At 50.1% G+C, this 69,395-nt stretch overlaps 6 protein-coding genes across 7 annotated transcripts; 5 read left to right on the top strand and 1 right to left on the bottom strand.

Annotated features, from left to right (window-relative positions):
• Positions 1–14,805: 14,805 nt before the first annotated feature.
• Positions 14,806–18,904, top strand: LOC128272556 (soluble guanylate cyclase 88E). Its single transcript, XM_053010382.1, has 9 exons — positions 14,806–14,973; positions 15,076–15,357; positions 15,425–15,630; positions 16,076–16,199; positions 16,265–16,406; positions 16,471–16,597; positions 16,669–17,887; positions 17,959–18,029; positions 18,099–18,904. Exons 1-9 carry the CDS (start codon positions 14,806–14,808, stop codon positions 18,799–18,801), a joined length of 3,042 nt encoding a protein of 1,013 aa, XP_052866342.1. The 3' UTR covers positions 18,802–18,904.
• Positions 18,905–19,938: 1,034 nt separating this feature from the next.
• On the bottom strand, positions 19,939–20,856 carry LOC128270005 (uncharacterized). The gene is made up of 3 exons (XM_053007408.1): positions 20,685–20,856; positions 20,184–20,606; positions 19,939–20,090 (listed from the first exon to the last, which is right to left on the bottom strand). Exons 1-3 carry the CDS (start codon positions 20,854–20,856, stop codon positions 19,939–19,941), a joined length of 747 nt encoding a protein of 248 aa, XP_052863368.1.
• A 6,096-nt stretch (positions 20,857–26,952) lies between these two features.
• LOC128272389 (uncharacterized) lies at positions 26,953–33,085 on the top strand. Its single transcript, XM_053010189.1, has 5 exons — positions 26,953–27,339; positions 30,402–30,511; positions 32,062–32,192; positions 32,276–32,559; positions 32,635–33,085. Exons 1-5 carry the CDS (start codon positions 27,267–27,269, stop codon positions 32,784–32,786), a joined length of 750 nt encoding a protein of 249 aa, XP_052866149.1. The 5' UTR covers positions 26,953–27,266; the 3' UTR covers positions 32,787–33,085.
• Positions 33,086–35,113: 2,028 nt separating this feature from the next.
• LOC128270004 (protein takeout) lies at positions 35,114–37,139 on the top strand. The gene is made up of 5 exons (XM_053007407.1): positions 35,114–35,198; positions 35,496–35,614; positions 36,420–36,675; positions 36,762–36,914; positions 36,991–37,139. The coding sequence occupies exons 1-5, from the start codon at positions 35,114–35,116 to the stop codon at positions 37,137–37,139; spliced, it is 762 nt and encodes a 253-aa protein (XP_052863367.1).
• A 3,416-nt stretch (positions 37,140–40,555) lies between these two features.
• Positions 40,556–51,409, top strand: LOC128270003 (uncharacterized). Its single transcript, XM_053007405.1, has 10 exons — positions 40,556–41,132; positions 44,366–44,448; positions 44,517–44,757; positions 44,835–44,968; positions 45,034–45,183; positions 45,246–45,392; positions 49,014–49,166; positions 50,496–50,588; positions 50,648–50,982; positions 51,083–51,409. Exons 2-10 carry the CDS (start codon positions 44,376–44,378, stop codon positions 51,323–51,325), a joined length of 1,569 nt encoding a protein of 522 aa, XP_052863365.1. The 5' UTR covers positions 40,556–41,132; positions 44,366–44,375; the 3' UTR covers positions 51,326–51,409.
• A 6,979-nt stretch (positions 51,410–58,388) lies between these two features.
• LOC128271258 (protein takeout-like) lies at positions 58,389–67,834 on the top strand. 2 transcript variants are annotated; one of them, XM_053008708.1, is made up of 5 exons: positions 58,389–58,421; positions 60,898–61,212; positions 66,500–66,874; positions 66,943–67,092; positions 67,165–67,834. In XM_053008708.1, exons 2-5 carry the CDS (start codon positions 61,131–61,133, stop codon positions 67,317–67,319), a joined length of 762 nt encoding a protein of 253 aa, XP_052864668.1. In that variant the 5' UTR covers positions 58,389–58,421; positions 60,898–61,130; the 3' UTR covers positions 67,320–67,834. The 2 variants fall into 2 exon arrangements, with proteins under 2 accessions (XP_052864668.1, XP_052864667.1); XM_053008707.1 differs by having other exon boundaries at positions 58,390–58,411.
• The last annotated feature ends 1,561 nt before the right edge of the window (positions 67,835–69,395 follow it).

Genomic DNA, 69,395 nt, shown 5'->3' with positions numbered 1-69,395 from the left:
TTTTTTCCGGGCGTGGTCCTGTAGGTTGACCCCCGGGAAACGTATTTTGTGAACGTTTTTTGTGGCGACCAACATAATCCAAATGAGTTGGGTTTCGTCCATGCTGGCAAGATGATAAAGATCCACCACTGTCCACGTAAATCCGACTCAAGGTCGCGCACAATGCACAATGATTGATGCAGGTAAAAGGCAAATTTTCGACAATATTAAATGCAGACTTGCGATCTCACTTTTTTCGGTGTAGTTTTCAATCAATTCCAAACCCTTTTCTTGCGATGAAAACTCAACCTACACCGGAAACGGTCACTAACGAGGTCGGCGTAACACGTGAATTCAATTCAATAACCTTAAATCGCCACTCCGAAATGTCGTTGCAAATTCGAACGATAATTCAGCTTTTGAATTATTTATGAGCCTCCGGGAGGCTGTTTATGAAAAGCGATTGACTCAATATCGATGATTTGTGAAATGCGCAGCAAAGAGAGCGAAACCGTTTGGCCTTTCGTTCGCACCAATGCGACACTCAACAACGCATCCGGAAGCGGTGGCGTAGAACAAATGTAAGAAATCTCGCATATACGGCACACATGTGCCGCGGCATCGCGTTTGATGGACAGCATGTTACGGGGCTCCTGTGGTCGCTTCCTGCCGGGATCAAATTTATCGCCATTAGCAACGCTCCACTGGGCGTCAATCGGTTTTGGAGGTTTTATTAAAAATCGATCATCGGTCCCGAGTGGCCCCGGGCGGGATGTGGCGGTCGCTAATTGTGCTACGAGCTACTTTCATCGTGTTCCGATTGTGAAGTGGCTCACCGCTATGCTGTTGGATGCTGTTGGGCGATCAACCGTACGAGATAACCTCCCGCGTTCGTGCGTTAATTGAATTTATTGAGCCGACTGCATGCGGGCTGCGTGATCGACCCGAAATGGACTCGCTCTTTATGGTGTTCAGCGCACTGAATTTTACTTTCAAATGCTACGCGATAGGGTTCGTTCTTCTGCTTTCAATTGCTGCCTGCTGCTGGACGAACCTCAGAAGATATTTTTATGTCCGCCAAGTCAACCGCGAAAGACCGCGTTTGGCACGTGGCACGGGGAGAGATAAAGCGAACCGTGATACCGTGCTACGTATCGCTCGGGGATGCCCTACGTTGGCGTTGATGGAGAGCACCATTTGCTTTTTACAACACCCGTGCCCTGGTGGAGAATGTTTCTCTGCCACTTAATCTACGCAGAGCATAAAAGTGCCACCAAACATGGCGATGATTGGAGCGCATTCTCCTCCGTCGCGGTCGCGTCTGAAGATGTGTCGAACTCGCGAAAGACGATGTCGGAATGGAATCCTCCAGTTGGAACATGGACTGCCGTGTATTTGGGCCACCGCGGATAACAATTTGCTGGTGAAAAATGTTAACCGCTGTCTCCTGTGCGTGGTTTGTCCATGTTGTCAGGTTTTTTCCCCTCTGCTTTCTGAAGGATTTACGTGATTCGCGATGGATAAGCCCTGATAAGGAGCACGGTTCGCATGATGGGCAACGTACGCTGATAAATCCCCGTCAAAGATCACAAATCCCGCCAAATAGCTGCTTGAAGTGGAAGTGTGGAGCAACACACAAAAAAATGGGAATCGTAGGGCCATTCTTTGGTCTAATCCTTTCAGCGATTCATTTCCGAAACGAATTCGTTTTTGCTCGTTCCCTCGGGGACCGGAATAAGATTCAAAAGGAGCGAGCGGTGAAAGTCCTGAAAGCTTCCTTCTCTCAAGTGGATTAATACCCGTACTTACGCGGAGTTAATCGAATAAAAGTCACAGGTCCCGTTGGGACGTTTCAAAAGTGGCTGCCTAACTGCCTGTTGCCGATGCAATTTTTGAACAATTGATTAATTAAATTAATCAAATTTATTTCCACATCCTGCATCGTTAACGTTAAAATCCTTCTGTGTTTCCAGTGGCAGGCTTTCAACATCTTGGGCATCGCTTCGTGGAACGTCGAAAGGACAGGTTGAAGGGAATTGTGCCGCAGGAAACCAGGGCGCCGAAAGCGAGAATGTTGAATGCGAGTGCGGCCCACAATTTTGCTAGCCACCCACGGAAGTTGTAAAGTTGTTTGGATATTATTTTGTTGAAACACCCTTCACGGGAAGTTCAGTCATACTGCGGGCGATGCTACCGACTATTGAACGATGCGAAGGGCGTATTGTTTTCATTTTGTGTGAATAACATTAATTAACAGAGCATTGTTTGGATATCCTTATCCTTATGAAACAAGAAACATAATAATTACAACCACGTGGCCTCTCCACTCAACGGTGTTAATTAAATGATCACAACTCATCTCGATAAATCGTAATAAGCGTGGGCATTTCCCATAAATCTCCTCCAGGGACCTGGATGGTGCTCTCCAACTTTTTCTGCAAGATAAACACGGTTCGTCAGGGAAGGACCCCGAAAATTATTCTTAATCCGCGACCCAGAACGGCTGCTTTTCCCGTCTGTTTAATCAAATTTATGCCACCCTCTGGTTTTTTCTAAACATTTTATATGCCTCCCGAAAAAGGACATTCAAAGCCAGCCGACGGTTCCGTTCCTCCAAAGACCGTCTTCTGGACGGTGCGTTTGTTGCGTACCGCCTGCTTCAGAGGAACTTTGTTCCCGAATGATTGTACTGCGAGAAAACCGTAACATCTGTGGGCACTGTAGAAGTTGTTAATTTACATTTGCCGGGCGTTTTCACAGCCACAGTTTGCGTAGAAAATCCAAAACGCGCTTACCTTACGCCTAGACATGAGCAAAGTGCCGAAGATTCTAAGACGACTCTCCCGCAGTCTTAATAATGTGATCTCATTTATAATCCATAGCGAAATGCCGCAAAAGCCGAAAAATAGGTGGACGAAATGGTGATGTATGGGCGAGAATTTGTTTCTCTAAAAGGATGAAAACTGTTGAAATTCCCGATCCCTTTATCCTACGCCTTCGGCTGTCATTGTGGCTGCCGAAGGCGTAACGAGTAAATAAATAACATGGAAATGGGGATTCTATGTACTTCCTTTGTGCGGCAATGACACTGAACGAACGATCGGCAGCTCGAATCGATACCAGGGAAGTCTTCAAACGTCCATATGGTAATGTGCCCGATTCGCAACAAGTAGCACAATGGCGTGGTACTGATTCAAAATATTCAGAATTTGATGGTTTATTTCGTATGCATCAACATTGTTTGGGTCCAGTCGAACAAGCGCTGTATGATTTGACGACCTTCAATCCCGAACCATGGATCAAAATGTGTTCGAATCGGCTTAAAACATTTTACAACCTACTCAATCATTGAAAGCCCGTTTGCTTGGCCGGGCGAACTAAACCTTTGCTCGAGAACCATTTTACGACGCTTCGTTAAACGGTAATGCTGTTGACCGGGAGTTTTATTCGTTCTGAAAAGTTAATTATAGTCTGCAAAGTTCTCCACCGTCCAGCTCAAGTTCTCGCTCAAGAGCCGGCATCCTTGTTCTTGAGAGGCGTTGCTTGAAACAGCTTAGTAATATTTGTTATTTCGCAGAAAAGTATGCTCCGGGCATGAACGAGAATCGAAAAGCGTATCAGCGGGAACATAATTTCCCTTTTGCCGCTAGGAACTCGTTAATCTCCGTGAAGACAGTCACGGAGATCAAGCTCGTAATAGGATCGTGCTCCCGAGGTATTGCGAGCTTAATCATTTGCGGATTTATACTGCGAAATACGCTCCACATCTGTCAACTTGTTCTAAGACGATTCGTGTCCAAATTGGAACGCTTCCAAACTTAGATTACCATGGCATGACGATGCCAGTATCGTGTGGTTTCTGCCAGTCAGCCCAGTAAACCAATAAAACCAATCAGACACAGAGCAGATAGGAGACTAAAGGGCATAAAAGAACCTTATTATTGATGCGTAACGCCATCTACGGTTAGTTCGGTGTTGGAAATTGTGGCTTTAACCACACACACGAATAAAGCCTCGGGATCACTACTTCCGAGAAAAGTCCCAGCTCCCGATTTTTCCTGTACAATCAAAACCCTTTTCTGCGCCCACACGAAACACAAACCGGAAGCATGACCGAAAAGGTATCCAATTAAACCTTTTTTGCATACAATCCCGCTTTTCAATCAAAGGATCAAAGTTAAAATAAAACCCATTCCTGTTGGTGGGCTTTATCGCTGGTTTTATTTATAGGATTCCCTCTTTGCATAAATACGAGCTTCTGTGGCGGAATGCTGACAGAACTTTCAGAGTTGTTGTTTAAACAATGCACCAAATGCACCATACACCAGATGTAGTGATCAATAATATTTGTTGGCATTGGCGTGTTTGTTAGGACTGGCACAAGGTTTCAAATTAATTACGAGAGCAGCAACCATAATCAAAAGGTTGTCCCTACCCGTTGCGGATGCCCCGAAGCAGATCAAAGCATCCCCGGGCAGCATCATTAAGGAGCTTCGAATTGTTTTAATTATGATCACCTGTTTATGTTACACCCTATTGGCTGCCGGGATGTCGGTCGGCATCTTTGTACCCTGTCGGATATCTTGGTGGAATAAATTTAGCAAATGAAACGTCATCCGGTGGAAACGTTCTTCACATGTTTCTCGATGTTTATGGTCGTACGCTCATGGGTCGGGCGTTCGGCAGCGATTGTTAGTGTTCCTTTGCCTCATCGCGTGGACCCCGTCATGCATAAAACATCGAAACGACTTCCAGTGGCACGAGCAACTTACACCGCGAAACGGCCAACGTGAAACATCAAGCACTACCAGGCGCCTCCATCGACCGGCGCTTGGATTGGCGCGATAGAGGACAGTACGATGGAGATCTACGAGCGCCACAGACACCGGTGTTATCGAACCGCAACTTGACCTCCTCAATAAGATGGTACACCTTATTGAAACAGGTGATCGGTGGAGTGCAAAAGAATCGTTTCACCTCGAAGGACCTTCTTCTGCCGTTTGCGGTCGTCGTTCGTTGGGCATCGAGCGACCATCGAGTGTCCTTGAACTCGTAGCCCGAGTGTGCCGAACACCATGAGCGTTAGCGACCGCCTGCTAGACTTCAAACAGCATCGGAGATGGTTTAGAAATTGATGCTACGCCCATGGCGATAGATTGTAATAACGTATTGAGGCATCGTAGCAAGTGCCTCAAGTCGAGCGGCACGAAGTGACTTCAAGGAGAAAAAGAAATGTAAGAAAGAGCTACGAAGAGGAATCGATAAGACGACCACAGAACACAGTTCCACAAAATAAAAACTAAACTCACGCACACATTAAGATCGTGCAGTTCTGAGCTCCCCACAGTTCGTTTTGCTGCCCCAGGCACGGGACAACCGTTATTCGACCGTCTCTGCGGAGACTGCGGCAAAAACGGTCGTTGACATTTTATGTTTCCACCGAACGCTCATCGCTCCAAGGAACTTTGGATCTTGTTAGCTCCTTTTTTCGGGCGCTCCTAGGTCTCCAAAAAGACGTTGTGAAGATATGTGGTGTTGCTGGAAAGTTTTGGACGCTGTAAATTTTTCGTGGTAAGCATTTATCTGCCGCAGAGCGCCACGAACCGAAGCTGGGCAACGAGTCGGAACGTTGCGACGGGCAACGGTTGCTACGACAGTCGAAGCACCGTAAACTTGTGAAGTACTTAACGCTTCTACTTCACACTACGAATCATCAAAAACTTGGCCCGCCTACTCCGAAAGTGTTGAACAAATTGTTCAACAACTGTGCCAACAGCAAACAGAAATGAGAATCCCGGCAATGGTCGAGGTGAATTAGTTGTAACGATACCATCAGCAAGCAATCGAAGGTTATGTAAAACAAACACCTAAGTGATCTATTTCAACTCCGCGCGCACACACACACACAGCATGGTTGCCTATTGTTTTTTGGATCACCTTTTTCGTGTCAATAAGGGATGATTCGTGACAATCGGGGAAAAAAGCAGCAATAAAACAATCGTTAGGATAAGTTCCTCAGAAACGTTATGCAAAGAAAACGAAGACGCACGAGCCATCTAAAGCGACCCTAATCTAAACATTAACGTTTATTGCTTTTGGAGAATTATCGAAACGCAAACTTTGATATCGTTTCTGTAGCGCTGGCCGCTTACGGGGGGTGGCGTGGTCATATTTTTTTTTGTCCCCGCGCTAGATTACCGATTTCCGGCCATCCCGTATCCGGCCATCGGTCCTCAAGCTTAGCTCCCTGCCCCCCCCACGGAACGCCGTTCGTCAACGGCGACATTGACGTGGTGTCACAGGGAAGATTGTCTTCAGCCTCGTTCGCCACAAGACGACGGCCCGGACTGTCTTCGGTCGCCAAGTTTGGTCCGTTTGCCGAGTGCGCCTGGGCTTATTCTTCGTTTATTGTCTATTAACTATTTGCTCAGATGGTGCGATGGTCAGCGAGTACGCGCTGTACCGTACGGGCACAGGTTCGTCCTAGCCGTCGTCCTTAAGCGGCCATTCTGTTCTCCTTGTAGTCACGTCGCATGGCACCAATTGCCTGTGGGAAGATGGTTTCCATTTGTTGTTTTTCGTTTTAGCTTACGAAGGTGGAAGCAAATCGAGAAGTCGGTGCGTGAAACATGCGACAAGTTCGTCACTCAAACGATAGTGACACTGACACGAACGGTTAGTAATTTACGGCCGGTTCAGCAAGATGGGCCACAAGATGGCCTTGCACAGGACGCCACTAAGGAGAGATTGTAAAGGAGGTCATTATGTTATTGCTTTCTTGACAACTGTACATTTGTTTTTATTTTACCTTCTCTCTTGTACCGAAACGTGAACTACAGAAATGTACGACTTCAATACGCTGGACCCGGCTTCGTTCCAGTGATTTCTTATACAGGTTTTGTTTTTTCTATAAAATAACACATCGTTCAATAAGTCCCGAGACTAGCGTAGAAATGGCGCTAATAATGCCATTTATATACCGACGTTCGGAAGTACCAACCTTCAGATGAGGTGTGTCAAAATTTGGTGTAATTCGAAGCATAACCAAGAAAGCTACAGTGGTTAAAGTGACGCTACTTTTGCAATCCTGAAAAAATTGACCTAAACGAGTTTCGTGTGTTGATAAAACATTGTTTTCTAATGGGGAAAAAACACTGTTGAAGCTCAGCAATGGCTTGAAAAACGTGATCCGGACTCTACTCTGTCGAAACCAACCATTTGTCGGAGGTATGCTGACTTCTATGCGGTCGTGCTGATAAAAATGATGCGGAACGTTCGGGTCGGCCAAATGAGGCAGTAACTCCCGAAAACATCAAGCAAGTATTGAAAATCGTGATGGGTGACCGCAAAATGAAAGTGCACGAGATAGCTAAGATGATGAACAATCAACTGGCAGTGCATTTACTATTTTGCACCAAAAATTGGATATGAAAAAGGTTTTTTTCAAATGGGTGCCGCGTTTGTGCACATTGGAACAAAAGCCACCATGGACAATTCTATCAAAAAGATGACCAAATTCAACGAATTAGGCTTCCAACTGCTTCCTCATCCTCCGTACTCGCTGGATCTGGCCCCCAGCGACTACTGACTCTTTACGGATCTCAAAAAGATGCTCCAGGAAAAAAGATATGGCTCGAATGAGGAGGTGATCCCTGCTACTGAGGCTCATTTTGAGTCAAAAAACAAATCGTGCTACAAACATGGAATTGAAAAAATAGAGAAGTGTGGAATGGTTGTATTACACTTTAAGAAGAATATATTGATAACTAATAAAGAATTTTGCCGATAAAATGTTGTTTTCATAGTTAGTCTCGGGACTTATTGAACGATGTGTTATTTTAAAGCATGACGTAAAAATTTGAGAAACGTCGCCCGATTAACCTATTTATTTTTTTAGCGGTTACCTATCTTTTAACTTTCTGGAGAAAACAAAACAAAATTAAGTTAAACCATTTTTGCATTAGCATATAAATTGTAGTTTAAATGAGTTTAGTTGCATTGCTGGTGTATAGCGGCTGCAAAACTAGGGCAGGCGGATTGAGAGAACTCGAATGAAAACAAGTCAATATTCGATGGAATCGTTAATGAGTATGCACGCCATCCTACGAAGTAATTTCTTAATTGTGGACAGAGTATCAATTTAATTGATAGGTACCGGGTGCCATTAAAGCAATCGAAGGACACAACGTAGGAAAACTCCGATGTCATTCTCCGTGGTGCAGTGCAAGGCAATTAAGCGCCCATAAATTGTGACCTTCGCAGCCGAGGGTGTCCATTTAAGATGTCGAATACGATCATTTGAATCATCGTCATCGGTCATCGATTTGAAACTAGTTTCCAGCGCCAATCGGGTGCAGTTGAGGCCAATGTGGTTGGACGAAATATTGAGCTCTTCTCGGAACACTTCGTTCCACACTTCGTTGGATGGTTGGTAAGAAAAAAAATCCTTTTGGGATTGGTGGCATTTATTTTGATCCAATCCACTCGGGCGTCTGGCGAACGAACGGCGCATCGTAACGGCAATCCGCAGTCGATGGACACCTCATTTGAATTTTAATGGAGGTCGCCAATTTCCATACAAAGTGGAGATTTTTATTGTTTCTCGATTTCTTGGATTTATTTACAACCATATTGGTCACAGTTACGGTCGCTGCCGTTGGACGCGCCCGTGTTCAGCAGCTGGGGAATTGTTTTGAATAATGGAAGGGACCTCGGCTTTGACGAGAAACCTTAAAGATGAAAGTTGGTGACTGATTTTTTGGAACCAACGTTTGATTGGGTTATGATTAAAGCTGACTCACGACTCTATTCAGCACCGTGAAAGTGATGAAGTTTGCGGAGCAAAAACTATGAATGGGGATCCATGATTGATTACCTTTCCCACACTCAGTTTCACACCGTAGTTCATCAATAATCCAACGAAAGGTTAAGACTGAGCCTTAGCCGGAAGATGCATAGAGGAAGGTCATTCAAAGAAGTTAACATAAAATTAGTTCTAATTCTCTATTGTGCATAATGTCTATGAGACTCGCTATAGATCTCTTGTGAAAAACTTACTTAGCACGGCTACATACTGGATTTAGAAATACTGGAAGGGGCCAAAAAGTCTCGACATTATCTTCGCAGATCCCATCTTCTGACGGACGGCCACAGGCCAACCGTTTCCAAACGGTTTCGCGCACTAATCCTTCGCGCGTTTGGCCCGTCGGCACGTCCCTTATTATTGTTGGCGACATTTATTTATTTATTTATTTATTTTAAGATCGCACCACCACGACCGTCGCGTCATTCAAACCGGCGACCGTAAGCGGCACCACCCTCCGGGGTCACGTATTGCTTCGCCGATCGATCGATTGATGCGGTCGGTTTGCATAGTGCACGTGGCAGCGGGCCACGCTGTGGAAGAGATGATCACGCATGTGAAAATAAATTCCAGCCCGGCCGGCCACAAAAATGGCGATAATGTGTGATCATAAAGCGATATAAAAGCGTTTCTATGGCTTGCGTCCGGTCGGTCCGGCCCGGCCCAGGAGTGCGCGGTTCGGTAGCTCTGACGACATGACGACAATCGGGTCGCCACAAGCAGTCGGGCCGGGGCCTAAACGCGCCTAACTGGTTGTAAGAGGTGGCCACAAAATTGGGCCCGGGCTGAAAATAGGCGCTCCATATGCGGTGGCCGGAGTAATTTGGCACCAAACTGGGCGACCGTTTTTATGGCCGATGGCCTGGCGGTCACACTATCGATCATGTTTCGATGATGGGGCCTCCAGCGAGTAAGAGAGAGAGAGACAGAGAGAGAGAGAGATAAAGGGCAAGCTTCTATTACATTCCTTCGAGTGTGCACATAAGTGCCCACCTGAACCGAGCGCTGCTGTTGATTCTTTTGAAGTGGCACCGTTAAGGGAACCAGCACATAGCGATAATGCTCGCAAGGAAGTCAAGCATAAGGTCGCGGATATATTTAATTTGTGTCTCGGTATCTTCTGACACAATTTACGTTGATTTCCGCTTCCCGACCCCGGCGTTACGGTTGTTACAACTCAGCAGGTTATCGGTAGGCAAAACGCTGGGCCTAAAGCATTTTGTTGACGGTCAATGTTGATAAAGATTTGGCAAACGAGGCTAACTTTAGTATATTTTTAAACGAAGCCTCTAAATATAAACATTAAAATAAGATGATGATCATAATAATCAATATTTATGAAACGAAACTGAATGTGAAATGTGAAAGAAGTTGAGATAAGCCGCTTTTATTTCTAAGATACAACGTACACTAAATAAAAGTCCTTTAAAAGTCACCTGAAAGCAACACTTAAGAAAACCCTTCAAAATATCACCCAATTATGAAGAAGTTAGGTGACTCGAGCAAATAACAATGGAGTGCTTAGGAGCTTCCAATTCCTAGAACAGAGGACGGCATTCACACTGAAAGACAGCTTGCAAGATTAAGTTAAGCTCAGAGAACAAAAAAGTGGACAGTCGATGAACAGCGACAGCATGTTTAAGGTGATTCGATGGACCAACACACTCTCGGCAGCAGTATTACTAGTTAGTAGCCAGTAACCTGAAGTAATGGACCCGTTTACTCTTATCGATAAGCAATCTGTTTCCATCAGCCAAATTAAATTTGGCTGTCGAAGAAAAACAGAGAAACGGGGCACCAGATAAATCTTCCATCGAGGTCCGAGGGCCAAACCATCGGTCATCGGCGCCATGTGCCGTGCGATAAGCCACTCAATCCACAGCCACCACGCGGACAATGGATGTGGATGTGTTCAGGTTGATTAGCTTTATTTTTCAGCAGCAGCAGCAGCAGCTGGCCCGAAGGAAACTTCCCTTCAGCGTGGAAGCTCATTCGTGGATAATTCAATAAATTCTTAGGGCGAAACGTTTCCATCACCCCGAGGCAGGTCACGGTGTGTGCTACGGACGCCGCGCACGGACTGTCAAATTTTGAGCGAAGGTTCGCCCAGGCCTACTGCCGGCATTTGTGTGCCCCTCCGCACAGGGATGCTCGCCCCCGAGAGGTCTATAAATCTTAATCCAAATCAAATTACCTTGTTCGGCGTTGCTTGCCAACAATCACGGCTTGACACGGGATACGGCTCTTGAGAGAAATGGCGGAACCTTCCCCGGGGGAAGCGTTTCTGCTGAATTGCGCGCCAAGCGGCGCACTTCAAAAGGCATAAAAGTAAACAATCCCCAGGATGCTGCTCCCAAAGCCCACTTCACGTTTTGGAACGTTCCCGTGTGCAGCTCATTAGTGGAGAGGTTAAAAACCACAGCACCGAAGCACTTTTCAATTACGCAATGGCTAATTATTTCCGGTCTCGTCTAGGGGTGTGGACCTGCTGGCACCCGGTGGCAATACGTTCGCGGCGGTACCTTGCGTTCCTCACGTTCTCTGCGCACCGGACCGCAGTGTCAATGGAAATTAATTAACGCACGCGAATGGAGAGCCGGGACCGACCGAAGACGGTTCCGGGTGGATGTCGCTGCGGAAAAGCTGCGTTCTTGAGGGAAAAGCTGCGTTCCCAGCGGGATGCCAACGACGGTGCGGAGCTGTGATCGGAATGATAAGATGTTGCCACCATCCCGACCGAAGGTGCCTTTTTGTGTGGGAAAAATATTGTACTCCCTTGGGATGGCCTGTCCGAGATCCGGGCCGGGTAATGCTCGGTAATCAAAATTAGCTTCGTTAAGGGGCTTATTTGCGATACGGGTTTCCTATAGAAATTTCGGGCAGCGATGCGGTGTGCCGGAAAGTGTCATCATTTGCTTGACTTTTCGATAGATCACCCCACGGGCCGGCGGGAACCCGGACCGGGGGCGGTCCGGGGGCGATCCGGAAAAACCTTTCAAAACTGCCGGAATGCGGAAGCTAAATTGTGCGTGCCGGTCCGCGCCGCTCCGCCGAGGGTTGCTGGTGTTTATCTTTTCGATGCCGCTCGTGAAAGTTTCGTTCGTGATTTTCAGTTCGCCGGAATCGCTGACCCAATTCGGGCGTAACTTTTGGACCCGGCCAGAAGCGAAACGATGCGAGTCCAGGAAGGTCGACCCCGTCCCGGGTGGGGTCGCTCTCTCGGTGCTGCCTCGGTGATGAAGTGAATTAAAGTATCTAATGGAATCGTTGTGGTTGCGCGACCGTAGTTCAATTTAATCTAACGCCGACCAAATCGTTTGTGAATCATCTCCGCCACTAGGTGTCGGTAATAGGGAAAGTTTCTGCTTCACCACTAAACGATGCACCCAATTTACACCGCGATTGCGGATTTAATTTCCCGAAGCATATCACACAAGCAAGTTCCACAAAGATTAAGAAACTTTTACAATACTGTGCCATAAAAAGCCGAACACACACAACAGTAATAAAAGGATCAAATGGTTGCGCCGGAGATGGACCAATTGGCACGCGAAAAGACAGCAAACGACAGAACGAAATGAGCGACGGAAACTGAGCTTCAGAAGCTATGCGAAATTAATGAAGATGTACGTCACCGTTTTGTTGGGCGAGGCGCCTAACCAAACGCCGACCAATCTTGCGTCGACAAATTCTTCATTAATCTTTCGCCGTTTTTGCGGGTTTTTCCTAACACGAGTTGAGACGAAAGCTCAGACTCCGGAGCATCAGCTCCAACCGCAATCATTGACGATGATGGACACGCGAATGGTTATTTTGCCAGTGTTTTCCGCCGTTTTACGATTATGTTTCAAGCGAAACGGCCTGTTTTGGGGAGGGAAAACCCCACCACCTATTTGCAGTCGCGCCGAGCCGTCGGCGCGAATGTTCAGCAACTCGTTCACGAACCTTTTCGAGCCCAAAATAATGGCCTCCCGGTTTCCGGGGGGGGCTTTTTCGCGTTTTGGCGACACAAAATTTATGATTGGCCAGTGAGAAGAGTCCAGCAATTAAGCAAAATATGTCAAAAAAATATGGCGAATTCGTTTCGCGTGGTTCCGGTGGGCCTCGCCGAGTGAACGGACCGAACGGAGAGGAACGATTGATGGTCCACAGTGAAGAGCCCCCAAAAAGCCTGAGCCTTAATTGAAACGTGAGATATTTTCCCGAAATAGAGAACAAAAAACCGAAATGGAAACTGGAAGCGTTTTACACTGGAAGTGAGTGACGCGAAAAACGGTTCCGTTCATTGCCCGTCCCGAGGCACGCATCGCCCGTCCTTTACGAAGTACTGATTTGCCACACAGTAACTGAAACAACGACCTCGCAAAAGGACCTCCATGACGCGGGGACGTTTGAAAATTAAATAAAACCCCGCGGACGCATCCGGGACTTGGACCGGAAACCCGTAAACGATCCGCGCCGTGTCACGCTAAGGGCGATTGCTCTCTTTGCTCCTCGGTCAAGGACCTCGGGCATCGGGAATCCGGACGACCGCGTTTCGTTTCGTTTATTATTCATCAGATTTGCAATTTCGGGCTACCGTGGGCCCGCACCGGGCGAAGTTCTATACGATGCGATGCTTTATTAAACTTTGGTCCCGGAAGGAAGTCGACGTTGTTTTTTTAAATGGAGAAATTCCTAGCGAAAAACAGAAACGACAAACGCACGGGCTGGAGGCGCTAGCATAATAAACAAAAAACGAAACGGCTGCAGCCCAACGATGTGAAAAGCGATGAAGAAAGCCCGCGTCCTTGGCCAGGATTGGTAGCGCAACAAATAAGAAAAAAAAGTCGGTTATCAAGGTTATTTTTCCTCTTCGATGAGCAATTCCAATCATTCCGCGTTCGCGGGAGAAATCGGGTTCGTACGGCGAATCGGTTTTCAAGTAACAAACGTTGGTTCAATCTCTGCCGTTGGGCACTTTCACCGTTGCCATTACTGAGTGGTTTCGAAGCAACAAAAATGCTTCAAATTACATTTTTCTTGTCCTTTTCCAAGCATGTTCTCGCGATGGAGATGTTTAATTCGAGCCCTTCGGATCAAATTGGTCGTACAACTTGACTTATCAAGGGTGAAGGTGTAAGAGGTCCTTTCGGAGGCTGTTCCAAGATCGGCGGGCTACTTAAGACAATTAGGCCAAAAGTGGCGGTTTTGGCTAATGGGAGAACATTTATCTTAGCAAATACATATTTTATTTAGTTCGATAATTGAAATGAACTAATTTGGAGTCAAATGGATTTCGTTACCATTCGTTTATATTCACCATGAATCATAAAGTGTCGTCAACTCTGCTGAAGCTCATTACTCTCAACAATCAAGTTTGCTATTTTAAGTCTAAAATAAGAACCGAAGCCGAGGGTAATGAAAGTTCACGGTTCCACTCGAGGGCCGTGGGGCCAATGTTGCCATTTTGCCGAAGCGTTTCGTCACGTTCTGTCAACGAACCGCCTCTCGCTGCGTTGTGTCCTTCTGGTACCGACCGAAGCAAACAGTTACGTCGCGCAACTAGTAGTACTCCGGTTAGGAGTCAGGAGTCCGCCGCCGCATAAGATGCACGTCCTCGACCACCTCTCACCATAGAATAACACATCCGTTGTCTTAGACAATCATCGTAGCTGGGAATGGCTTCTTACGCGGACCACACGTAGTGGTCGTCGGCGAGCCAAATCTAGCTCGGTCCGCGAGGACACCGCAACCGAAACGCAAAAGAAGAAGAAAAGAACCTCTATAAATAAATCAATTGACGTCAGCGAACTCCCATTGACAGGTTTATGCATTTTCCAAATTACATTTTCGTTGCAGTCGATACAGCGGAGCCACACTAGTGGCCAGGCACCGACGAGGGGGTGCCCGGTGGCGGTACGTGACCCGTCGCCCCACCATCGCATGCGTCCAAGGAGCGGCTTCGGTGCCTCGGAGCGACTATGTACGGGCTGCTGCTGGAGAACCTATCCGAATACGTGAAGGCCGTCTACGGAGAGGAAAAGTGGGATGACATCCGGCGACAGGCGGGCATTTCGTCGCCATCGTTCAGCGTCCACGATGACTACGACGAGAACCTGCTCAACACGCTGGCGACGAAGGCGCAAGAGGTACGCGACCCTCGGGTCGAGTTGGGCTTTTGGTTGCTCCCTAGGATAAATGGATATATTTTCGGAGGGTTCGTTTCGTTCTCGACTTGCCTTGACCAACAGATTCTTGGCGTCTCGGAGCGTGACTTCATGGACCAGATGGGGGTTTACTTCGTCAACTTCGTCAGTCAGTACGGCTACGATCGTGTGCTGTCAGTGCTGGGGCGGCACATGCGCGACTTTCTGAATGGATTGGATAATTTGCATGAATACCTCAAGTTCTCGTACCCGCTGATGCGTGCCCCGAGCTTCATATGCGAGAACGAAACGCGCCACGGTCTTACGCTGCACTACCGCACCAAGCGCAAAGGGTTCGTGTACTACACAATGGGTCAAATTAGGCAGGTTCGTACAGCTCGACACTTGTTGATTTCCGGTTCCGAGAAACAAGCCCCATCAACACCATCAACAGGTGGCACGTCATTTCTACAACAAAGAGATGCAAATCGAACTGATAAAGTCGGACTTGCTGGGCGAAACGAATCACTACACGTTCCAGCTGACGTTCGACAACCGGGCCTTCTCGCTGGCCAGCCTGGCGATGACGCGCGAGGAGAAGCATCTGCCCATCAGCGCTTCGGTTCTGTTCGAGATTTTCCCCTTTTGCATCGTCTTTGGGTGAGTATCCGGATCCAGGTGGCCGATTGTTCCAAAGCGTCCCAGAACTTAGTGGTCACTTAGTCCCGCCAACCGTTTACATATGATAATCCGGTGGGGTGTTCCCAAAGAGACTTTTCGTCGTTGGACCAAAATGTCATCAATCTCATATTTTAATACCTTTATTACGAATCGTTTTATAGGCGCAAAATGGTTCCATTTGCAAATTACCTTCTGACTTGTCAATAGCCATCAGTAATCGGAGCGCTAATCGACCGTGGGGCTACCTACGGTCGGACATTGATTATTCAACAGACAATCGACGGAGACGTCAAATCAAATCAAATCAAATTTATTGACGCACTGTAGGGCCGATTTTGCACTTGATTGACTTGAAGCTTCCGTCAATCCGATCAATCCTTGATTTGATATTTAAAGTAACATCCACTTTCCCGAATAACCTCAGGTCCGATATGGTCGTACGGAGCATAGGCAACTCGCTGATGGTGATTCTGCCGGATTTGTTGGCGAAGAAAATTACGGACTGGTTCGAGCTGAGGCGCCCGCTGATAGCCTTTAAGTTTCAAACGGTAAATGCCGTCACGGCCTTAAGCGACAGAACACACGAAACCCACGGCTGTTGCTACCCTTTCAGATACTCAACCGCACGAACAACATCTTCGAGCTGGTCACCATGCAGGCAGTGAAAAAGCGTCCGGAAAATCAGAGGAAAATGGAACTGAAACTCTCCGAGGAGGAGGACGAAGAGGACGTGGAAAAGCGGCTTCGCTTGAAGGGTAAGAAGGCCAACAGCTTGGCCAGATGTACAGACGGTTGAACCTTTTTTTCCGTGTTCCGTAGGGCAAATGATCTACATGGAGAACTGGTACATGATCATGTTTCTCGGGACGCCGGTGATGCCTAAACTGACGTCACTCATCAGCACCGGTCTCTACATCAACGATCTCTCAATGCACGACTTCAGTCGGTGAGTCCCAAAATTCCCATTGCCCCCTGGCTGCTAACTAACCGGCTGCCCGTCCAAATGCTTGTCCGCAGTGATCTCATGCTGGCCGGCACACAGCAATCGGTCGAGCTAAAGCTGGCGCTGGACCAGGAGCAGCAGAAGTCGAAAAAGCTGGAAGAATCCATGCGCAAGCTGGACGAGGAGATGCGCCGCACCGATGAGCTGCTGTACCAGATGATCCCGAAGCAGGTCGCGGATCGGTTGCGGCGCGGCGAGAATCCGATCGATACGTGCGAAATGTTCAACAGTGTGTCAATTCTCTTCTCCGACGTGGTCACCTTCACCGAAATCTGCTCCCGGATCACGCCGATGGAGGTGGTCTCGATGCTGAACGCCATGTACTCGATATTCGACACGCTGACCGAACGGAACAGCGTCTACAAGGTGGAAACCATCGGCGACGCGTACATGGTCGTGTCGGGCGCTCCGGCCAAAGAGCAAAACCATGCTGAAAAAGTCTGTGATATGGCGTTGGATATGATCGAGGCGATAACGGATTTGAAGGACCCATCGACCGGTAGCCATCTGCGGATACGGGTCGGCGTCCATTCCGGGGCCGTGGTAGCCGGCATCGTCGGCCTGAAGATGCCCCGGTACTGTCTGTTCGGCGACTCCGTGAACACCGCCTCGCGGATGGAATCGACGAGCCAGGCGATGCGAATACACATATCGGAGTCGACCAAGCACCTGCTGTCCGGTGGCTATCACGTCAGCGAGCGGGGCGAGATCGACGTGAAGGGCAAGGGCTCGATGAAGACGTACTGGTTGGACTACCGGGAGAATCGGCCGCCGTTGCAGCTGCTGGCCGAGGACATCAAGAGTCCGTCGATCGAGTACATCGAGCAGGCCAAGGACCGTCGGCTGAGCATAGCGTCGTACGGTTGTGCGCAACAGCACCGGCAGTCCAGTGGCGGCCTGAGCTCGGCCGGCCTGGAAGACCGGCGCGTGTACTCGCCGGTCACCTTCGAGGACGTGGCACGGCGCAGTATAGCCAACTCTCCGGTCAAACTGCATGCGTTTGGGCCGCGGGGACGCGAGAACCGATCGAACTCGACGGGCCACGCTTTCATGCACAGCGTGTCGGATGTGTTCGGATCGCTCGTCAACGACACGGAAGACTTCCTCGAGGACCTGCAGCACCGGAGTTCACTCAGCAACACGGTCTACACGGGATCGACGCCGTCGCCGTGTCCGTTTAGTCCGCCACCACCGCCATTTCGCACCAAGTCCAAGTCTTGCTACCCGGCACAGGTAACTCCAGCCATCTCCAGGGCGCCATCTTCGGACACTGACCAAGTCTACACTCTGACGTTTGTTTGCAGTTCATGGAGTACGATCGCGACGGTGTGACCGGGGCCAGTAAAACGATGCCGCAGGAAGTTCCCAAGAAGCCGTAAGTAACGACGAGGGGCGTTCTCCGCAACTAGACGCGCTCGATGATACGGCCACTTGAAACTTCCAGCAAAGGTATCCTGGCGACGAAGGCGATCACCGGTGAGCAGGCGGCCTCCTCGTACGATCAGAAGGCGAAGGTGCGCATGGCGAAGCTGGAGTCGGTGAAGCAGCAGCAGACGATGGCGCTCGAGAAGCTGGACCAGATGGTGCAGGAGATCTACGATGCCGGCGAGCTGCCGGGCATGTGTTTCGTCAACCCACCGGCGTCCCGCTCGGACGGGAACATCTGCCAATCGAACAACTGCACGCTCGGTGGTAGTAGTAGGTCCGTAGGGGACGAGTGCACTAGCGACACCTCGACCTGCCACGCACTCTATACGTTGAACCTTTACTTTCCCGTTTCATGCCCGTCCGTCACCTGCTCGTGCGCACGCTCGTCCGCCGCTGTGTCCGGTACTAGATCGGGCCCAGCCGGTGCCGGGGCCGGCCTTCCGGCAGCATCCGGTGTCAGTCCAGCCGCGGCCGCGGCGACGGCAGCGACGGCGGCGGCGGCGGCTCCAGGGCCCGTCTGTGACCAGCACGCCCACCTGCCTCGGCACTGTCACGGCTGTGATCCGTCCCCGTCGGGCCCGCCGGGGAAGGTTCCGCAGAGCATGAGCTTCTCGCACGCGAAAGAGCACAAGTGCTGTCCGGGGGCCGCCGCCTACGCCGCCCAGCACCACCAGAACGGTCGCCACAAAGTGCACTCGAACGCCTGCCACATCCTGTAGAGGGCCGATTCCCGTAGTTCGCACTCTCTGCACCCAGCACCCTAGCGGTATACGGTAGCTCATCCCGTTGTTCCCGGATTCTAGCTTCTATTCTAGGTCTATTTACACAGAGAGCGTTAGCACAGTCAGACACAACGGCAAACCCGGGTCCAACTACCGGGCGACGGACTGGTTGTGGTGAAAGCTTTAAACGAAAACCCGTACTTACTTCACCGGCGAACAGCGACCGAATCCGAGTAGAGTTAAGTGGCCTGATCTGTATTTGAGTGTTGTGCGTGCATAAGATGTTACAGGACCTTTTACTCTCGATCGTATTAGTTGTCCAATTAGTTTAGCGCCTAGCGTTAACGGAACTGTCAGTAGGCGAATGTTTACAACGATCTATACACGTACTCGGTTATGGATGTTTTCTACGTTTAGGTTCCACAGTTTCTCCAAGAATCATATCTGGTGGCTACGATCGAATGCGATCGATCGCCGGGAATGTACCCGAAACACACATCGAAGCACCATCGAAGCGGCTGCACTATACTACTTAAGCTGAGCCGTCGAGTATTTGGTTATACACTGTGTGGGCATGTTCTGTTGAGTTGTTGGAGATTATTTATGAAAGTTCTAGTCTGGAATGAGGTAGTGCCCCCACGAGGGCACCTTGTTGGTTCTTCGATGTTTGTGGATTTACTGGAATTTAGAGAGTCACTGGCACGGAGGAGGTTCGATGTTGTTCTTGTTAGCTACAAACTATAATCCCGAACGCAAAAATCAACCCTCACGCAACTCAAACATTCAGGTTCTCGACAGCGACAATAAACTGGAGCGAAGGTTTTCAATTACACTTAACCAGGACCCCCGATCACAGAGAGAGAGAGGGCAAGGGAGAGCGAATAGATCAATTTAGATCTACCTAAGGAACACAGGAACAAGAAGAACGACCAAAGACCGGATGCGGTTATGTCGGTACGGGGCGAGTGTGTAAATACCGGACAATAAACCACTGTATGTGTATGTGTTTGAAATACCTCAAAAATTGCAAACGCCTTCTCTGGGTTCCTGGGAGATTGTATTACTCAAAATGGAGTACAGTAACAGTAAAGCTTATCACAAGAGATTCGGGGGGTTGCGTTCCTGCTTCAGGCACTAGCTTCGTATCACTTCGTCCAGCGGGAAGTGCCGGAAGGACTCGTTGAAGATGTCGGTGAAAGCGACGCTCACCAGATCGTTGATCAGTGGCTTCAGGAAGGGGAAACCCGGCTGCCACATCGTGTTGATGAAGAAGTCCGCCACGGACTCTGCGCGCGAGAAGGAAACGAAAGATATAAACACCGACCGATCCGCAGTAACCTTAGAGCCACGCGAGGAGTCGCCTCGTGCGACCTACTAACCTATAATTTTGACTCCACCAAACAGGTCCGAGATGTGCAGCTTCATGTCGCCGATTTTGTCGATCTCCACGCGCACCTTCAGCAGTCCACCGGGACCACCGATCCGCGTGACGGTGGTGGTCTGGCTGTAGTCGTACAGGGTCAGGTTCCAGATACCGTGCGTGTGTCGCGGTAGCTTCAGAATCTTCGCCTTAAAGTCGTAGCTTCCGTCGAGCGATTTCTCCGGGAAGTACTGCGAGTACACGATTCGATTGTGCTTCGGTTCGGTGCGATATTTTGTCACCTCGGACTGTGACCAGCCGTACTCGGACACGTTCGTCAGGAGCAGCCTGTAGCCTCCGAGGCCTCCTATGTCGCCGCGCCGCTGCTCGATATACTCGGCCCGGTGTGGATCGAAGGGTGCCACGTTGAATTCTGGCAGACCTACGAAAAACGGATAGAGAGAGGGAGAGAAAGATGCTACTCATTGCCCTCCGGGAGAGTGTTTCGCCCAAAGCCTACCCGTCTTAAACCATGGCCGCAGCGCGTTGAAAGCCTTTTTGATGCACGGATCAAAGCTCGGCTTTCCGTAGCGGCAGTTGGAAAACAATCGGAACACGTCTCGCTGCGCAGCGCCCAGTTGGATCGCGGTGGCCACCAGCATTAGCAGCAGATGGAGCCTTGAGCCGCCCATTTCTATGTTTTTTGGGTCGCCCTAAAATGACGTAAAACTTGATTAGTAAGTTAATTTACAGGGACCTTCGTTTTTTTCTCCCAAAACTGTTTTCTTATGGCTGTTGGAGGGTGTTTATGGTCGTGAGTGTCAAGGTAAACTGTGAAAGCTTTACGAGTATATGTTTGTCATAAGCTAATTACAACCATTCTGGTTTTTTAAGGTTCGTTTTTACAATAAATCTTAGCTTCCCTATTCCTGATTATTCAACGGAGTTTTCCACAATGGCGTAGAGGCGTTGAAAAAAACCATGACATAAATTACCAAGACGGTTAATTAAATAGATCCATTTTAAACAATTTCGTCATTCTTTCCCGTATTATTTATCGTCATGTAACGAGTAACAGTTGGATTGGAAAGGATTTATCAGAGGCATTTAGGCTTTCAAAACTATTAAGCTTATTTGCAAAAGAAACCATCCCATCCATTAGTGGGTAGGTAAATGAAAAGCTCAACCTCCACAAAAAGTCACTATTTTCCACATAAAAATGGAATCATTATCAAGATTGTAGCCCATGTCGATACATGATTGAACTTACTCTCCCGACATGTGGCTTCCAACCGGCTGCTGTGGCTCGAGTTCGGGCGTATGCGGCACGAACCGGCACGATTATGTTGCAACAAGCCACAGTGACACATTAGCATTTCAATCTACGGCGCAAGACGTGGGCAAGTGCCGCCAAGACACTCTCTTTGCCCGCCGTTAACCTGTGCACCGTGGAATGTTTCCTCACCGACCCCACGAGACCGACGGCGTCCGGGAAAACAAGTCTGCGCAGATTCGCGTCGACCTTGGCGCACCACCAACCGCCAGGCAAATGCAATGTTTATTCAACGGATCTCTACCATGCTCCGGAACCGGTAGCCACCGATCGTATGCCTAAACCCGACCGAAACAAATTAAGCCAAACTACAATGACTGCGCGTGAGAAGCTTCGAATGGGTCGATAATGGTGATAATGATCACCGGGCTACAGGTACTTCACGGGCAGCATTACGGGATGCTGGGGGAGTAAAACCAACACTGTGTCAACCTTCACACCGACCGAAGCGGTGAACATCACCGGGGCATCGAGCGGTGTCGTTATGCAACGAAAACCACATTATGAGGCAATAGGTAACGGGCCGACAGCAATTGGCCGTCGGTGCGAATCGTTCAAGTGCAAGTGCTTTTCTCGTGTCGTTTACCTTCGCCCGACACGACTATGTGGCCCCTAACAACATCTAACACGAAACATCGAAAGAGATGGTGGGGTCCACACCCGTTCAGACTCACGATGATCACAGTTTGGCCAGTTGATAAGGTAAACGCATCATTATTGATCCAAAAACATAGCCTCCAAAGCTCACAGCAAGCGCCAAAAACCTTAAACTCGCCAATAAACAATCCTCCTAACCCACCGAACGCAGCATTCACGTAAAAGCCGGCCTAATTATATACGCTCGGCATTCGAATAATTCGGTGGCAAGCGTTGCGAGATGCCACCACCGATTCCGCGGCACTGACCGCGACCGCGGGCCTATGTAAGGCCGGGGTTTGGGGTGGGGTTATGTTTACCCGTGGCGCATCGCATAACACCCGAAATGCCGCAGGATGGGCAGGTTTGGGTCTGCATCGGCGATGACAGCATAACAGCAGTTGACCACCGAAGACGGGCCGATAGAATCGAAAGAAAGCCGGTCGACGATCTGGGCCGTCGGCTATACACTGGCACGTGCTTCGTGCAGATCGTTACGTTATCGGTCGGTGTCTTCGGCTTTCCAACAAATTTATTGATCAGCTCGGGGCTCATTACTTATCGATTTGTTTGCTTGAGAAATATTCGACGGTTTCGGGTTGGTTAGCGCCGTTTCCAATTGCAACATTGGCACACAATCGCCATTGCCATTTTCGAGCTGGACAAGAGCGACCGAACGAAGGTGCAACATTTCGAACGCCCGTGGAAAAGTGTAGCAAATGATGGCGATTTCGTTAATGTGTTCACCAACTCTAACGGCCGCCGCCGCCGCCGCTATGTTTTCTGCAATCGCAACGCTGGTGATCGATGCGCCATGTTGCTCGTGGCCTTGCGCGAATCGATGCAGCGCACCGCGATCGATAAAGAGGATCGCGCCATTCGCGCCCACAAAAGCGTGCAGGAACTGTCCACATCGTGGGTGTGACTAAGCGCAACACGTGTTGGGGCTGCCATCTGGCTTCGTAGAAAATAAAAGGGAGAGGCTGATTGCTTCATCGGATATGCGCATTCGTTAAATTGTATGGTAAAGCTGCACCTTTAGCCCCAAAAACCTTTGCTTCTCTGAAACAAAGTATTCTAACGTTTGGTAATCCCCAAAAAAAGAAAGGCCTCGTGACGCACGCAAACGCGTTTTCACAAACGAAAGAGCTAACAACATTCAAATTTCCTTGGCACACATTTGAATCGGCCACCGAAGGACACTCGCGATGCTTCGCCACGGAAAGATCATCGACTGTACCGTGGCGGCTTGCAGAACGGCCCAGCATAGGGCGCACGCAACACACAAAAACGAGTTTCACGTCAAACGGTTGCCCGCCCGCCGAGTGTGCTGCAACTTCTACTCCATTCTCCGCTGCACCGAATGCACTTCCGTTGGCGCCAGTTTAGTGGCGGGCGAATAGGATTTGGACCCTCCGCAGCCGATTCGGCACTCGATACCCCACAATACATTTACCTTGCTCCTGATGCTGATCGTAAAATGGTTTGTGTCACTGAAGCACCACCGAGACGAAATCGCGGGCACGGATTCGCTGGAACGACCGCTGGGAAACGAAGCTGGGGTGCCGAAAGTGAAGCTGTTCCGCTCCGCTCGAATGACGAAGACGACGACGCCGGGTGTGTTGATGTTTATCGTTTGGCGCGCGACTAGCGAATGTTGCGGTCCAAAACGGCGACCAAAACGAATGCGCGATCGCAAAAGCGTAAGGCGGGAGAGAGATTCATACGCGAAAGCCGCTACAAGACTTTCGCAACACGCAAGACGCCGTATAGCTACAGCGTTTGGCGGTGTAAAGCACGGCCACGCGTACCGCACGTGGAAAGCTTCGTCGGCGCGGTGTAATGCTTTTGAACGAAAGAAGCTTTCATAAAAGCGTGTCCGCGATGTTGTGGGGAATTTTTAGTGTTTCAAGGGGGCCTTCTACTGGCCTTGGGGGTTAAGTAAAACATGAATAACTTTTGCGTTTTGGATCCCATTCAGCTTAATTTGTGGGGTTCAAACCTTCTCACTCTGCTTAAGACAAGTATAATTTTTCCTGAAAATAAGAACAGTGTATTGTTTTATTTATACAATTTTTATCTGATGTCTGATGTTCTGACGAGCCATAAATGCGGGTAGGCATTTATGGCTTTACCCTTTCCAAACCGAAACTCTTTATAATTACTGCTTATAATTTAATATTGCAAATTACCCTCCGATTGAAAGTATCCGATCATGATTCGGTCAATATTTCCATAATTGATGAACGGCTTAAATTTTAATTAGTAATAACCATGCACAAGGAATATTAATGCACCTAAAAGCATCATTTATGGCAACCCCGAAATAACTCGTCCTGCTGTTTTGTGTCCTTCAGCGCCACAACGGTGGCCGCGCTCTTCTAAGTCGCACCCTAATGGTGGCACTTCGAGGGCCTGAGGCACAGTTCGCACAGCTTGATGTAAATGTGTTAAAATTGGTTAACGCCATTCGGGCACGCTCGGCGGGCTCGGCAGAAACCTTGGACAATTGATTTGAAGCACCACCACATTTCACGCGATTAACCGACGGCTTAGCGCGCGTCGTCGTCGAGGCGAAGGATGAACATCTCGATCAACCGCTCGCCTCCATTCACATCCCAAGAGGCACTGCACTAGACATTGATCTTGATCTTTGCCTCAGTATCTCGACGAGATCGAAATTAATTTCAATAATCGCCCGAAATGGATTTCGGTGGCTCGTTTAAAGCAATTTCACGAGAGATTCTGCTACCTTGGGGCTGCCGGTGCCGAATGTTGAGTGATTCGGTCACCGTCAAAGGGGTGCACCCTTTGACTGGCCAGCCGACAGATTGTATAGGAAGTGGAAGCCGTGTAATTATGTATTCATCGGGCCAATTTGCAAACCCTGCTTTACGGTCGCTGTCGATGGTTCGGCGTTTGATGGCGGGATTGGGCTACTATCAACCCCAAATGTTGGCTAAGGATGCCAATAAACCACCAGACGACGGTGGTGCATTGGCGCTACATTGATGCTAGCAACTGGAAGGACCGAGCACCACGTTTATAGGGGGTTCCCAGAGCAATCTGATGGCGCCTGATGGCAACCCATCACCGACGCCATTAGAACGCTTTTGATTTTCTTCCTTTTCAAGAATTGCTAATTTGTAGCCAAAAACATTGTAAAATCTAGCGCCCGGCCGTGGTGGCCGTGCTTATTAATCATTCAACAGCATAGCGATAGCGGATAGACGGAGCGAAAATAGACTCTTTCGACCGGGTTTCGGACGCGCTGGCACGCTACGACGCCACAAGGACTCCCGCCGGCCATGCGCCACGCTAGACGGCCGGCCGGTGAAACAATAAAAAGAGCGAAATGAAGCGGCGGTTCGCGTGTCTCTGCTGGCCTACGGTTCGCCCGGCTCGATAGCATTGAACCTTCACTTTCATCTGCCACACATCGGATGGGTGGTCGAAATCGCGTAAATTCTATCGCGTCTCCGGTTAGAAATCCGGTCCGGTCCGGTCTGTTCTCCGTGTTCTGCGTGCTCAAATGCAGCTTTGCTTCACCTTCAACGACGCATCTCTTTTCTTCGGTTTCGGCATTACTAGGGGCGTACTGCTTCCGGTCAGTAATTGCTGACCCAGTGCCACGTGGCTGGCATTTATTGCACGCAGCGGTGGGTTACTGCACCATTAAAACCCAACGGACATCAACCAGTCAACATGACGCATGAAACAGCATGAAACATATTTTTTGATTAATTCGGTTTTCCCCAGTTGCGCAATGTTGATTAATTACCGAATGTTAAGGACAAGAGGATGTAGCGCCGTTAATGCACTTTAATGGCACAGGCAGCTAGGCGAAGAGCGAGCTAAAACTAAAACATACTTTTACTGTTAAACATTGTCGAAATAGAAGGAAAACCAGAACCTCCATGTTTGATTTTTTTTTTCCAACATTTCCACCAAAGAATGGTAAATCATTGTCTGTGCTCGTTAAAAAAATCTTTGGGTTCCCCGAATTTCGGTAGATTGTAATGCGGTAGGACCTTGCTCTAGTGCAAAATAAATTATTTAAAAAAGAAGCAAACACATTGACTATCAAACACATAAATTATCAAACAAGTTTTTTTCCTATCCCTTCTATTTACACTAAGCATCGAGAACCGAATTTGTTTTTGCTCCTGCTAATGGAAATTTATGGACACTTATCTCCCAAACGTCCCGGCGGCATCGAAGAGCGACATCAGCCACCGAGTCGCGCCCATGAAACGGCACCGCACTATGGGGAAATAGGCGGTCACAAAACAACTTAAAAAATGAGGTTTTGAGTTATATTTTCTTAAAATAGATAAGTTAGTTAAGAGCGATCCGATCAGTCAAAGTCGAAAAAGTGATAAAAATTACACTTTAAAACAAACTTTTATCAGCTTCATTAACGCGATCGTTAGCACAGTTCTGTAACGGTTATGTACCTATGTTATACATCATGAAAAAAAACTACTCACGAAAAAGTACTGTTCATCAACTTTAGTAATGCAGGAAATATATTCTGCGGCATTCTGCAACTAAACCAAGCATTACAATTAAAATTTAGGTAACTTAAAATGATTTCTAGTAAATTGTTGTAAATGTTCGCTAGATTCTTCCTAACGTCCGTAGTTTCCTCCTAACGCCCCGTATGTCCGCCTGTCCCACACAACTTCCCCATAGTGGCACCGGACCGACTCGGCCCCCCGCCCCGGCGCGAATCATTAAAAGAGCTGCGCCACGGCACGGCGATCCTCACACGTTACTGCGAGCCTGCCGATCGCGGACGTCCGCCATTCTCGAGACACCGCGCTCTTTCGACAGCAAAACAAACAAACAAACAGAACACCGCACCACCAGAAGTGTGTTTTGCAAACATCAACCCTCCAAACCAGTGGTTTAGTGCCAATTGCGTGCGGTGACCGAAAGTGAAGTGAGACTCGGTAGAAAGCGAAACGCACTGATATAGGAAGTGTCAACATAATTCAATTGAAAACAATCCACAACCGCCAGAAAGGGCCCCGTCCGCACGTCCGGCTTGAAGTTTAGAGTGGCCCCTCCCGGTTGGTGATTGTAAATTTTTGTGCGTTGTCCCTGTTCCGGCACATAACTAACGACACCATGCTGAAGTTCACCGTCGTCGCCATTGGTGCGCTGGTCTGCATCGCGGGTCTCGCTGTGGGGCAGGAAATTCGTAAGTAAACATAATTTAACCCCACCGCGTGGTGGCGTACGTGGTGTTTATCGTGATGTCCAGATTGGAGTGTCCTCACTGACACGTGGCAGATCAGAGCGGCCCTTTACAGGGCAGTCCGGGGTCAACCGTTCGATCGATTATGGAGCGTATCTTTTCTTTCCATAAGCTTTGCAGTTGCAACCTTCCGGTGCGAGGTCGCAATCGGATTCGCTCCGCATGTCAAACCGGGTAGCTTCGTGGGACCTTATTAGGCATTTCGATGCGGGACACCAGAACGTGCTTTCCGTTGGCAAACTTGCAAACGAAAGTGTTTCGATACACTTCCGCGCCAAGCATAACTCGTCAACACACATTAAAGCGCACTTATTAAAGTGCTGCACGCCCGTTCCATTAGTGCTCATAATGAAACTGCAGTTTTATCTTTGCTCAACCGAACCGTTATGCAATGCATCCCCCGGAGGGCCCTTTCGAAGCCATATGCCCTGGTCGTTTGGTTGGGCACCCATGAATCATGGGGTTGGCAACGTCGTCCGGTGTCCGGCGTCTAGCAACCCAACACGACGCACCAAAGACGCGACAAGAGGTCCCCCATTCGATGGCACTTGTGCCAACTCTCCAGAGCCGCCCGAGAGCACCCGGGCCGGAAAACAATTCCACTCGTAATTGCACCAGACCACAACGCAACGCACGCAATTGCAACTGCAGCTGCCGGTGTGCTGCAATTTGCGGGTGTGTTTCATCTTTACTGACGTAAGACCATAGACCGGGAGTAGACCACGCTCGGGGTGCCGTGAGAATCCCCGATGCGCACAGGAAGTAACCTTTGCCTGCATTGCGAACGCTGTGGGTCTATCGGAACTCCATCTCGATCGCACCTGCGCTGAATTCTTAATCCGCCACGCCACCTGGAAGCGCAACATTTTATGACCATTCCCTGGGTTGACGTCGGGTCGGGCTCCATGTAGTGTCCATCAGCGGTCCCAAAGATGTCACCGGCGGTGCGATGATGGACTTCCAACAGAGCTGGGCTTTTATGAGTCGACCTGGCCGGCCCTTAGACATCGCGGGGCCAGCGGACGCGGACGATCACTTGCGCTTCATTATTTCACTCTCGCCGTGCGCGCACGCTTCTTGAAGTGTCGAGCCTAATGAAGTGTCAGTGGGTCAATGCCGCGCAGTGTGCGTCAGCGCACCCAGAGCCCGAGTCCCTGACCGGGTGTCGTTGGACGATCTCTTGAAGGTCGCTCCGTCCCCCCGCCGAAACGATTGATTGCTCCGGAAGGTCACGGAAAGAAAATCGCGCAGCGTCGCTAACGATTCACCCGGGGCCCCGAGACGCTGTTACGCCATCAGCGTATGAGGTGGTTCCCATGATTGTTTTTAATCTGAACCCGATTTGTAGTTTTTCACTGTGGGAGATCACCCCCCGCTTTTTTTGCAATGCGCCTTCAATGGTCCATAACCCGATTAGTTCGCTGCCGAGGTGCTCGAAGTAATTGGAAATTCTAATGAAAGAAATACCCGACCGGGGGCCTCGTTTTTGCTCTCAACATCCTCGCGCCGGATGGTTCCGGTTTCTGTGGGAAGTACGGTTCAATCGATTCTGCTGCATCATGCATCGTGCCACTAATAGGGTGTGAAATAGGTTTTAGCCGAGAGCCCTGCCAATGTCACACCTTCGTGAAGGAAAACCTTTGTGGATCATCATCGTTCACGGTAGAGTCTTGGATTAATGGCGCATTAGACTAGGTGATCCGTGTACTCTGGAAGGTTGAATGAGCAACGAACAAACACCGGATTGCTAACTCAAACTCCGGACTCACACAATCCAATCACAGTGGTGCTGCCCGTTGATCCACTTCTGTCGAACCTATTGCCGACTGCGAAATGTAATAGGATAAGCAAAGGAAAGTGTCGAAAGTTGCTTCGCAGACGAAGCAAGTCGCTTGTTGGCCATGAAATCATTATTAGACACTGCCAGGTTTACGCTCATTGCATCGGAATCCCGTCCGCGAGGCTTAAAGTCCTTCGAAAGTCGCAGCCTTTGGACTCGGATCAGTAGGAGCTCGGTGGTTACTTTCGGCATCGGCCCCAAAAACTTGGCGAACCGCGAACCGGCCCCGGCCACAACCCGGCACACGTTGCGCCAGTTGGCCCCAAACCGTTGGCGGGGTTAAGCTAATGCTTGCCCCAGCAAATGGTATTTACCCGCTAAACAGCTCGAGCGGTCCTTGACTGGGCGGCCATTCGAACTCCACGGAACGTCTTCGTGTGTCGCCCTGGCCGGACCGGCCCAGGCGCTGACGCATGCGGTTCGCGAGCTTTAATGCTAGAGATTAGGCAACGCCGCCCCATTATTTGTGCTTAAACTTGAGATTTACGAGCCAACAAGTGACTTCACTGCCGTCGACCTTACATGTCGACGAAATACGGTCCGGGCTACGGCTCTCATTAGGGAGAGCGCTTCGAGACGGAGTGCGTTGGGATTTTGGGTTGCGTTGTGTGCGGTGCAGTTTTGGGGGCAGCTGCAGGGCTTACGGCAAGGTGCACCAGAATGGAAGTACGAGGCGTTTGCATCACTTCTTCGGACGCCGAGTTTCGTCACCGCTAGGGACGGTTGCCCCAACGCCGTTGCGCGGCACCTGAGGAACGTTCTGAGCGCAATGGGAAGACCGGTTTTGGTGGAGTGGAGTGGACGTGAGGCTGCTCCACCTTTTCTGGTACTGGTTTGAGCGTGTTTCGTGATGCACACGTCTGCAATCGAAGTTAGGAAGGCGGATCGCCATTCCCAGCACAAGTCATTACACTTTCGGACCGACCTTGACGTGCATCCGATCCGATCTTGTCGGTCCGACACAGCTCCACATGTTTGTCTGCACACCGTTGGGGTGTAAACAAACTGTTTATTGGTTTTCCAATGCCTCAGACCTGCTCTGGCCGGGTCTGGGAAAGAATCGAAGCCATTACCACTATCAGTACAGCACCCGATGGTCACACTTTTCGTTTCCTTAACATGCATTTGAATTGATTTAACTTGCAAATTTCGGTTTCGTTCACAGCGCCCTACATCAAACAGTGCCGCCGGTCGGATCCGGAGCTGACGGATTGCCTCAAGGGATCGCTGCAACACTTGCGACCCTATCTGGCCAGGGGCATCCCCGAGATTAAGGTAAGCACCCGGACCGAGACCATTCGGTTTTTTTAATCTTAGAAGAACGGAACGGGTGGTATTTATCAGGTTTACTTAATAGGTAACTTCTAATCTAAATCAAATGAGATTAACTTAAGACACATGTGGCAGTTTTGTTTTCTGTACCAGATTGCTGAATGTGGTTCTTTTTATTGTCAATAAGTTTTGAGCTTCAATAATAGAGAGCGCTGCTGCTAACCTAATTTATTTGGTTATATTGGTACACTCTTCATATGAACGTTCATTGTTTACAAACCATTTAGTACCGACGTGTCTAGTAGTTTTTACAATAGAAAAAATCAAGTATAGTGCAGTGATTGAATTTTCTTTGAAGGGTTTAAAAGCAAAGGAAATTCATTACCGAATGTTGAAAGTATATAAGGACTCTTCGCCTTCAAACAATACAGTAAAAAGATGGCTTGTTGAATTTAAACATGTTTGTACAAGCCATGGGATGAAACTTTGGTCTATCACCATGATCCTGTGACAAAACAAGAGGCTACAGAGCGGTATGATCCTGGATCACGAGACGCTCGAGTCGACGGTCTTCGACCAGAATCATTTTGTCCAGCCCCTAAAAATATTCCAACATGAAAAAACAGACCATAAAAAACCAATCACTTTCACTCAAAATTCGAGCACGGGCACGAAACAGCGAATCGGCCGATTGCAGTTCTTGCCACCATCATCCTAATTTGGTTCGCGTTACCCTTCACGCCCCGCCGGGCGTGCCCTCCTCAAGGCCACACCGTAAGGCGTTACGTAACGCCACACGCCGTTAATATCGGAGCAGCACGCGAAGAGGAAGAAACAATGTAAACAATCAAACAAATAAAGTAAATATGAAGTAAACGAAGACCGAAAATCGGTGGCCACCCGAAAACCCGAATCGTCGAAAAACCCATCACCGTAACCTTCACGAGTTCAGTGTCAATGGCGTCCGGGGCCCGTGGAGCGCGATGGTCAAGGGGTCTGTGTGTGTGTGTGTGCGGAGATTCAGCCTTACTCGAGTGGCTCGGAAGCGACTCTTCCGTCTTAACCGATCGGCCGGTGAGCCGATTGGACACGAACACAAATTTGCCCGGCAATTATCTTCCACTCAGCCGGTGAACCGGTCTTGGCCGGTCTCCGATAGTTAATCCTCGCCGGTGTGTGTCACCGTGACACCGCGTCCATCTTGAACCTTGCTCTTGGTGCTGGTGCTCTCTTAACGACCACCGCGCGCGAATAATCAAATTAAAATTTACAACCCAACCGGGAGCCGGCCGGAGTGGATAGCGAGCATTAACGCAAGGATTAATTACTGTTATGGACCGCGGCGACGGCGAAAGGCTTGGCACTTGACGATTTGGCACACCCTTAATGTTTTCCTCATTGTTGTGCGTGCCGCAATTTGCGCGGGTCCATTAGCGCCGGCCGAAAGACTGCCTGCCGTTGGCCTTGCGATCAGTGTGTTATTAGACATTAGACGCACCTCCTTCCGATTGTCTAACGCGCTTCCGTTTCCGTTTGGATTTTCCCCCGTACAGCTACCCTCGGTAGAGCCGTTCGTGATGGATCAGCTGTCACTGCAGCTGACCGGCGGACCTCAAGGATACCGGATCAACCTGAAGAACATGGAAGTGTTCGGTGCCAGCAATTTCACCGTGCGCTCGATCAAGTAGGTTGCCGCCCCGCCTTGAGGATGGGTGTCCAAAGATCAATGAAATATGTTTTGCTTTCGATCGAACGTTTCCGCCACAGACTTGTCGACGGCAACAAGCCATTCGAGGCCCGGCTCACCATCCCGCGGCTGCAGATCCACGCCAAGTACACCAGCAGCGGCGTGCTGATCATCATTCCTGCCAGCGGTTCCGGTGATTTCGATGCCGTGTTCGATGGTGTGACCGCCGAGGTCAAGGGCCTGGTGTCGACGAGCGAAAAGCCGACCGGAACGCATCTGCGCGTGGAGAAGCTCGATCTCAACCTGGCGATCAAGAAGCCGCGTCTGAGCGTGTCGAAGATCTTCAACAACAACCGCATCCTGAGTGAGTTTCCTTTATGGCTGTGGCATTGGTGGCCTCACGTAATCGCTCCCTCTCTCTGTCTCTCTCGATTTCCAGCGGAAGCCACCAACCTCTTCCTGAAGGAGAACGGCCACGAAGTGTTGCGCGCACTGCAGCCACAGCTCCAGAAGAAGCTTTCCGGTGAATTCACCGGCATCGCCAACCAGCTGCTCGACAACGTCCCGATTCACTTCTTCCTTGTGGACTAAGGCCGTCGCGTTGACCCGATTGGTGAAGGCACTTTGTGATACCCGCTGTTTAGTGTTAAGGCCCGAATTCCCGCATGTGCAGTACTTTTACATTTTCCTAAGGCGGTTGGCTAGAAAGCGTGAGATGGGCAGAGGAGCAAAATCGAACGAAATGGTGGTGACGCCTAGTCGCCCTCGCGACACGGAGTGGATTTCAAATAAGAAGGCCGGTCCGGTTGATTGGCGAGCCCCGGCGAGCGAAACTGCACCCAAGGAGAGCCGTACCATTTTGTAACACATCTGACATTTATATGCAGTACAAATGATGGAAATAAAAAGAAACTTTTCTGTAATAAAACGGTTTTGTTAATTCGCGGAAGGAACTGAAAATTATAGACGACGGAAGAGCTCGGTTCGCAGTTTCTGTCTTGCGACGACTCGCGAAAGAGACCTTGTGCAAAATGTCGAAGTTTCGATCGGTGGATAGGTCATTATTCCCTCGAAAAAACATTCAATTGCTTTTGAACAATCCTTTTGACGATACAATCACCATCCAAATCAGTATGAGTAATCCGATGTAAAACTCCTAAGCAAACAATTTTGTAGACATTTTTTTGCTACATTACTGTTAAGATACGTCATTGCTTGACCTTAGCCTTAGGCCTTAGGAAGCATCAAAAAGTCAACAGCAACCATATCAGAAAAAATTAGCTTGGCTAGAAAGAAATCTATTGTTTTTGCGTGAGTTTCAAAACTTTTTTTTAAGATGATTATGATGGTCCAATTTGCGTCAAACATGCACCGTTTTGTTGCCGTCCCTTTTTAAGGTTCATAATGCCTCTCTCCTGGAAACATTTCTTCTTATGGTTGACAATCAAGAGAAGATGGTGGAAATAGACCATCTTCTCTTGATTTCAATTTCTTATTACTCAGGAAGTTTTGCAATGCGCGAAAAAGGTGATAATCGCTGAGAGCAAGGGCCGGACTAATTTTTTAGAATGTTTTTTAGTGTGAAGTGACAGCAATGAAACGAGCATAAACTTGAAACTGTACGATCGACACTTCTCGAGATCACTAAAGCCATCTATCGAGATAATCATTAATAATCAGGTGCGATATTGAACCCCGATTTTCCGAAAGGACGCCTCCTAAACCTCGCCCAAAACCTGCTTCACTTCGCCTGGGAACAAATGTCCAAATTCGCGCCATATTCTCCTACCTCACACCATCGAAGCCAACCCTGCAAAGCTCCCATAAAAAGCTTCACCACAATAGAAAAGCTCCACCGATGGGGCGTGCGGGAAACAATAAATTGGTGGTCAACCTCGTAGGCGCAACCGACCTCCCAACGGAGAGCGCCTGCGCTGAGTACGGAGAAAGTGGCTCTTAGAGGGCAGCATCGCAGCGGCCGGCAGCGGAAGAAGCAACGAACCGTTGAGCTGCCGCTCGGCTCCTTCTTCGGCGGGTGGCCACTCTTGCGGCCGCACTCTGCGCGAAAAGAAAGTAGATAAAGCAAACATTCGGTCGTCTTGAGAGGTGTATTCACGTGCTAGCCACCGAGCGCAGAGGACAGCGTCTGGACAACCCGCAGAACCGTGTGCAGTTTCAGTAAGTTGAACAGTTTCTTCCGTGGCAGTTTCTTCGCCTGACGCCCTGACTTCGTGTAGTGTAAAGCCCCGTGAAGATCGTGATTAGCGATCGCGACGACGGTGCGACAGTGCGACCAAGTGACGGACTTCCTCCCGAATGAGCAAAAAGTTTCTCCGTGAAACGAATCCGAAGTGCATTAGTGACGTCGTCGGCTAGATTGAGCGGCCCTAGACCTTAGGTTCGATTCCCGGAAGTGAAATCACAGACGTCACATCGTGTGGCAGTCACTTTTACTTTCCCAGAGTGGCGTCCGGTATGCATCGTCTGGACAGGATAGTGGCCAGTGTTTTAACTACAAAAAAGGGAATCATTTCGTTGAGTGAGGAACCGAGCGAGAGTGACATCGTTAGATTAATATTAGTTCCACGAGTGCTTTGTCGGAAAATACTTTTCATGCACACGGCACAGCAGCCTGAAGCCTACAGTTGATGATCTTCTTCTTGCAGGAATCCCGACGACGTGCGACGTGCGCCATCGCAAATCTCGGGCCAGACACAGATTCCGTCCAACGGTACCGACATAGCGGGAAGCACAGCGTCTAACCGGTACCGGGGCCACAGAACCGCGCTCCCCGAGGTGATCGCCGTTGGTTGCCGCGCCATTCCTTCGTCCAACAAACTCACGTAGGCCCCCATCCGGCCCCCGTCGAAAGGCGCACGCGCGTGGCCAAAGAAAGAGAGACCCACTGACGACGAAGAATGCGTTCGTTGACTCTGAAGCTGGTCGCGCTGGCGGCGGCGGCGGCAGTCGTCTGCCTCCAGGGAGTGCTCTCCGAAGACGTGCGTAAGTGGACGAGCGGAACTCGAGCGGAGGTCAATCATTACAGCTGGTCCCTCTAGTGCCAAGACACACGGCCCAAAACACGGCACGCCGTAACACGGCGTTACGAAAGAGCGCCATAAAGTCGAGGGTGTTTTTTGGCGAATTTTTATGTTCGCCACTTCCTGCCGCTCGGATTGTGTTTTTTTTATTTTACGGTTACGCGCCGTGATGGATATGTCTTAAATTAGAGATCAGCCGCAAATAGCACGTCTTCCGTTCATGCTTAAGCGAACGATCACTTTTTGTTTTGGATTGCAGCATACTACATGCACCGGTGCGAACGGGATGCTCCGGACGTGAACGAATGTCTACGGTACGCGGCCAACAAGCTGACGAGCTACATCCACCGCGGAATTCCGGAGATCGGCATCGTGGAAGTAAGTACCGGTCTGAAGGGCGGCCTGCAATTCTATCATATATTTAATTGAACCATTAAGGCCACCGATGAGCCAACCGGACGTTAGTTTCTGATCAGATTAGTACGGGATGTTGGGAAGCTCGGCTAGGATAGTGACCGTGTAAAGTATCCATTCATCGCCCCGATTACACATACCGTAGATTCTCACGAACTCTGTATTATGTAAGCGTCGAGGCTTATAAGCGCCCAAGGAAAATAATGAGAGACACACCGAAGGGACTCTCAGCGGTGCTGTAGCTTCGATTATTGATTTATGAATAGTAAGCAGAACTAATCATGTCATTTGCGCGGCAGTCTAATTTCCGACGACTGTGTGGAGTTTGTTTTAATTGATCTATTAGCCATGCAATGGGGCGATGGCGTTGTGTATTCTAAAGACTGCCCTCAATAGCGAGTCCCAATCCCTTCACGCGAAGCCCTTCCTTTCCGAACTTAATTCAAAGTTAGTCAATGAACAATTATCACGACGGGAACCCAACGCTCCGTTGGATGGCACAAAGAAACAGGGGTTGGTTCCACGTCGGTTTCACCGCCGCCGTTCTCGGCGAACCTGGCCTGAATTGATGATGAGCCGTTCTGCTGACCTTCTTGTCAAACTTCCCCCGGCTTGTCCGGGAGACGTTGCCCTTGCCGGGCAGGAAGGAAGGGTTTCGGCTGTCGGTCAGTAGGTCACGGAGTCAGCCCCCCGTCACCTCGACGTCACGCAGCTCGTCACTCCGATTGAACCGCTTTCTTAATATTCGATTATGTGGCCCCTCGTTTAGGTGGAGCCGGTCGTCGTCGATGAGATCAGCATCTCGCTGGGATCGGGCCCCGATGGCTACCGAGCCGCTTTCCGCAACATCGAGGCGTACGGCGTCAGCAACCTGTCAATCGTGAACGTGCGCTCGGACATTGACGGCATGCAATTTCAGATGACGATTGAGATCCCGAAAATTAAGGCGACCGCACGGTACCAATCGTCCGGGGTGCTGCTGCTGCTGCAGGCTTCCGGGGCCGGTGAATACTGGGGAGACTACGGTAAGTGAAAGGAAGACACGGCAGAGACGCGGCAGAGAACAGGGCTGACGGTTGACGTGTTTCTCCTTTTCGTCTGGGGGTGACAGAGGGCGTGAAGGCCAAGACCTACTTCAAAGCGACACCGTACACCGGGGACGACGGGCGGACCTATCTAACGGTCGAGCAGACCAAGATGGACTTCAGCGTGAAGGACATTAGGATGGGCGTGGAAAACGTCAAGAATCAGAACGCCATCATCCGTGAGTAGTGTTGTGCCAGCGTTCGTCGCTTTCGCCATCGCTGATGTCTTTTGTCCCGCTTCTCTCTCTCCCCCAGATGCCGCCATGAATTTGTTCATCAACACGAACGCCCAGGAGTTGCTGAAGGAGATGAAGCCGCAGCTACGCAGCAAATTGACCGAGCATTTGCACGCCTTTCTCCAGCAACTGTTCGATCGTATCCCCGTCGAGCAGTGGCTTGACTGACGGCGAATGGCTAGTCCATCATCGGTCTTCCCGTAGGATTAGGATCGTACGCCCGAGCCGCTTTGCTTTGTGTGTTGCTATTTATTGTACCGCTAAACTATGTTCAACAATAAAGACCTATCGAAACCGTTCCTTCTTTGACCCCCGTTCATGGATCAGGCGGTCATGGGTCAACATTTCTCATCATCAGGCATGTATTAATTGAGGGTATTAATGGCGACCGTTACCCTCAGGGGGTAACCATCTTGGAGGGTATTACAACACAATGGACGGTAATCGCATTGGAGTAATTGAATTGACCCTAATGTGGCCCAAAGGCTAATACGATTAGCATTGTAAGTGACCCCGGAATTTCCACATCACTTGGTAAACAACGTGGATCGGTTGGTTACTGTAGCTGCATGTTGGACTTGTTTAAGGCGCTCTTGAAGGTTACGGTCATTCAATACAAACTAGAAAAATGTATCAAGGCAACATGAATCGATGGAGATCGCCCAAAAGGTTAGATCGAATTGGATCGATCGATCGATCGAATTCTATTATTGAGCCTTTGAATTCATTCATGCATTTTTTATTCGACAATTATGGCCTAACTACAACAACAAAACAAGGTATAACAACTTTAATGAAAGAATTGCCCATCGTTAACTACTACTTTCTTCCTTCTTTCAGGTAATTCCACGATTCCGTGTCGATGGAACTCCACATCTTTAGAAGTGATCCAATCAGAGATCCAACGAAACAAGTAATAGTCCAAAGAAGCAGCATCTGGCGAATACTGACTACCTTTTCGAAATACGTTTTGTTGGTTTTGAGATGTCGAGCTTCATTAGGTTTTCAAAGATCACAGTACATCACGCCTTTCATATTTCATTTATCTAATCATCCACATGGAACTCAGGCGTTTGGAAACTGTCGTGGGATATACTTTTAACATTTCTGCAAACTCTTTTAGCCTCTGACATGCATCCTAATCGAGCAATGCTATCAATTCTTCATCAAAAAACTGTTTTGGCTATCCAGGTCGCCCCTGATCTTAGACACATCTGACACGTTCTGACACGTTCTCTCAGCAAGAGCACCACAAACATTCATTAAAATACGTTGACTTTCGGGAGCAGTTTTGTACATAGTGAAGTAATGAAGAAGTACTCCCCGCAAAAACACTTTACCAGGAAACTGAAAACTCAACATTTTCAGATGCTTAAAATTGGTGTTGTTTACACTTTGACCAAAAAAATTTTAAATGTCACTGTATACCTACAGTAGCTGCCAAACAAATATTTCATAAAAAATGTGATATTTTGTCATCTATTGTGAAACCGCATGAATTAATTCATGGTTCTAATACTATCAAATGAATCTCCATGCTAACGTCGTTCCTCGCCCAACAGTGAAGTTCATTTAATTATGCTCAACATAAGCACACGCTTCAGATCGTAGTTGATGCACTCGATACCTCTTAGTGCATCTAGCGCATCCCAGATTGCATGCCTAAACACCCAATGTTTTCATAACCGAACCGTCCGTAGGAATCAATCAGCTCTTAAGTGGATGCATAAATATTCATCGCCCATCGACCACAAACAGGTCCCAGTCGCGCTCCGGCTCGTCTTATCGCTCCCGTTCGATGCACGCGTCCGGTAGGTTATCTTTTACGAACGAGTTTCACAGTCCGAAACATTATTGCGCCGTTAACGGATTTGCTTAATCTCGGCGCGAGTTGATTCATCGTTCCGTTGACTTTCATCATCGACCTATGATGATGGTTCGACCTTCGCATCGAACGTGGCTCCTGTGAAGGTCATCATATTTTTTGGCAAACCCAGCTCGAACCGCTTGAACCGAACACGAAAACCGTTTAAATCTGGAGAGGTCTTAAGAGCTTTGTTTGTGCTAGACGAAGAACAGCAAACGGCGCGTACAGGGCTAGTCATTCCGTACTCGGGTACAGTAAGCAGAGCAAATTTTTGACGTCAATCCCGCGATGAAATACAAACAACCGGACCGGGGTGAGGATGCCGAATTGATTGTTGGCAAACTAATTTAGAGGAAGTTATTGCGTTACGGCCCGCAACGCTTGTTTGCCAAACAAGATTGATGTGGTTGAACGCTTTCGCGCCGTCATCCGGCGGTAATGGTTAATGGTGTAATTTGAATGTGATTACTTCTTTCGGGTAAGCTTTCAAGCATCTTCTGCCTATCAATTTTAATGGTTCTAGTAAAAATCCTCTAACTCAATTCATTTTTAAGAAATAAACTTATTTCGCATAAATATTCTTTGCTGGTAAAAAAACAAGAACCAAGTGCGCGACTCGATTTTAGCTGCTGACGATTTAACTGTTTTTTATGAAAAAAAAATTATTTGATATTGATCGAAAAGTGATTCACGATATCTATTTCACTCTGTAATCGAATTCTAATCAAACGATACGATGGCATTTTCGCTGAGCACTGCGAAGCCTCTACCGGCTCGAGCGACCTTTCAACGATAAAGGAAATTTTCAAGCCCAGTGCGTCGCAGAACCCAACTTCTAGCCAAGAACTTTCTAGCAGCACCGTTTGTAACCCGAGCACGTACCGGTTTGTTGCATTCGCGGCCACATTAGCCCTCCACAAGCCACGGGCAGCATGTTGCCTTACCTTGTCCGCGCCGTTCCGATGGTATCCACGGGCACGCCGCGGCAAGCATCACAATTGCATCATTACGGCTTAGAACAAGACTCCGAGGCTCGATTAACGTTCGGAGTCAGTGAATTAATTTAGCCTCCCATGACCCACGTAGGCAGCAAATTAATGAATTCAAGCGGCTCGCAAAGGGTTCTAACCGCTCCGGTGCTGCGCGCGGTTCAAGATCGTGATTCTTTCCCCTCCCGTCCGCCCGCTCCCCTCGCGCTCGCGGCAGAGCTTCTGCATTCGGCCTACCGGACGTCCAACACCTGGTGCCCGTACGCGTGTGTGCGCTATGCTGCCGCGCGCCAAACGGTAGCTAGCGAACGAAAGACTTCAACGCCACCGTAAGCGATGAACGCCCCACCAAACGGGGGAAGGCAGGTAGGTCAGACGGCATGTGGCTGTGCGGTTGTCACCGCTACACGTTGCTACCGGCAACGGCATCCACCGCATCCCTCACACACACTCTATCTCTCTCTCGCTCTGTCACTCAACCGGTACGTTTGCGGTTTGCGTCGAGCCGATGCCGACGATCGCCGCAGATTATCAGCGGCTCTCGCCCGGTGTCTCGCTCTCACGCTGGCTGCCCTTGCCGGGCGTATATAAACATACGCGCCAAGATTACCACACATCCAGTCGATTTTTGAAATTCTCACCATTTCGTTTTGAGGCTTCATTTGCAAAAAGCTCACCGAGCGGTTCGGACACAAAGTCGAGTCGAGGGTTCCGTCGTCGTCGTCGAGGGTTGTGCGAACCAAGCTGCGCGTCCGAACGTCTTGGCGCCAACCGTTTCCATCCCTTTCGTTTCGGTACGTGTACCGCTAGGGTGTACCGATGCAGATGCTGCTGATCCGGCCGGAGCTGAGGAAATCCGAACGTTGTGCCAACGATCAGTGGTTCGTTTGAGACAGAGGCGCAGGTCGTCAAGCACCGCTCTCTCTCTCTGTCTCTCTCTCTCTGTGTCTCCGCCCAACCCCCCCCATGCTTAGTGGCCGATTGCCGTCTTAGTCGGGTGTGATTAGTGTGTTCCGATTGCACACGATCGACGAAGCAGTTCGAAGCAGTTGTAATCGCACCGTGGACACCGCGCGTGCTGTCGAAGCGTTTCGCGAGTGATCAGGTGCAGCTGCGAGGCAGAGAAGTGTTCTATCCTGGTGAGTGAGTGCTGGTGAGGCCGTTCAGTTGCTTCGACGCTCTCGATCGTGCTGCGAATCGCTTTCATCTGCTTTGCTGCCGTTGCACCGCTGTCGATTTCGCGAGTTGCGCAAAACCAAGAAAACTCATTCCTCACGCCTCAGCATCGGCCACAACACACACAAGGTAGGAGTGAATGTTCGGTTGCCGTTTTGTCTACCCTCTACTTCGCCGCTCCGCCTCAGATATCACAGAGCGACCGCTGAGCAGATCGCTTTGACCCGATTGCCATTTTTAGCGCGTTGTGCGTTTTGTGAAATTCGGTGCCAGGTCCACCAGAGGTGAAGTTAGGTGTTAGGAATCTTTCGTTGCGGTCGTCGTCGTCGTCGGTCGGGTGTCGGATGGTGGTGATTGCACCCGAAACCACCAACACCCGCCAGAGTGCGGCCCGACCGTGCACGGTGCACCTTCCAAGGCAAACCGGGTGTGATGAAGTTTTTGCGAACCCCGGACCGGCCGGATCGATTCTTGGAACTCTGACTCCGTGCGTGACGGTGTGCAACTGTACCACTGTGTGCGTGCGTGTTTAACGAAAGGGTCTTTTTTGGTTGGGAAACCCTCGAAAGATGGGCCCACAGTTTGGTGGAGGCGCGAGGTGGCTCGTGGATTGAATATCGCTTCGCTCGTAAATCTGCTATTGAGGCGATTGCGCCAGCGCCAGGTTCGTCGACAGATTCGGGCGCATGTACTCGGAGCACCGGGGACGGGTTGTTTTATTTTTGTACCGATCGAAAGCGATGAGCGCCCACACAGCCTCTCAATACGGCCACCATCGCTTTATTAGTTGACATTCCAGCGAATGCCACCGAATCGGTTGGTCGCCTTGAAAGCAGCTGCTTTGCCCGTGAGCCGTAATGACAGTCATCTGTTTCGGGCACCGTAATTTTCGGTGTCGCTCGCCCGGTGACCCAAACCATCCGCTCGTCCATTAATCCCCGGCGCGATTGGCGGAATTCTGGAGGTCGTGCCGGTTCGCGCTGATGGCAGACATCAGTTGATAGAAACTGGTTATCGATTCTCGTAGTCCTTAGCCAACGAGCCGCCCGCTGAAGTGGTGGTTGTTGTGTTTGGGAAACCATTTTTACGTTGGAAAAAAAGGGAGTGACACTTAAACTCTCTCGAGTTGGCTCATTGGGTCACCTCGATTCAAGATCATCCTGCGACACTAGAGCTGCATGTTCAGGGTCAGCCCGGAGACCGGAGGGTATCAGGTTTCCTTTTTCTGGCTCAAAATAGGAGGCTCCACCGAAAACGCCACGCCGAATCCATTTTCAAGGCCAATCGGCCCCCGTTACCCGAGCGGCTATCATCACGTTCGGTCGCCTTCGCTTTATCAGCCTCGCTGCCTCGCTGATACGCGGCCCACAGCCGCCTGGCCTCAGGATCGCGATCGGCAACCGGGGAGCCACTCGGACGGACGGTGGCGCCGAGTGGTCAAAAACCGGTTGCAGTGTCCGACCGCGATGCCAGTTTGGAAAGGTATCCCCCAAAAGCCCGTCAGTGCTGATTACCTTTTGCTCGCCGTCCCTCGGATACCTGCCGTAGAGGGGTTTTCGGCTGGTGTGGACGAATGCCACGACCAACGAGGCTCATCCGCGGCACCCCGCACCAATAAAGCGGACGATTGATCGATCGATCGGTCGGCGCCTCAAAAACACCGGCGACGAACCGATCTATAAAAGTCAAATATTTTCGTTTCAAAACAAACGTTTATTGCACAGAGCCTAACAAGCAAATGCTGGGCTGGGCTGTAGGAAACGCGCCGTCACAAGGAAGTGGTCAGGGATGTTGAAAGTACCGGCGTACCTTGGCATTCCGGCCGAACTGCGAATGTAGGAGTACCGGTTTATAGTAAGCCACCGCTCTCCACTCCACCGCTCCATTTCGATCATGTGACCCAACTTTCGGTTTCTAGCGTTCGATGGTTCGTCTCCAAAACAAACAGGTTCGTCGCCATCGGCACACAGTGAGTCACTAGTGTGTGTCGCACGTTCTAACCCTATCGTGTTCCGTTCTTAGAAAGGATGCTTGTCTGCTATGACCCAAAACAAGAAATTCTTTTGAGAAACCAGTTCACTCCAGTCCGCTGAAATCCGGCATTTAAATACTCTTCTTGCTCTTTCGCATGGAAATTCAAAAAGCGACCGATACCGGATGGACCCCAGTTTTATGGCTGACCAAAGTTCGTTGGCCACATTCGCGGCCACGTGTTGATTTGGGCAAGGTAAATATTCGATCCGTTCAAACAGAGGCTCACAAACACGGCTCGTTTATGCAAATAGATTTTGCCCGAGCAGCTCGAAACAATACGGAACTGCTTCGTAATGAACAGTTCTTTCTTTAATCGCTAAGTCTCCGTGGAGTTCGAGGCCTATCGAAGTTGGACGGCAGGTTGGCGAATGGCACTCGATTGAACTTTCTGCTGCATTCTCGCACTTGATTGGCCCGTCATTAATGATTGGCCACCGAGCACGATTGACAAGTGTCGGAGGCACAAATTATCTTTCTAACACATCGCAGATCACTCTCTCTTTTTTCTACGATTTTTTTCGAATATTTTGTTCTACTTGAGTGACCCTCAAATCCAACGCCAAGAGGGGTGCCAATTATCCTCCCAGTGCGGGCTGAAACAACCGTTACATGCCAGAACGGCGCGGTCAAGGCACAGATTGTATGGGCGGGCGTTCTAACACCGGCCCTTAGTTTTAGACGCACAAGAAGTGTCCGCGCGGTGCCCAATTACAGCGACCCAGGACAGAGTGAAAATGGCTTTCCAATGGCCACCGCCGTCGCCACCGCAAAACGAAAGGACCCAAACCGGTGTGTGTGTGTGTGACGATGTATCAAGTGATAAAGCAAGCGCCACAATTACCACAATTAAACATCGCGAAACCGGCCCCAACGACCCGTTGCGGGGGAGCATCATTAGCTAATAACGGTCGTAGAGCCTGGTCTAATGATCGGCAGCCGCGGCGCGCTGCAGTGGAGGTCGTGCAGAAAATGAGCCCTACACGCTTCGGGTGCACGCTCCGTTGACTTCTACCGCGGAGTCGCCGAGCGGGCACACGCAAGAAAGAGCGAGAGCAAAGGAGCGCAGAGGTTAAGCGCCGTTTCAAGGGGTTAACGGCAGTCAGCAGCGACAATTGGCTCGCCCGTGACCTCCATTTCAAAGTGACGCCCATCTACGGCGAACCGGCGAGCGAAACAACAGGCCCCGTTAGAAATATCGACCAATGATTTAGTACCTCAACTCAGAGGGCACCTTTTTGGTGAATTTTAAGTGTAAACTGTAATTTAATTAAACGTCAAATAAATTAACATACTAAACTATATTTATTGATTTCCTATCTTTCTTACAGTGGTCTGAAAATGAAGAATCTTAGTCTGTCTTGGTTACTAGTGGCGCTGGTGGCACTCAAGACTTCCAGAGCAGTAGATCTGCGTGAGTATTCGGGAGATTCGGGAGCGTCTGGAGCGTCACTAACTTACGATCGATTCGGTTCCACGCAGCCGAGTACCTGCATGTCTGCCACCGGGAGGACCCAAAGCTAACGGAGTGCATGAAGGAGTCGATCGAAACCCTGCGACCGTATCTGGCCCGAGGCATCCCCGAGTTGGACATTCCCTCGATCGACCCCATCCTTCTGGGCGATTTGATCGTGGCCGAGAGTGTACCGGGCCAGGGAGTGAGCATTTCCGCCAAGGACATCAAGGCCTACGGACCGTCCAACTTCAAGCTGAAGAAGCTAACGTAAGCACCGGAACGAACGAGCACCGGAACGATTACATATTTTGATGGCCCTAATAACTCTTCATTTCGCTCTGAAGGGTGGTGGAGTACGGCAAGATCTACTCGTTCGAGCTGGAACTCCCGCATCTATACGTCGAGGGTCGGTACATCGTCGATGGACGAATTCTGCTGCTGCCCGTTAAGGGATCGGGCAAATTTACCGGCAACTTCAGTGAGTATTCCAGAAGGGCTCGGAAAAGAGATGAGAGGTAACATTTTGTTGTTCCTCACCTACAGCGCAAGGCATTGGCAGCGTTCGGATCAAGGGCGATCGGAAGCGCATCAACGGCAAGGATCACCTGTCGCTCGCGAAGCTGGACATCAAGATCAAGGTATCGGATGGACGTATCAAGCTTGAGAATCTATTCGGGGGTGACCGAGTGCTCGGTAAGACACAGTACTACCCTCGATTGGACGAGAAAGTTCGATTACACGCTTCCTCTTTGCAGGTGAAATCATCAACGAGACAATCAATCAGAACTTCAATCTGCTGAGCACCGAGCTGATTCCGTTGATTGAAAAAGCCCTGCAGAGGATATTCAAGCGGACGGGCAACAAAATCCTAGAGCGCTTCCCGGAGGAAGTCCTCTTCCCTTGAGACCTTCTTTTTCACTCTCTTTTGCTCTCTATCTTTCTATCTCTGTCTCTTCACGCGGCGACTTCAACGCTGCAGCTCGGGGCAATAGTTTGTGATTAGCTTCGATTCGCATCTCTCGTTTCCGATGGTTTGCTTTATTTTGTTGCAGCACTTTTCCTTTCGTTACACACTAGCTAGTAATGCGTGCACCTTACACCTGCTTTGTTCCGCTTCAATGCGTATTGTGAGACCAATTTCCTTCAGAAAACGGCAGATTGACATGCGTGTGACATTGGAACACGTGAAGGGCCTTGTCTGAATGGCTTTCCAAGTTGCGCCAGCAGGTTGTCCGTTATCCGAAGCAATTTGGGAACTTTTATCGTTAAATAGATGTACATAGTATGTTTAATGGAAATCGTCAACGTGTGCCCAGTGGCTGGAAAAAAGGGTGAATAAAAATGTATCCCAATCACACTGTGTAGTTTTTTTATTGATTGCTAATTGGACTTGATTTAATCATTTGGACGCAGCGTAGCACTAAAAGTTGACTTTTACACGGCTCAAAAGTTCTTGATATGATGCGCTATCGAAGGGTTATAGGGTTGATTAAATTAAGCGTTGAATCCGATGCCCTAAGAACCCAATGTAATCCTTTTTCAATACATTCGTGTCCGCGCGATACGGTTAATCTTTTAACCGAAAGCTTTTGGAGCTTTCCAATTTATGCCTCTTCGTTGCGATTTTATAGTAAACTAAATTTTCATACGTCAAGCTATGCTATAAAGCTTTGCTATGAGCTTTGAAACGGTTTCTCCAACGAACACTTATTTTGAATCTTATTTAGTGGAACAATTTAACGGAAATTCAAGGGTTAATCCTAAAACTTTAATAAACTCTACTGGCAATGTGTGTTTACTATATTCAATTTTCACTTTAGCGATCTTCAAATGAAAGTTTTACAAGAAACATCGAGTCCAACATTTAACAATTAATATTAAGTACAGAATAGTTTGTTCATGGTCCGCTTCACACCAACAAACTTAAATCTTTCTTACACCGACTTTAACACTTATCTGATTATGTAAGATGCCGCGTAAGAAGAGCATTTCGCTTACGCACAATTTGTGGTTTGCAGTTCTTCGAGCGGAACCGCCCCAAATGGACAGTTCTTGTGTTACGATGGCAGACAGAAAACCAATTGACTCACTAAGAAGGGCCCCAATGTGTAAGAAGGTTTAAAAAAAAAAATATTTTCAAACAATCCAAACGCTCTCCGTGTCCAACAAATAAAAGAAACCGCCTGTTTGTAATCAATATTTGTTCTATGCGTGGCAAACACAGAAGCCCTTCTTGGCGCTTTAATCGATCAGCAATGGAATCTCGCCGTTCGTCTTCTTCGGCAACCAGCCACCATAAGCTCACCGAAGTCCGCCACCCCGTATCGGGTGCCAAATGGGTTGCAATGAGACGCCGTAGAATTATGCAACACCCACCCAGCCAGCCAGCCAGCCGGGGGACCAGCACAGGCAGCACAGTTATCAACATGCCCCGACACGTTTCGTAAGCACTTATCGTCATTATCGGCAGCCAAGTGCCGCACACATGGCTCTGCGATCACCCGGCGGGTAGCCATTTTCCAGAGGGCGAGAAGATAGCTTCCACCGTCGCAGGGAGAAAGCCCACCGTCGGCGGGACAGCATCCGAGATCGATCGCTCCGAGATGATACTTATGCTCGGGGCTGTCGTAATACCACGGCGCCCTCCCTCGAGCAGGAGGTTTGACCCTGTCACACACACACAGCGCCATTTTAGTGCTGCCAAAGAGAGGAGAAAAGAAAATAAACGACTGATCAGGAAGCACATAGCCGGTCAGCGCATACCTTTTACCGTCTGTCCTATGTGTCGGTGTCTGTTGTTGTTGTTCGTTGCGTGCGAAGATGCGCCGCCCCGGCGGGGCCCGTGATTGCATGTTACTGCTTTTGGAGGCAGTAACTATTTAATTTTCGGTTATATTTTTACAGCTGAAGCCTTGGGAGCCTCTCCGTTACAACGCGGCCGCCCGTTCAGCTAGGAAACAAATTATGATCGCGCGCGGGTTGCACAACGCACTGCGGGTGCGTCCCACTCGCTTTCTTCTGGTGGTTGGTGGCTTGTCTAATTAAGGCTGACTGGTGTGGCACGCGATCATCGATGTAATGGAATGCGCAAGCTGTGAAGCTAACGGCCACCCGTCTCGACAAATGTTCCGCCCAGGGGTAGCGGAATGCTGAATTATTATTTATTTAATAAATTGTTCTCTCGCCTGTAGTAACATAAGAATTCGTCTCGATTCTAGATCAGTTTGAATTCTGCATAGTTACACAAAACCCTACAAAATGCGATGCAATTGTTAACCAACAACCAACACTGGAACGTTAACACAGGAAAGGACTTCACGCAAGCTCTTAATTGATTACGGTTTCGGTTTTCGGTTCCCATAAACGTCACCGTTCGGGCATGGAACTACTTTTACTTTGGTCCAATGAAATGCGTCAATACTTCGGTCCGGTGTTTCGGGAAACACCAAATCCGGGGCGCTAAGTGTGTCGGCGGCGGCGGCAACTTCAGATAGCATCGAGAGTAGCGGCGATCCAAACAGCCGAGACGGAGCGAAACGAACTGCACCAAAATGGTAAATAAAAACAATCGTAAGAAGGTATGGTATCGTAACCATATGGCTCACGCCTTCGACGTGACGCTTTCCTTGCCCGCCTCCCCCCCCCCCCCCCCCTTCCCCTCTCTCTCTCTCGCCCTCGAATGAAAATTGGCCACGACCATCGCTTGGCAGCCCTCGTGGTGTCCGAAGAATTCACTTTCATTCAACTTCCAACCAGCAGCCGTAGTAGACGTTCGGTTCCAGTTTCGCGGAGTGTCCCGGACCCCAGTGTTCGAACCCGTGTCAGCTTCGTCGCTTACACTCCCGTTGAAGTCTCTCCCTCACGCTCGGTCGTCTGTCGGTTTTCGCATGACGCTGCGTAGCAGCGGTCGTTAGTTCGCCAAGATCGCCTAGATAATGTTCTGTGTTTTGGTAGTCGGTCGAACATTCTAGGAGCCACACTTGCCACGCTAGTGCCGACCTAGTGGGGAAGCTGCCTTGGCTCGTTTGCATCGTTTGAGTGTCGCGCCGTTTCGCAAGAAAACCCGACCCGACCAGCACCGAGAGTGTGGCTGCGGAAAACCTGCCGTACCGGGGCCACACATAGCCGCGGCACACGCAGTGACGAAACGAACGACCGGACGGTAGTGACAGAGGCTAGTTCCGACGCTCCCCAGGCGGAAAAGTTGAGTGGCAACCGGGGGTGGCTACAAAACCAGGACGACGGCGGTTCGACGCGTTTCGAAACGCAGCATAGCGTAGACCCGGGCCCGTTTCGCCGGCGAGCGTGCGGCGAACAAAAAGAACCTGCATCCTGCGGCTCGCAGCCAGTCAGTTCGTTGACGCAAAGGCGTGCGAAGTGTGCAAAAGCTGCTCGAGACACGGACCTGCAACGTGTGCAACGGATAGTGCTAGTTTGGTTTCGTACCTTCACAATGGCAGCGCGTTCTGCGAATGGGCGGCAAGGTTCTAGCCGAGGACACCCGGTCCAAAGGGTGCCCACAGTGACACGGTTTTGCAGATCGCGCTCAATTGTTCGCACGGCCACGGGGACGGTGCTTGTGGCGATCTGTTTGCTCTGGTCGGCGGCTCCTCGGCTGGCCGAGGCAAAAGAAATCGCTATCCGCAACAAGGATGCACCGCAGTACAAAGAAAAGCGTAAGTAGAAGGGTAGCACGCGATGGATTTAATTAGGTTCCCTTCCCTGAAAGGGCAAAAGCTTCTTCGTTCTACGATACTCTGTACACCAGTTAGCTCATTAAATAACATATTAAAGAACATGCTTTGAATGGTTCCTGATTTTTCTATTCATATTATCACTAACCTTTGGCCCAGTAAAGTTGATTTATCATCAAAGTTAAAGTTAAAGTCTTCCACTTCAGCATTTAATGTAATTTCGAATCACCGTAATGCAGTAAATGAACCTTCGAATCGTCAATGAAATAATCAATGTACTCCCAAAGCACATTCTAACTATTATTTTCATAAATCATTGTTTATTACTTATTGTCGTTCGGTTTTACTATAAATTTTTGCTTCTCTAAATTACTAAAATAATACAAACAAGTATTCAACACAAAAACGGGACTATTGCTATACGTAAAACTTTACAATATTTGCGTAATTTTAATGTTTGCGATTGACATTGAAACTTTTAGCCACATGCGGCTGCCAAAAACTTCGGTGAACGTGAAATGAACGGCTGTGGTGAACGGCGTGGTGAACGGCTGTGTGAAATGGGCCCATTTTCGCCAATCTACCCAAGTGAGCCCGTCAAGTGGCATACAAAGTGTCATTTGAGTAGCTGGCTTCGTGCGAAGAATTCTTAAGCTCAGGACCACCAACAAACCACCAGTAATTCATACGCCAAAGACACGCATTGACTACGCGGCGCACACGTCGAGTACGACTTAACGTTTTTTCATCGCCGTACTGAATCTAGTCAGCCGGTGGAATTATGCAAGACGCGATCCGCGGTTACTGCGAATCGCGGGTATCATCAGACACCGCACACCGCATATCGATGGCAATTTAGCCCCGATCTTCGCGATCGTCGTCGTACAGTCTTACGGGCCGATCTCGCATGTCTGCGTAGACGCAGGCGATTGCGTAGCTCCTCATAGGAGCCCCCTTCGCCAGACCGGACGACCGGCCGGAGTGTGCAGATTTATCGGTCAGTAAACCATCGCCGGTTGGAGAAAGTGAACGCGAGCGAAAGGAGGAAATCGCCTTCGAGGGGTGGACCCCGGTTGTTGATGTAATAGTTCGGTGGTTCCATTGAAAAAAACTGGCGCCGGGCGAATGATTTTGAACTTCAGCTGAATTTCGATTGACACATTTATACGATTTGATAATCCGGACGCGTTGCGGGTTTGTTGCGTATCAGGACGGAGACGAAGTAAAAACTCTTTCTTTCTGTATTTATTGTATTTACTCACACATTATGTCATCTTACGATAAAAGTCTTTTGCTCATCATTATTTCCAGCTGAGTGGCTGCGACAGTGTCACCGAAAGAACCCCAACGAGGACGATTGCTTCAAGAGAATGTTTGAAGGAACATTCCCCTACATAGCCAAAGGTAATGGAACTGAAGTGTAATCCGAAATCGCTCGTAACGTCTTGATCCACTCGCTGCAGGCATTCCGGAAATCGGTGTCCAGCCGTTCGATCCGCTGCGTATCGAATCGATCCAGGTGTCGCGTGGATCCGGTGGGCTGACGCTAAGCGGTGGCTTCAAGAAGCTCAGCATTAAGGGACCCTCGAACACAACAGTGCGCCGTGCGTCGCTCGACTTCGACAAGAAGGCTCTTAGCTTCGACCTGGAGATCCCCAAACTGCGGATCGATGCCGTGTACAATCTGAAGGGAAACGTCCTTCTTCTGCCACTGGTCGGCGATGGGGACGTGACGATGACACTGAAGAACGTCAAGACTGCGGTCGTCACCAAGTTCTCCGTTCGGCCACTTCCCGAGGTATGTAGTGAATGTCCAGTGGACCCTACACAGTCTTCCCCATTCACCATTCACCACCACTTTTTTCCTTTCTCGCACCCTGGCGCGTTGGCTCGAAAAGGATGCCATTTTTATCGACGAAATGAAAGTGACCTTCCTCGTCGGTGGAATGCGCATTCATCTGGATAACCTGTTCCAAGGGAATCAAGTGCTGGGCGCCTCGCTCAACCTGTTCCTGAACCAGAACGCCAACGAAGTCATCGCCGAGCTGCGGTCGGACCTCGAGTACGGGCTGGCCGATATCTTCACCGGGCTGTGGAACGAGCTGTTTAACAAGCTTCCACTGAAGCTGTGGCTCTCCTGAAGAGAAAAGGACTACCAGACACGTTCGCTCGACGTTCCGCCGAACGCAAGGACGCATTGTAAATAGTAACTGTTAATCGGGTCGCCAAGATGTCGGTCCGTGAAGGTGGCCAAGACTCCGATGTGTGTGGAGTAGGAAGTGTTGGATACGTTCAAAGATAGTGATTTTAGGAAATAGTTTGCACATGACAAGAAAAGCATAGGATTAAACTGGTGTACATACGAAAGGAGAAATAAATTATCTTCTGAAAACTAACAGCCACTCGTTATCAATTAAATAATTAAAACAATTTAAAAACCCTTTACGGAAATCTCTCTAATTTCATGGTAACGTATTTTTCATGGTAAGAGACTGATAAGTTATCAATATTTCACTATTACTCAACAATAACTAATAATTAAGTTGATTAATAAACTGTTTAGTAATGAGTACATCCTACGACTTGCCCTTCACGAATTCATGTTCTTACTCACGGCCATTTGTTTTGTTTGCATATTTCAGCAACGGAATTTGTTAATGTATTAAGCGAAACTCATAATGCTTCGAACCACGTTCTGTGCTGATCTTGATCGAAAGAAAATTACCTCTTGAAATGAATCGCGTTTACGAAACGGTTGGTAACCGTTTATACAGATTAATTTGAATTATACCTTCAAACTACAACCCTGCCGACGTACGGATTGCATAGCTGCAGGCGCACAGGCACTTGCTAGTTCTTTTTGCAGTTGCTCGTTTTGATTTAACTGTCATATGATTCGATTCATAACTTGAATAACTTCCACACTACTGGTACCACGAATTGATCCTTTTTGACATAGCATAGATTCCTCGTTTGACGCCGCAACGAATATAATCGAAAAACATGAACACCAGTCGGGAAACAATGTTTGCTGGCTGGCGAGAACGCGACGGACTCCCCACCTTGAAACCCGGCGATGCCCGGTTCCGAGCCGCCAACCGTTGAAGGACAACCGAACCGTACCGGAATGGGTTCCTCTGCGGTCAGCACTTTACCCGCCGGCTGACCGGCGGGGTGTGTCAGGTGTTTCGTCAGCACACGCGCCACGGCTTCACCGCGCAAAGCACTTCACTTGAGGATTTGTTGTGCGCTGTTGTTTGCGCGCCCGTCGGCAGGAAACCAAACATTTGCCTACCGACCGGCCAGCGCGGCCAGCTTTTGCCTAAATAAACCATCGTCGGGAATGTTGCGGCATGAGAAAAAATACGCCAGACTCTCGCCACGAAAGCCTGCGGGGCAGACATAAAGTAGTATAATCCTTATAGAAACTGTAGTAATCGCGCGGCCCTCTCGACAGCTAATTGGGGAATTGGCTAAAGTGTTGCACCACCCGACCCGATGCCACGTTCGTTGAGCTAAAAATATCGATCTCTCGTAAACAATATTTCAACCCGCACTCAAGGACGACGGGCGAGTGATGAATGAAGTAATGCACCCATCATAAATATAGAGAGATGCCCACTGCGAACTTTGCGCGAACCGTCCACCTGGCAACTCCTGGCCCTCAGCCGTTGCCCGTGGGCCCGTGACGCAGCGAAGGAGCAAGCCCCGCCTCTCGGCGAGTGAGTCGGCGAAGCTTGGCATTGAACTTTATCGATCAGCGATGGCGAATACACAATTAGAAAACGTCACCAAGCCACGACTTTCGTCACCTTCGGCCCTGCACGGAGTAAAACTGCCTGCGCTGAGACCATGGAGGCATCGTCGAAAAAAATGGGCATGAAATGGTCGCCCCTCCATTAGCAAGAAACACATTAACTACACTGCCTTACGATGGGTATCATTTACAACCGAAGGGAATATCATTACGAAGCGTGGAGCTCGATCGCCATGATCGAGGCACTGGCTGCACTGCAACACTGCATTGTTTTAGACAAATTTTATAAAACCATTTCGTTTTAATCTTTTAAATCAAACAATTATCATAAAAATATGTTTTCGGATGGCAAAATTAGAGAGAATTCCGACGGCACGTTGCATCATTATTCCCAAAGGTTGTTCTAGCTGATTTGCACCGCGCGATGACCTGCGCACGTTCTGTTTGACCATAAATTTATCGGCACCGACCGACCGATAACCGAATACGTGAATCTTGCCGCAATGCGACAGCGACATCGCTCAAGCATGCAAAGCGTTTATGCAAAAACTGTAACGTTCTCAATTTTGCTTTATCCTCGATCGTGCGTGGCAAACGCCATTCATGTTGTTAATCAATTGTCAAGCGCACATCGTGAGCGCCATCGTCGCCAGCGCTTCAGCACTCGGAACGGCTTTCGCATGCCAGTCATGGCCCCGGATCAGGATTTAGATGCACCTGTTCGGACGGACACGGTCAGTGTGGCTGAGCACCTGCGGAACATGCTCCTAGCAGGGGCGAGAAAACCGTGATTGAAAAGCGGAACAAGGAAGTCACGTTGACGTGTCATTGAAATGAGGAAATCTAATGATGCTTGCAATCGTGTTAGATGGTAGATTATGAGCGCACAGTTTTCTTCAAGGGTCTTCATTTGTCTATGTCACGGTTCTAGCAACTAGTAGCAAGAGTCCTACAATCTTGAGAACATAACATTAATAGTATCGTATTTTTAATGCTATGGTAAAAAAAACTCACCCCAACACGTTCGTGGCGGAGGCAATTATTTTTTACAATTATGACAATCATAATTATAAGGAGTGCAAATCAGTACATGTTGATAGCAGAAATGTTAACTGGTTAAATTGTATTATGACTGGTCCATGGCGGGCTTAACTTATTGATTGTCATTGAAATATTTCAAAAACACGATCACAGTGGCCATTGTTTTGAAATTACTTTGGTGCGCCTTTGAAATCTAACCTGTGTAGTCACCGATGGAGACCTTCGATTGGCCATGTAAGTCTTACTTGTACTTGGATGATACAAGTATTTTCGGTCCCTACTGGAATTAGAATTATGATCCCTTAAACGAGTAAGCGAACAAACAAATTGCATCAGTTATCTTCCCCAAGGCTGCCTTTTGACTTTGAAAATCTAAACTGCGGTTACCTTACTTCTAGTGTACTATTTATTGCCATTTCCTGTTCCTATGCGGAAGTCGCTACTTTCATAAAAAAGAGGACACACACGCAAACGGATTGTATTCTAAAACCATCCCACAAAAAAAACCTATCATTGTTAACCACCCATCCCATTGAACAGTTTCTTTCGTAATCATATTGCCACCATTTTTTCAATTTCCTTCATCGTTCATGGAGCGGTTTCGGTTTTTTCAATCCGTTTCAGATTGCCAATCCAACGTCGAACGCCGGCGGGTTGATTGTGAAGGGTTGCTAACTTCAATTCCACGGGCATCACACACGCCAGCAATGTTGCTGCTGCTGCGGCGGCTGAGGCTGCTGGCCCAACCTTGGCGGCCAAGCGATCCAGCGTTAGCCTTCACACCTTTATCAGTGCGGATCGTTCGGATTCGGTATTCGGCGGGGCTGAAGAAACAAAAACATGCTAAGCGGCCACCGGTGGGTGGCCGCGCCATTCTGAGCCGATGACAACATAGGCGCACGCATGGGATAGGTATCACAATGTGAAGCTTTCATCAGTGCGCTCGCGGAGCGGGACGACCTCGGTGGCGAAATGCGGTTCCGGTGGACCGGACATTTGACGCGGGAGGCTTATACAACCAAATTCGTGCGTCCCCTTGGTGCCCCTGGTGCGCCGCCACGGCCATGGTGCAAGGGCATGCAAATGGAGCCAGGTTTGGTGACGTTTTTTCTTCTGTTCGTTTCCAGCGGTTTCTCCACTGCCGATATTAATTTATCGATTTGAAATGAATGTCTTCGTGTCGATGGCCTTTCGGCCGATTTGAATTATCTCCTGAGCTGAGCGCTCAGGGCGCTCGATGAAACCCACTCAAGAAACATCCGGTTAGTTCGGCTTCCCGGGGGTGTCGGAGGTCGGTTTTGGCAAGCAGTCGACAAAAAAACGGTTATTTGCACTGAAGAACTCGACTGAACAGAATGGCACGACATAATGAACCGTCGTAACCTCTAAACCACACAGTGCCACACAAAGTAACGCAACACGCCGCGGCGGTTAGGAAAATAAACTAAATTTAAAATTTCCCATTTGCCCTGGGAATGTTTGGGTGGCAAACAATTGACCAGCAATCCATCGGCGTGCTCGATTTCGTTTTTGGATTGAATTGAAACAGAGAGAGAGAGAGAGAGAACGAACGGTTGGAGCGAGTGAACGAGAGGGCCATCCAGCTGAGCTGATGGCGGGGATTTGTGGGAACGCCTTGATCGACACCACCGTGGGCCGTGTGGAAATCGCGGTTGAGCTACCGAAGGTGCAACGATTACCACGTGATGATTACTACATCCTCCTTAATTGTGTTCCACTGTGCTATGGGAACAGAGTGTCATTCGAAACGCTTTACTGAGTCTACACTAACAGCAATCTATGGCGTTAATTAAAAAAAGGCCTACTTGGAAAAGATTCGCCCGAATGAAGCCGAACACGAAAACCTCTTTCGGGTTCTCGAATTTTGGGCATAAATAAAACAAGACTCACTGATTAGCATAAACCACCAACCCAGGTGCCTCCGGATACGTGTTCGTTCGCTCGCTGATAATATCCCAAACCAGTGACTGTGTAAAAAAGACGCGGTTAATAAATTCGATCCCTCATACGATTCCCCGACAACTTGCGTCACGAAGGTGGAGCCGGAGATGTCTTCTAACACACCGCCACCGAAGAATGGGACGCTCTGCAGAAGGAGATTGAAATAGAACAACACATCACCATCGGGAAATGGGCTAAATTTGTTTAGGGTTTTAGCGTAACTATTTGCGGTGCAGAACTTTAGATTGAACATTTCAATTCCACACAATCTTGGCACTTAGCAACTCTACGACTGATTGCGTGAAACACTCGTGCCCTGACAAAGGGCTTAGTGTAACGGGATTGAATGAAACATGGCCCATTACTAGCCCGACCGGCGCTCAAACATACATATCTAGCGCATAAATCCATCTGGTTTGTCCCGCTTCGTTCATCGCGTGTCCGATCGTGGTCTGATAATGTTTGAAACGCACCATTTATTCGAAGGGCGACAGTAATCGGCTCTGCGCCGGTGAACCAATTATCTATTCTATGATGTTATCGTGTGCAATTAAATGGCGTCACCTTGACTCAAATACGGCGCAAAGAAAGCCCGCCCTGCTTATTTCTTGCAACAATTGATAATGGTGACCCCCTGATCAGGTCCCTGTGATCGAGCGCAGTTCGAAATTAAAACCATTATTAGCAACTGTAACATGTTTCGCACAGACTCATAAGCTTCGTCTGGCTTATATTGACATTTTTTCCTGAAACCATACGTGACACATTTTATGGTAATAACCGCAGTGGCGCATTGATTTTGAAAAGTAGAAGCTCAATTGTTTGATGTTGCTTAAACAAGCCCATAAATACGGCTACGGTTAACACTTTGAAATGCAAATGAGAGGTCACCGCAGTGGAAATGTCGTATTTGGCCACCCTGCTCAAGCCTTTCCGTTGGTGGCGAAGGACAACTCCGGGCAGAAGCGGCCACGAAAACATGTTTTCCAGCATGTTCCGGCGCACGGTGCCATTGAATCCGGTTGTCCTCGAACGCACTACTACGTTTATTGAACTTCCGGCAAACTTCCAGACGGGCAGCTCGGATCGCTGAGTCCGAAACCGATAACACTCGGTCCAACATTCGGCGTTCGGTGGGAGACGACTTATGAATTCGCCCCTTGAGCCAACCTTAATGTGCTGCTCGATAGGCGGCAGCGAGACCAAATTAGGCTCTGATCGGACGTGACTCGGCAAATTCGGCGGTCGGTCACCGAATGCGCCACCTACAGTTGGCGCATTCGGCGATGATATCTGGTAGCATTCCCATGAAGGCTTGTTCGGAAGGTCGTTACGGACCGCTTAATTAGCTATTCTTCTATCGCTACATAATGGAGCAACGACCGGATACTGCACGTGCTGGCAATTGGGTTAAGTGAGTCACTGCGCAGGTATTGTAACGGTAGCGAAAACAAACAAAGTTTGAAGATTTGCACTCCCATTTAGGCGTGAGGTGCGCAACCTTCATCTGGCTGCCCCCGTAGAAGGCATTGTTTACTGCTATATAACAACGAACCGATCACTGAATGTTTCCCCTTTTAAAAAAGGGAACGTATCGCCTTATTCTGCGCAGATAAGTCGCCACACGGAAAGCTCATGATTCTGCCGGAAACTCTGCCGGAATATTCTCGGAACGTCTCGAAGGTTGGTCGGCATGGATCGACGTTCACCCGTCGGTCGGCCGGTTCACAATCTCCTGCAGGGCGGCCTCTTAAACCCCCCATGGAGCATTCCCGGATCTGGCGATTGTAGTAATGCTTCTGCGAACCATTTAAAACCAAAACTAGCACCAGAAGCGTACTAAAGCCAACCCAGCGCGGAAGCGGTCCAGAATACGCCCCGGGTGGGGCGGGAGATAAATGGCACCCAGAAAACCGGTATCGAGGGCGTCGCATCCGCATAACGCGCCCGCCCGTACCTAGAACTTGTGCGCTAGAACAGGGCACGAACCCGGTCACTCGACCCACGCCCATTCGGTGACCATTTCTCCAGTTGAAGCTGAATTTGAATTTCTATTAGATGGTTTGCAAACGAAGATCACATTCGATCACAACAAGAACATCACCGGCAACCGGTTAGTAAGGAGAATGAAAGTGATATTTTTTTGCGGACTTTGGTTCTCGTGAGCGACGATGAGTGGCGGTGAGTGAGTGGCCCTCTCCCATTGTTTACTACGATCGGTAGTAGCGAGGACCGCGATCGCCTACTATTGTTTCACGGCGACAGAGAGAGAGAGTGTAACGTGCGTTACCAACAGCAACAGGACGGGTGAGAATGAGCCGAATGAAATCGAACGTGAGCGCCCGGTGAGAGTGAGAGTGTACGCGAGTGTGAGACAAAATAGCACGTGCCTTATAAAAGTATAAAAGTGGCCGGCGATAAATGTGGCGCCTTCATTCGTTGTGCGAAGCTGCTTCGGTGCTGTGCGGTGCGTATCGGTGCGTCCATTATTTCTGCCTCCCCCCCTTTCAACCCCACCTGACGGACACTTACCCCCCTATTATGGATCTCGAACGGAAATTTTACCGTTCGAGTGAACACAACAAGAGAGAAAGCAGAATACAGCAAGAGAGAAGGCAGAAAGAGAAAGCTATAGCAAAATGAACTCAAAATGAACGGAATGAACGTTCGAGGACTCGAATCGAGTTCTATGATAGGGGGGTTAGTGAACCAGCGTGTGTGTGTGTGTGTGTGTGTGTGCGTGTGTGCAATTCCTTCCCAATCCCCAATGCGCGTTGTTGCGGTTGTATGACGACCCTTTCCCGTTCGGCCTTGTGGATTTTCGGTTTCAAAAGTGAAATATTTCGGTGACGAAAGGTCTCGAAGCCGAAACGGCCGAAACATTACGTGTTTGATTACGAACTTCGGGATTCCTCCGACGCTACTCCCAGAGGATACCAGTGCCAGCGGATAGCTCCGATCATTAACTTTTATTAGTGACCAAACCCCAAAGGACCACTTAACAATCGGTTGCAGATGTGAAAAGCCTGCTAAAAGAAAAATCAAACGCACAAAAACACAGTTGGGCCTCCCCTCAAATCGGGAACTGTGCACAGCGCGATCGAGCGAGCGAGAGAGATGGGAAAAACCTGCCCCAAACACAGAGATTGTGCAAAAACAAAACAACGAAGAAAAAAAAAACGGCTACCCAACCATGATCGCGGTGATCGCGTCTCGGGCGTCTCGCGGTCGGGGCGCGCGAAAGTATGCACACGATCCTCTCGGTCGCGGCGGCATGCTGCAACCGAGAGGCCAAAAGAGTAAAACGGAGAAAAAAAGAACTCGCTTGCGGAGCGGAGGACTAGGTCGACCGCCAGCCAGCCAGCCAGCCAGCCAGGCCAACCAGCTGTCCCAAAATCGACCGAGCAGTGCCATTTACGCCACAGCGGCGGCGGCGGCGGTGGCGGCGTGAGAGTGAAGTTTCTGCCGCCTCGAGGTTACTCTCGGGCTGCCTCGGCCCCAGCCCGTGTTGCCTTGGGATGTTATCCAACGGCACGTGGTGTGCGTCGAGCACGCCCAGCACGACCAGCACACACACACACACCTCCCTGGCAGCATCCTTGCACTACGAGGAGGGGCCCAAGTGGGAGATGCGTAAACCGAAGTGGAAACCGAATGCCGTGCCGTTGCCAGTGTGTCACCAGTGTGTCCAGTGTCGTCATCGCAAGCATGTGCGCGCCCCGTCCCGTCCCGTCGCAGAAGGAACGGGATGCGAAATGCAAAATTGAATAATAAACACGCAGACGCAGGCGGTTATATAATTCAATTACCCACGCCACGGTTGCCACCTTTCTTCTCAATTTCACAGAGCCACAAACGAGCTAGACCCACACACACGCATCGTGATGGTTCACCGCAGAGCGCGAAGCTCCTGGATTTCGTTTTCGGTGCCATTTTGCCGAGGGTTTGCTGGGTGTAATTGTTGCCGCTTTTCCGAGAAAAGCCGGTTTTTCCTGTGCGCAATGGGACCGCAGCACACAAAGAACTGGGTCAAACCGAAAGTGCTGGCCCGGCCCTGCGCGTCGGAAAAGCGGGGAGAGATAGATAGATGCTGTGTGCCAACGAAGTGGCCCGAGCCGTGTGTGTGATGTTGATTTGAATCAGTCGGAGAATCAGGTTTTTACGACGGGGGTCATAAAATAGGGGCTTTGTCAATCCACCGATTCCGTGGACGGTTTTTCCCCAAATCGAACGCGCTTCGAACCGACCTTCAAAGGATCCCGAAATGGGGACCGATTTTGAATCGATTTTTTGCGCAAGCCCAGCTGCGGCGCAATGTGAAATGACGGTCAAGTGAATCACAAATTCACTGTCCCATCAACCCCAACCCGCGCTCGCGAGGACCACGCCAGCGCAGCGCCAGGCTGTAAATATTGTTAACGAGAAATGAGCCGAGCCGAGAAGTTGGCCACTGTTGGTTCTTCGACCCATTAGCACGTATCACTGCCGTCAATGGGAGTGTCCACCTCCTCATTCCGAGCGTCGAGTGCGGCAAACACTTCCCGGCCACAGCGTGCACGGTGCATTATTACGACACGTCGATCTCTCGATTACCGATCGAGCAGGGAGAAACGATCAACGATCGCAACGCCAACGTATGGCGTCATGTTTCGCATCGGGTCGCCCTGCCCCGGGCCAGCGGCGGTTCTAGCGCGCGCCTAAGGACGTCAGGACGGCCCGCGATCAAGGGTTATCATTAGCTAACATTAAGGAAGGCCAGGAATGCCGAGCTCGAGGGCAATCAATTGGTGACCGAGCTGCGGTTCTAACTATCCAGCCGGTTACTTTATCGGACTTTACACGCTAATAGCCTCGCGTTATCGTTTATTACACGTGTGTTTGTGTTTGTGGCCATACTAAAGCATTTTTTATTACTCTTTCCCCATCCGCGGTGTATCCCCCTTCGGTGTTCAGGCTGACCAGGAGCTGTAGGGTGTGTTTAAGTGTGTCCCAAACCCCAAACCCGCACCATTGGCTAGCGACCAAGCTGAAAAAGTTCCTCCAACACGTGACTCCAGCGAGTGATCGGCCCGGCGGCCTCCGACAGGACACGAAGGACACTACCGCGCGTTCCGCCGTAGCGACCGACCCGCCCGAACAGTGTAGTGTCCGTGCCGTGCCGTGCCGCAGCCGCAGCCGTCTTCAGGATGCAGTCCACGATGGTGACCGTCAGCGGGTTGCTCTTCGTGGTGCTGGCCGCCGCATCGGCCGCAACGGTCTACGAGCGACGTAAGTATTTTGATGGTTTTTTGTGGTTCCGCCCCGGCCACCACCAGCACCACCTGTGCGCACGATTGTGTTCCTTTTACGGGGACGGTGTAAATTTAAATTTTTAATTTATTTAAACCTTGACCGGCGACTTATGAACGCACGCCGCGGACGTCCAAGGTTAGGCAACGCAAGTGATCCCGGGCTCGGGCGCCAGTGGATTGCTTCAGGCACACATACAATGGCGGGCCTTGGCGGACCTCCCGAAATCCTCGTTCGGCAAAGGCATCACCCACAGTAGTTTGTTTATTTTATGCGAGTCTCCCTTAATGAAAGGGTCGATGATCTTGAAAGATATCGAAGCACCTAACCGAAGGTGCCCTGGTACGGTTTTAAGGGCATACGCGGGTGCTACGATGAGCGTACAACAAAACATCGGTCCGGTCACGCTCCGATTGCGTGAAGCGGTAGCGAAAGTGGCACTCGCCGTTTTCCGCCGTGCCCAGTCCGATTCGAGGGCCCCTCGCTTGACCCGACGCGGAACCACGACTCCAACAATCCGACAAACCCCGAGCCTTCCATAATTCCACCGACGGCACCTATTTGGTGGGTTGCACCTCACATTTCCTGTTGAAGCCGGTTGCAGTGTTCCGACGAATCGCTGCGCGCTGCATTACGCCAAAAGCGTGCGCGCTTCTGCTTTCCAGCGCCACGAAGGGTAGCAGGATGTCATCAGGCGTCATTCCTACCAATCGCCGAAACCGCGGTGATTCGTTAGATCAATCAACCGCGCGATCGTTACGTCAGGGATGGGCTCATACTGAGCGCCTGACTGTGGCCCTGTAGGATTTTCGGAACGTCTTTTAGCGTCGTCGCATTTTTCGAAACGCAACTTACAGGTCCGTTGGTCTCGGTTGGGCCTCGAAAATTGAACTGCCAACCATCGTGATCGGCCGCAATCGGAGTACGGCGCTGTTATCTCACTTCACACGAGGTTCGTCGTTCGGTCGTTGAAGTCTTTCGTCTCGATCTCGTCCATCATCGCCGAGGGCGCGCGCACGCGCTGCGCATGAGAGCGAAAGCAAGAAACCTGATCTGCAGACCGTCACCAGCAAGCCAGCAAGCCCCGTTTTGGCACGGCTGGGGGTTGAGAGCATAAGTTCCAACCCGTCGCCGTCGTGTCGACACGCTGACCCATTTTCAGGCTGTATCGCCCCAAGACCGCGGCGCGGCAGGATGGTACCCCCGGTGGACGTCAAGGCCCGAAGGAATTCGAGCTCTTCGGGCGAAGCCCACTGCGACCCCCACCCAGGGCGACCCGAACCCGGTTTCTTTAGCCTCGCTGGCGCAGGGCGCAACTGTCGTTACCTTTTCTTTCACTCCATGCGCAAGCGGTCGGTACTACGATCACGCATCAGCTGATCGTAAAAAAAATCCCCCCCAAAGCGTCGTCTCGGCCGATCATCTGCCTTCGGATAATTCGGATGGTGTTGGGACGACGATCATGACGATGGGGCTGAATTGTGCTAAATACGCTCCGATTATGCAACCGTGTTTCAAGTTCACGAAGCGCGCTGAGCTGCCGCTTGTTGATTCCTGCCATTGTTCTGCCTCCTGCTTTTGGGCTGACCAATGCAAACACACTCACGGCGAAAGTGACGATCAACGTCCTTTGTTTTAATTAACAACCCACGACAACGCACGGCATGTCGTCACCCGGGGGGCCGGCTGAACTTGAACCGTGCCGTCTTTCGGGCTATTGTTTATTTTGGTGGCGGCCATTTTTTTCGGCTCGTGCCATGCCAAAAGTAATCCGGGCAGAACAAAAGGGGTGCAGAGCAGAGTCGAGTCCAGGGTCCGCGCGTTTTAATATGCTGTTTGCCTTTCGGGGGCCTCCAAGGAGTGACCTCCAAGTGTGTGTTGTGTTGTGTCCGGCCGCCGGGGTGGCTCGGTCGCTCATTAGCGATTTCGTGGCCACGGCGGTGATAATGCCACTGCGCGCGCGCGCGTGTTATGAAACGGACCCACGGGCACCACCCCACAGGCACCCGATCTCTTCAAGGTGCAAACTGTGTCACGGCACGGTCCGCGCGCGGCGCCTCCGAAGAAAGAGCTCCGACAGAGACAGAGCGAGAGTGAGAGCGATACCGAGTTGGCAGGAAGTTGGCAGAGCCCGGGCCGGGGCAGATTTATGAAAGGTCCACCCAGGGGGCCACCGGCCGTCACCGTGATGTGCAGCAACTGTTGAATGAATCATTCAATCGAACCGCACGCTGGTGATGCCCAACATCGCACCGTCATCGCGGCGGAAGAAGTAGACCCCGACGCCGATGATGAAAGACACGCCACCCTGCCTACCTTCGCAGCCTAGTTTTGGTTGGGTTTGTGGTGCTTTCGAACCACTTTCGCGCCAAAATGATGAAACACCCGTACGGGGGACCGTTCGATGAGCGAATCTTCTTGACTTTCTGGCGGCACTTCAAACGCCTGGCTCACTGCGTTTGAATGTCACGCCCTAACGCCCGTTGATGACGCTTTGAGATACCGTGAAATATTTCAACGCGATCGACTTTTGATATTTGAACACCGTTTTGCAACGCTCGAAACAGGGGCTAAACAGTTCAAGAACGTAAGCGGGTGCAACGATTGTCGTCGGGCGAAAACAAAGCAGCCTCGGCTTGCCTCACCGGCGCTGGGCCGGTGCCGCCTTGCAAGGCCGAACACTGTATGACAAACAATTTTCCCACCTCGCCCACCTCGGGGTGGTGAAACCTTTTCTTTCTGAGCGTTTCCCATGAGCCACTGCAACACTGCCAACCCCCCAGCCCAACCTTTTATTGTTGTGCTGACCAAGCCTACCAAGCATTTGTCCTCCTAGAAAAGGTGGCCCTAGTTACCACGACCCACTTTGCCGCCGTGATCGCGCACACAGACACCGGTGCGGCTCAGATTCTTGCCTCAGAATCGTTCTGCGCTGGCGCTGGGAGAGTAGACCAATGTCTTTTTTGGGGGCTCACCTCGCCATTGCCTCGGGCTCGGGCGGCTGCGCGGTGATGGCGAAACGGTTGTTTGTTTTTAATTGCTGCCCGTACGCAACACGTTTAAGGTTCTTACCACCACCACGGAGCCACCAAGGACCAAGGGTTTTCGGACCGTGCATGCGACATCCACCGGATCCGGGCATGGTGTCGCTCTTTGATCGAGAAAAGTCCAACGGATCGGTTTCGTCGCTTGCCGCGCACGATGTCTTTCGTCACTGGCCACCAGCCCCCGGAGCGCAGGCGACGCCGACATCGCCGAAGTCTATTCGGTTTTTGTTCTGCAAAATTCTCGCCGCACCAAGGGCACACACGGTACCCGCCGGCCAGACACTTTGGGCATCGTTCGTCGCGTACTCAAGCGGTTGAGTTGATTAGTGCGCCGGTTGCGAACCCTTGACCAACGCAACGGATGGCCGGCCCCGTGCAAGATGCTCTTGAATGTTCTCGGACCGTTTCTTCGTACCGGTGCTGCTGCTGGATGCTGGCTGGCTGGCCAGCGTCAATTGCGTGTGCTCGAGTGACCATCCCCCGATGGTGTCGCCAATGCGAACAGGTTTCTCGATTAGCAGCTGCCGTTGTCAACACGTCGCTGAGGTTAGCCCAACTCGCGCACACGCCACTACTTTGTGTGTCGATGACAAGCAATGCAGGAAGGAAGAGCCGGTCTCCGAGGCTCTGGACCATGAAGTGTCCTGAATAATCTCCACCACTATGGCGCTTCCTATGGCTGGTTCGATTCATAAAATGCTAATAAACCTGTACATGTTGGCGTACAGAACCGGCATTTACCTGCGGCTTTACTACCGCTCAATTACCAGAACTGGTTTGTGGGGCGCGTTCTTTCACTGCCGCCAAGTCCAGCGCCGTGGTTTAATTACATGCCACTCAGAACTTTTACTTCCTGAAGTTTACCCGTTTGGTGTTCCAAAATTACCCAGCAGGAATGTTAAGGTTGCCTCTCGCTATGCAAAGCCCGACACGACATGGTCTGGCCACGCGATGGACTCTTTGATTTGACCGTCGCTAAAAGCCAATCAATCGCGTCAAAACACAAGACTCTACACTCACGCCGAGCTGTCTGAGTTGCCAAAATCGATCGGTTGCAACAGCGACGAACCCCCTGAGAGTGTGTCCTCGGAGTCTCCGTTCGATTGCCTCGACGCACCCAGGCGATGCATATGCGCGGCGGCGCTGTCTGCGCGCCTGGTCGCGTCATTGCAATAATTTTATTTATTTTGTTTTCGGAGGTCGTTTGCCATTCGGTATCCTTTTTCGACCATTGAGAGGCCCGGTTCGTCGGTTTTTTTTGTTTTGTTATTTCTTCATTTCTTTCGCTTGTGGAGCACACAAACACACGCACACACAATGATCACATTTGGCAAAGATACACTCCACGCCAGCCAGGCACGCTCTCAGAGCTCAGAGCCCACTTCACCTTGCAGCGATCGTTATCTGCGCAGCGCAGCAGACCCCGTGTCGGGCCGTGCAAAGTTGAGACTTTCGTTATGCCCGGCGCACGCTTATGTTGCAACGGAAATCGCCGCAATCCACTCTTCCAACACGACCGGCTTAGAGAAACCCCCGGCATTAAGCGTGGTGACGCCCGGTGACTGTCATGATTTGTCACAGGACGGCCCGTGCATGAGACGCTATTTTAAGAACATGCCATTGTTTAAAGGAGTACAGGAACCCAGTTGGAGGGTCGCCGGGTGAGTGAGAATTTCCCCATCGGCAGGCCCCAAAACCATCAATCATCCAATCCGTGTTGCCGAGTCTTACCATCCGATGGAAGTTGCGGTCTGACTGACTGACGCCAAGGTGAGGTGGTGTGAAAACCGATCAAACAGCCGTAGCGCCACAACCTCCCGGATGCCACTCGGAACGTCACGGATCCATTGACGAATTAATTGGCGACGCTTTACGCTTCGTTAGCGCCCGAACGAAACGCGCGATGACCTGGATCAAGCCGACCGTTTTTGACATGATCTTTTAATCAACGCTATCGTTGAGTGGATCGGTTTGGCAATACTGAACAGCGCGGGGGGAGTGACCGTTTGTGCAACGATCACTACTCCAGCGGAACTTACATCTTCTTTTACGCTCCGATAGCGGTCCAAACGGATTGCTCAAGTTTTGTCCTGTCAGGGGCCGAAACGTTTCGGGCCAAGTGTCCGCCTATAGTTATGCAACCCGCAGTGCGCGGGCGCACACGTTGGGATTCGATTGTGAGTTTGACATTTCTTGTTTATTTTCCTTCCCCGGTACAGCTCCGTACATTCTGCCGTGCCGGCGAAGTGACCCGGAAATCAACAAATGCATCCGGAACTCGCTGAACTTCGTCAAACCGTACGTGGCACGTGGACTGCCCGAGCTCAAGACGCCCGCCCTGGAACCGCTGCGCATCGAGGAGCTGGCGATGGAGAACAATGCCGGGGCCGTGCGGATAAAGGCACTGTTCACCGACATTGTGGCGCACGGTGCCGGCAACTACACGATCAAGGAGGTCCGCAGTGACCTGAAGAAGCTGCGAATCGACATGAGCATCGGCATTCCGCGCGTGGAGTCCCGCGGCAAGTATGAGGTGATCGGAAACGTGCTGCTGTTGCCGGTGCGCTCGAACGGCGAGTTTTGGACCGAATTTTGTAAGTTTCGCTGGGCTGGGTGAAGTTTGAGCATCCGTACTAATGAAATTGTTCGCGCGTCGTCATAGCTGACATCACGGCCATCGCCAAGATCTACGGCAAATCGGTCGAGCGGGATGGCGAAACGTTCATGGCCATCGACAAGATCACGATCGACTTCACGATGAAGAACGCGCGCTTCAAGGTGAAGGATCACGTCAACACGCAGAATGTTCTCGGTAAGACCAGCATCCGTGGGTCGGGCGGTCCAGCCATTTGCACTCACACGAATTTCCCCGAATATCCCGTAGGTGAGGCCATCAACCAGTTCCTCAACCAGAACGCGAACGAACTGATCCAAGAGATGAGACCGGCGGCCTCCCAGAGCATCGGCAAGCTGTTCCGGAAGTTCTTGAACGACGCCTTCACCAACCTGCCGACGCGGTTGTGGCTGCTCGACGACTAACCGTTCCCGCCAGTTCCCAATCCCTCACCCCGTCCTTCCGTTCACTAGCGTTAGGTTGTTCTTAGAGCATAAGTGATACATAATCCTAAGGAGCGTTGCTGTGCAAACTTTTCACCCGTTCGTGTCAGTGTCAGTAGTCAGTCTGGTCCGGACATCGGAGGTCCGCCCACCTACAGTCCGCCCACCTACACACACACCCAGGAGTCCTGAGCCAGCCTGAGACAAAGTCCTTAAGACACCTTGAGATCGCTTCAAACGGATAGGCATGTAAGAAAAAGAAGAATGTACAAACTTCAAACAGCAAAACCCGGAACCCGGACGTCAATCCCCGTGTCATAATGATGATGATGTGATGATCATTGGGATAGTAGCACTACCACCCAAATCAGAGTACAGATGAAGGTAAAACACAAAACACGAACGCGGCCAACCACGTACTAGGATTAAGGTGTAAATATTACGTTGTAGCGCTACAACACAGCGATCTGTAACACATGATAATAAAGTAACGAAAACACCCGTAAACGAGCCGCGAAGTGATTCAAGGATCCCAAAACAGCCCAAAATCTGCGGCAAACTGGAAACCCGCAGCAGTGCCATTGTGTCGCCATCGACTACGCTAGTCGTAGATGGCGGCCACGTTGCGTTGCAGCTCGGTCACGATCTGATTGCTCCGTCCGATTGCATAGTGGGGCACACACCTACTTCTACTACGCGTCTTCTGCTGTCGCCGGCCCCGTCTGGCCCACATCGCGTCGCTCACCGAGAGGACTAATTTTATTTTAAAATTTATTATTTCCGTCCCATGGGCGCGTAGCGGCCGGTGCACTCATTTCGAGGCACGCTTATCAAAGGGCCGCCCGAGTCTTGTGCACACACCAAGACCGCGCCTGGCGCCAGAGCATCGGAGTCTGTCGCGACCGATTGTCAGTGTCGTCGATCCATGATCGCGACTTTGGGAATCGCTACCCGTGGCTTCGATTACCCAAAAATACCATACTGACCACCGCTGGCTTCCGGGGGCTGGCACTCCTCTCGTCCGCGCTCGAGTCAAGGCGAAGTACTATTTTTAGCCACATCCCCGGTCGATCGGGCGGCGCCTCGTAGTTACGCGGAGCACGGAGCCTCGACCGGGCTCCGGTTCTAACTGGCTCCGGGCGGACGTCACTGCGTGCAATTGACACCAAACAATTGCTGCACCACTCTCGGGCGCGACCGGCGAGTGGCACTTTCTCGCGATCGCGGCAATCTAAGAAGGAAGAACCACGTCCACACCACTGCGAGATCGTTCTGGGCTGCCAGGACTAACCGGCCGGCCGAGCCGTGGTTATCGCGAGCGTGTTGCAGTGAAGCGATTCGCCTTTTTGCCACGCAACCAACTGGCGCATCACCAGTTGCAGTGTAACAACACCGTGGACCAAAAGCTCCACGCAGCGTTGGCCGTTCCCTGACTGACGTCAAGTTCAAATGTCCGATTTACGTATAAACAATACGCGGCAGGCACCCCGGGTCTGCCCGGGGACATGACCGGGGCCAATCCTTGGCCATCCAAAACCGGCAGATAATTTTAATTGCCCATTTGCCCGTACATGGCGTAATTTATTAACAACCAAAGTGACGCTCCACCGTCGATCGACGGTCTGACAAATCTTCGAATACGAATCCGCATCCGCACACGGGCCCGGGGCGCGATAACGGACATCTTCCGAACGGTCCATTGATACGTGCTCACGAAACGTACCGTGAAACGGCAAGTTGGTGGAAGTTAAATGGAGCGAAAGTGTCGCGATAAGCAGATGTCGACATTGAGATGCGGTTCCCGTGGACGGGAACGATTTTGTTGGCCCCAAAATTTAAACGCGTTTCGCGTGGTGTTTAACTGCCCGCGGCCCCGGCGTGCTATTAAATTACCAGTCCCAGTTGATAGCGTGCCCAGCTTTTTTCGGAAGTTCGCCGTCCAAGGACGACGAACGACAATCGTGATGGGGCCCGAAATCACCCGTGCTGGCGACACTCGCATTTCTCTTGACCTGCTAATCAGCCGCTAATCGGGCTCCGGCCGCTAGGCTTCACACA

Source organism: Anopheles cruzii, chromosome 3 (genome assembly GCF_943734635.1).
Source record: "Anopheles cruzii chromosome 3, idAnoCruzAS_RS32_06, whole genome shotgun sequence".
In the NCBI taxonomy this organism is placed as follows: domain Eukaryota; kingdom Metazoa; phylum Arthropoda; class Insecta; order Diptera; family Culicidae; genus Anopheles; species Anopheles cruzii.
The sequence above is the reverse complement of the archived record's forward strand: the minus strand, read 5'-3'. Positions and strand labels throughout refer to the sequence as shown.

Bases quoted from the DNA above. Each gene is read 5' to 3' on its own strand.
- LOC128270004 (XM_053007407.1), top strand. From the start codon at position 35,114: ATGCGTTCGTTGACTCTGAAGCTGGTCGCGCTGGCGGCGGCGGCGGCA. The intron at 35,199-35,495 runs GTAAGTGGACGA...TTTGGATTGCAG, and splicing joins AGTGCTCTCCGAAGACGTGC to CATACTACATGCACCGGTGC. The intron at 36,676-36,761 runs GTAAGTGAAAGG...TGGGGGTGACAG, and splicing joins TGAATACTGGGGAGACTACG to AGGGCGTGAAGGCCAAGACC.
- LOC128270005 (XM_053007408.1), bottom strand. From the start codon at position 20,856: ATGGGCGGCTCAAGGCTCCATCTGCTGCTAATGCTGGTGGCCACCGCG. The intron at 20,607-20,684 runs GTAGGCTTTGGG...CGTTTTTCGTAG, and splicing joins GCGGCCATGGTTTAAGACGG to GTCTGCCAGAATTCAACGTG. The intron at 20,091-20,183 runs GTTAGTAGGTCG...TCTCGCGCGCAG, and splicing joins TGGTGGAGTCAAAATTATAG to AGTCCGTGGCGGACTTCTTC.
- LOC128272389 (XM_053010189.1), top strand. From the start codon at position 27,267: ATGCTGAAGTTCACCGTCGTCGCCATTGGTGCGCTGGTCTGCATCGCG. The intron at 30,512-32,061 runs GTAAGCACCCGG...TCCCCCGTACAG, and splicing joins GGGGCATCCCCGAGATTAAG to CTACCCTCGGTAGAGCCGTT. The intron at 32,560-32,634 runs GTGAGTTTCCTT...CTCGATTTCCAG, and splicing joins CAACAACAACCGCATCCTGA to CGGAAGCCACCAACCTCTTC.
- LOC128272556 (XM_053010382.1), top strand. From the start codon at position 14,806: ATGTACGGGCTGCTGCTGGAGAACCTATCCGAATACGTGAAGGCCGTC. The intron at 16,598-16,668 runs GTGAGTCCCAAA...GCTTGTCCGCAG, and splicing joins TCAATGCACGACTTCAGTCG to TGATCTCATGCTGGCCGGCA. The intron at 18,030-18,098 runs GTAAGTAACGAC...TGAAACTTCCAG, and splicing joins CAGGAAGTTCCCAAGAAGCC to CAAAGGTATCCTGGCGACGA.
- LOC128270003 (XM_053007405.1), top strand. From the start codon at position 44,376: ATGAAGAATCTTAGTCTGTCTTGGTTACTAGTGGCGCTGGTGGCACTC. The intron at 45,184-45,245 runs GTAAGACACAGT...TCCTCTTTGCAG, and splicing joins CGGGGGTGACCGAGTGCTCG to GTGAAATCATCAACGAGACA. The intron at 50,589-50,647 runs GTAATGGAACTG...CACTCGCTGCAG, and splicing joins ATTCCCCTACATAGCCAAAG to GCATTCCGGAAATCGGTGTC.
- LOC128271258 (XM_053008708.1), top strand. From the start codon at position 61,131: ATGCAGTCCACGATGGTGACCGTCAGCGGGTTGCTCTTCGTGGTGCTG. The intron at 66,875-66,942 runs GTAAGTTTCGCT...GCGTCGTCATAG, and splicing joins CGAGTTTTGGACCGAATTTT to CTGACATCACGGCCATCGCC. The intron at 67,093-67,164 runs GTAAGACCAGCA...AATATCCCGTAG, and splicing joins CAACACGCAGAATGTTCTCG to GTGAGGCCATCAACCAGTTC.